Genomic DNA, 65,042 nt, shown 5'->3' with positions numbered 1-65,042 from the left:
GTAGTCCACGTGTGAGCCAATTAAGGTTAATTGTAAATTCAGTTCCGCTGGGCTCGTGCACGAAAGGTAAGCGTTTTTATTAACTCGATAAGAAAAAGTAACCACCAGAGCCGTGTGATGTGGTTAAATATCTGCTAAAGTTGTCACTAATGCTAACCTAAACGACTGATAAACAGCCACGAATTTGTTGTGTTGTTCATTAATTTATTTGAACGTAATCCGCCATTTTCTCTAGTCAATGTGGCCTTTAACGCAGCGGCCACAAGAGGGCGCCAGAGCCTCAATTACCCTTTATAACCCACAGTCTCACCAGAAAATATTGTCTTCATCTTTTGAGGTCGACGGGTTTCTCTTGCAGTTTTAGTCATGAATTTAGTCAGGTAATCAAAAATCCCTTCAGACTATAATCTGAAGTTGCTTTAAAATTACAGGCCTAAGAATTTGGATTATTTTGTTAGTAGCAGTTGGTGTCGATCCCTGGCAACGTAGCCTACATCTAATGGTCCTCGTTGTAAAAATGTAGATTGACATTTTTTTCCCCTTTTTTTTGTTTATTTTTAAACTGATACTAGTAGTAATTTTATTTAATTCTAAGTGTGTGTGCTTCTGCATTGGAATTTAATGTCTATGATTATTTTTTTATTTGCCTGGTGTTCATGTCATCTTCACCTGATCGAGTTTATTTATCAACATATTCAACTAAATTCATGGTTAGTGTTGTGCGTTTCTAGATTATATTGAGATTAGATTGATAAATGTGGATTATTACGGTTACAGGGAAAAGGCCTACACGTTTAGATGTGGTCTTCTGAATTAATTGTCCCTTTTTTGGACAATTAAGTATAAAAAGCCAGCCTGCTTTATCGCTCTAAATAAGGATTTATCATTTCTTTTCATTTTAATTTTTTTTTTAAAAACATTAAACATTAGTGTTGTTGAGATTAGACGGCTTTATGTGGGATATAGAAGTGTTGGATTGTGTCCCTGTCTTTGCTGTGGGACAAATGTGGACAGGCTTCAGGGGACGTTTACCAAACAGTCTCTGTGTTTTAATATTTAGGCCTGTTTACCAGTCTGTGTGTTCATTTATTTATTATTTATTTACATATTTTTTGGCTTGTGATTTTTCTGAAACACGGGCAGTAGAATATTATTAAGATCATTCTATATGATTATGTTATTCTTTTATTGTTTGTTTATGTAGGTTATACATACTGTGTGTGTGTGTGTGTGTCTTTGAGTGACGGGAGTCGAGAGGGGGGTCGACGGCACGTGTCGTGTCTGCGTCGTGGGTGCGTGGCAAACACGCTGCCTGGAGGGGATCTCCCGTGACCCTTATCCGCGTGTCTCTCGGGACGCCTCTTAGCTCCTCCTCGGATGCAAATGAACGGCCATAAAAGAGAGGCATGCTATAAGCACTGAGACGATGGAGGAGGAGGAGGTGGAGGAGAAGAAAGGGAAATGGGACCATGGGGAGAAAGAGAGGAGGAGGAGGAGGAGGAGAGAAGATGAGGAAGAGGAGCTAAATGTATGGAGGAGATGGAGAGTTGTCTCCCAGTGATGAGAGGACAAATCTCTTATTGTTAGTCTGTGTGTGAGGAACTTAAATTTTGTCTAATTTAGAATTAATGTGAATGAAAAGCACAACAAAAACATGATTTATGTATTATTATAATATAGATACTATATCTGGAATATAGAGAGGATATTAGTGATATATTGTCCTCAGTCCCCAGAGCCGCACCTTTAAGGTGCTGTGTTAATGGCTATATGCGTTGAACTGCAAGGTCATGGTTGTGCTTTATTTGCAGCCAATTACCATGAGGCGTGCGTCTCTTTCTTCCATTAGTGACGCTTCACCATGTCTATTTACATGACTAAATTAGATTTCTTCCTTGCTAGTATCTGAAATATAACAAAAAATTGTGCTAATTCTAGAAACGGGATCATAGGCCCATAAATATAAAATAAATTGCCCTGAAATGTTCCCTTATATAATATTATTTTATGTAAAATCCTTTTTTTTAAGTGTGTAGCAGTGGCAGTGTATAAAATACAATAAAAATATGCAGGCTATTAAGGATTAAGATTGCCATGATGATGAATGTTTTTATCGTGTGTGTGTGTGTATGTGGTCACCTGCTCTCTCATCGCCACAGGGTCCTGCTCTGTTGACATATTGAGAATCTCCCCCTCGTTTCTGCTCGTGTCTCAATGTAAAATGCATAATGTGTGGACAGGCGTGGGGGGGAGGGGGAGGGGGGGGGTGTAGCGGGGGGGGGGCCCAGAGTCTGCAGTTGATGACCTCTGTCTCGACATATGTGGCCACACTTGCCCTCCGCACACTCCTGCATTGTGTGAGGATGACAGGCAATAATTAAATGTCACCGCGCCGCCATACAAAACGTACACACGCAGGATGTAAAGAGGATTTGCAATCGCGTGTTTCTTTCTTGCTGCTCATCTGTTATGCAGAGTGCGTTTTTTTTCTCCTGCAATATGAACACATAAAGTGGTATTTTGACCAAATGCGGATTAAATGTAGTCTTACACGGCAGCATATAAATAAATAAATAAATAGAGTGTGGCTGTGGAAAAATCTAGATTTTTCATGTTCTGCCTCCATCATGTGAGTATGTAGGTCAACGCACGTCTCTGTCGCCTACAGCATTTACAGCTGGAATCATTCGATGCATCTCTGTGATTATAGTCGAGCAGAAATGAAGCTCATTATTTAAATTACTTCATGTGCTTTGGGCATTTTTTTCATTTTTTTACTTTTAAAAAGAAACACTAGCGCAAACACAAATGTGGTCCACAAAATGACTTCTTTATTGAGGCTTTTTTTTTCTTTTACAGCACAGAAACAAACAAAGGTGATATTGAAGCAGCAAAGACAGAGACTTTGAAATAAAAAAAAAGTGCAAAGGCGTAAGGAAATAAACTTGAGATGAAAAGAATACGTCGGTGATTTAAGAGGATGTTACCCAGTGTCAGGATCTAATAAAGATTTCTTGCTCTAAAAGCATTCTCACCCTGTTTCATTCTCTCCATCTTCCCCTCAGGAGAGACCAGAGTGTCCGCTCATGCGCGAACACACAGACCTTTGAAGTGGCCTTCCGTCACCACATGGCAAATCCCCCGGTGTGAGCCCTCTGTCCATTTGGCTGCAGGACCATAGCACTGGTAGGTCTGTCCTGTCTGTTCTCATCTTATAGAACCCAGTATATGTACATAAAGAATACATTCTTTAACATGCATTATTAGACCCGTGCACCTGTGTGAGGTCAAGACTCTGATGAACGTCTATTAATATCGTAATGGTTGGGCTGTTAATCTCGTAGGTTTGGAGCGAGGAGGAGCTGTGCAGCGTCTGTGCCTTCTGTAGCCGCCGGTCTCTCAGGTGAGTGAAGACTGTGGCTTCTCTCTTGGCATTCACCGCGTGCCTTAATTGTGTTGAAATTAAATCAAGGTCCACTGTGAACACAAAGAGCTCAAACCCAAACTTTCCAATACACGATGTCCTGCTCTCCTCCTGTCACTTCCATCCCTCTCATTTATAGTAAATACATCTTTCTTTAACCAGTCCATCCCTGTTATACTTCCTCCCTCCTCTTTCCTCACCTGTGATCTCACCTCCCTGTGGACTGGAAGGCGGCTATGCGGTCCTTTCACGTGTCAAAGTACATCGCATGCTAATCCCACACCGACATGCGCTCACCCTTTGGAATGGAGACGATCAAAAAAAAGCAACACATATCATAAAAAGCAATGACATTGAGTGTTAATGCATGCATGCGTGCGTTTGAGAGAGGAGGAAAAAAAAAGGCTTTCCAGCAACAAAAATATGAACAAAGAGAAGAAGAAAAAAAAAACAGCATTCACACCTTAAAGAGGACTGCGTGTACAGACACAGCACATCATTAAAAACACAGCGCAGGGAAACAGGGAGTGAGCAAAGCTATCTTAAAGAGAGCAGCAGCAGCAGCAGCAGCCCCGGCTACCTGATTACTGCCATTCCTGCAGACCATCGTCTCCCTCACAGCAAAACAAAGGATAACGACGAGGTATTTGTAAGTACACACACACAGCAACGCCTCGTCCTCGCCGTAGCTCTCTCTGCCTCCGCTGCTGCTGCTGCTGCTGCTGCTGGTGAAGAAGCTTGGTACAGTTTAACCAGACCAAGCAGTTCTTCATTACAGTTGGTAAAGCTATGTCGTTATCCCTCCTTTACCTCCCCCCCCCTCTCTCTCTCCCTCCTACTCTCCATCCCTACACTTCTCTCTCTCTCTCTCTGCACCCTGCGCATGTAAGTACAGCCATGTACAGACTGCAAAACTCTATTTAAATAACACAATCTGCGTCCTCTGCCTCATAACAAACACTATAAGGAAAAACACAACTGTTACATGATTAAAAACCCTTTCTTTTAAACTCTTGATGGACTGAATTCTACGAGAGCAGAACAGGGTTTACTCATAGACTCAAAGACATCCTTCCTTTCTAAAGATGAGTCAAAAAAAAAAAAAACAGAGTGAGCTGCAGAGTATTTCCTCCGTCTGGTCCTCGGTCCTGGTTCGCGTTGTTGTCGCTGTAGTTGTTGTAGTTTGTCGCCGTATCTGCGCAGCTCCATCCTGTGAAGGTCCTTGTGGGTTGGGAAGATCAGGGGGCAGGCAGGCAGGCACACGGAGGGGGGAAGAAGGGATGGGAAGCAGGCAGGTGTCATGCATGCAGTCAGGGAGGAGAGAGAGAGGGAGGGGAGGGCAGCAGGAACACAAAAAAAAAAAAAAAACTCGGCTAAATTCTACCCAGGCATCATCATTAGAAAAATCCATTTGGATCTGAAACCAAGAAGGAAGACAAAAAAAGGAGCCCAAGGTAAAGAAAAATATACATATATGAGCCAGGAAGGTATATATGTATAAGGATCCCAGGGAGAAGAAGAAGAAGAAGAAGAAGGAGAAGGAGGAGAGAGAGGAGGGATGGAACAGGCAACTGCCTCACACACAGACACACTGCGCTGAGGCGAAGGCACGGGCTTCAATTTATGCTTTCTGGTCGACACCACCCCCCACCTGACAGCCCCGCACACACACACACACACACACACACACACAGAGAGAGAGAGCGCGCGTCCCGCCCCTATCTGCCCCTGTCCCTGTCCCTGTCCCGTACTGGATGCGTGGCCCAGCTGATCAGTGCAGAGGGATTAGCCATCAGGGCCAGCTGGCAGGGATTACACAGGCAAAGTGGGGGAGGTGTGTGTGTGTGTGTGTGTGTAGGGGTGGTGGTGGTGGTGGTGGTGGTGGTAGGCCTAATGTAGGGGGGGATGGGAGGCCCTGTCTTGTCCTACACACACACACACACACACACACACACACACACATCTCATGATAAATCACACACACATGAAATGCTTACAACAAATATGACTTTGCAGTGAACGTGGCTGCAGAGGCGGTTAGCAACTAACACACACAGTTGATAAATGTATGTAAATGTGCGTGAGGCATCATGGATGGATGGATGGACGGATGGATGGAGTGATGGGAGGAGGAGGAGGGAACTCCGCGGGAGAGCGAGGCTCGGCTGACAATGCAAGGCTCTGACCCTTGACCCCTCTCCACTCCATCATCCACAGCACATCAGCTGATCCCGGGGAAATGGACAACCGCAGTAAAAAATCCCCTCCTCTGCACACGTGTCCACTTATAGAGATGAATCCACCTCAACTCCATCTTTTTCTCCACACTCTCCTCCTCTCGCCCGTCTCCTGCTCCTTCAGCTCTTTCATCGCTCTTCCCGTCTCATGGCTCACTTCACCACTTAGCTCACCCCGATATCCCTGCTCCTAACCTCTCTCATTATTTTGAAATGTGTCGACATCCACAGCTGCTGTATATCTGTGCTGCAGGAGAGAGATTTTTCATGTGCTCCTGTTTTCACTAATCCTATTCAATTTGAGATTATTATTTTTTTTGCTTATACTCACTGTCAGTCTGAGTTTTACCTTTTTACCAAAACGTGACTCTTAATCTCAAGCGCTGCACGTTGTCGTTAAAACGGCGACCCTTTTTTTTTTGCGCGGATTATTCAAATGCAGCATAATTTTTAAACAGAGCTGGACTAAATTTTAAGACAATAAACTCATGTTTAGGGTCATGAAAATGATCAAATCTTGATAGTGTGATATTTTAAAGCATGTGTTTTTATTTGAAACCATAAAATATGTATTTTAATATATTGCAGGATGGCTTGCTATGACAGAATGAATTGTCCTATCGGTGATTTAAATTTTTTAATGGGAAAAAAACAATTATTAGCATATAATATAACATAACTTTTTTAAAGTTTTTGCAGCAGTTTACGCTCGAGTGTAAAGGACAGGAGACTCTCACACACACACTACATACAGACATGACACAGATGCACACACACACACGCACAGAGGCAGAGTGAATTCTGTAAAATCAAAGAGATGTTATTCTACGAGGCCTCGCAGGCGGGCGGCGTCTGCGGTTCATGTATAGAATCAGACGTGGCTGCTGTGTGACAGATGAGTTTAGATTGTGTTCACATGACGGAGAACGAGTTTAAACGTAAGCAAAAATAAATGACGGAGCACGTGCCGTTGAATACGGCTGGAGGACTTTTTGTTGACCTGTTGTGTGAGCATGTCGACGCGGTACGGAGAAGGAAGGAGCTATGCGACTGCATTTTCATGGTCATGGTGCCCCGTCCTCCATCTTAAAAGCTTGTACATGTGAGGACAAGAGCAGAGTGTGTGTTGGAGGGGGGGGGGGGTAAAAAAAAAAAAAACATGCAACCCCACCAGCAGGCAGCCAGGGAGATCAGTGAGAGGCAGGCAGAGAAATACAAGGCACAGAAACAAGGAGTTGTACAAAGAGAAGAGAAGCTTAGAGAGTCAGACAGGCAGCAGCAGGACAGTGAGACAGGCGGAGATAAATAGACAGTGCTCGTCCCTAGTTTGGTAATCTGATGGAGAGATTAGCAAGCAGGCAGCATTTGGGTCGGATTATCGAGTCATTAGAAAAGGCTGGTGCTCCAGAGCCTCTCTCATGTGTTAATGTGGCTTTGCAGATCCTCAGCACAGTCTGCGCACATCGTTTAGATCGTGTCCAAAGTAAATACTCATCCTGCACAGGTGGAGTTCTTTACTTCATCAAGTCAGTCATGACTGATTTTTTATAATTTTCCTCATTCTAAAAGTTGTTTTTTTTGGGTTCTATTTGCGACAAAAGAACTTTCATTCTGTGACCAAACCGATCCATGTAGATGAAACGTTATCTTTGCATCAGCTGAATCACCATTTCATGTTTTATATCAGGAAACGCTCCATTTAAATCACACTCTCTGTGTCCCAGAGGTGAATCTGCAGACATGCGGAGCAGTAGCATCCAGAGAAGCAGTAACATTCAGCACAGTTTTATATCGTACGTGGCCTTCAGCTGCTTACAAGTCGCACGGCGGTGGTTTTCAGTGATGACGGGATTAAAGGAGGAAGCCAGAGAGCTGAAGTGCGTGTGTGAGTGTCCGTGCTGTTAGAGCTGTTTATGTACATTTGTGAAAAGAAGGTTTAATCCATAAGAAACAAGGACTCCTCACAAATATAAAGGGTTTTTTGAGGGTTTTAGGGTTCAAGTTAAAATGTACACGGTTTAGGTTAGTCATTCAGTGTGTGTGTGTGTGTGTGTGTGTGTGTGTGTGATGGGGGTAGCTGTGTAGTTCATTGACAGCTGATCAATGCTGCTGACTCTGTGTGTGTCAGATGTGCTGATTTGGTCCACTGACTTCAATATCAGTTTCAATTTCACAAGAGCAACTGACAACGGTTGGCGCTTCGTGTGTGCGTGTGTGTGTGGTCTGTCATTGTTTTTATTTTAATTTTTTTATTTAACATAACCTGTCATGAAGAGCAGATTCAGTTTTTGCCACTTCTTAACTTCCGGGGTCGAACGCGTTTCATTTAAAGCATCACATATACGTGCAAATGCACACTCTCAGCGCCGCGTTTTCCAAAAACATTCCCTCTCGCTGCTGCCTCTGCATACACCATGCCCCAGTTCCCCACCACCACCACCCCTCCCCTCCCTTTTTGTCAAATAAATTGTAATGTGACCTACTTCCCATTTTGCACCATTTCTCTTGTGTTCAGATATTAGTGTTTGAACACGAGTGATTTGCTGTGGGGCAAACAGTATCAAAGAGAAGCCCGTGTATATAATGTGGGGAATACTGCGCTGTAAAGAGGAATGAATAAAATGTGCTTTGTTTGTTTTCGCTGTTTTTCGACATACGGAAACATTCCCTTTTTTTCTCCCCCGATCGTGATTTGGTGCAGCAGCTTCTCTTACTGTGCATTAGAATTATTATTTTTTTTCCAGTGCTTTTGTTTTTGCCATTGTGTGATTCGTAATTAAAATACATGGTTCACATATTTTCTGATTAACACATACAATAATGCTCGCAGGCCTCGTAATAACAGGATGTCTTTGTGGTGGTCATAGACTGGGGGAAATAAGGTAAATCAATTTTGCAGCCTAGTTAAGCAGAAAGCACAGTGGTAATTTTCAGTAATAAGCGTGGCTAATTCATTGGACCACATTGCATTTATAACCCAGTTTGGTCTGCATTAGTTGGCATCAGTATCCTGTTTTCATTTGAGGTGTATTTTTATAGACGCTCTTCATGATGAAAGGAACCTCGCGGCACAGCTCGGCACAGCTCCGCTCACCGGATCCCAAATGTAGGCCGGTTATACGGCGGCGTGTGTTCATGCGTGTGAGAGAGTTGCAGTTATTTTTATATCGAAAAATAACTTCACTGTACATTTATTTACATTTAATTTCATGCACAACAAACACTGTATTTCAGCTGATTTGTCTTAATTTGAGCATATTTATTCACACCTGATCTCCATTACAATTCCAACGTTTCTACGTGTTCTTCTTCTTTTATATTTGCATGCATTATTGCATGAGAACAGCCGCATACGTGTGTACGCTTGTGTCTGTGTGCGTGCCAGCGTGCGACTCCACCAGATCAAAGCTCCGTCCCTCCTCTTCCTCCTCTTCCTCCTGCAGAGATGGCACTGGAGACCACACTGACCCTGATTTATTGGGATCAGAATCCACATGACAGCAATTAATTTACATCCATTAACTACATCGCTCGCTCTCTTTCTGTGCTCTCTGTGGATGTTTTGCACTCTCATACACAACCACTTTGAACGTTCTCCGCTTCTTTCGCCCTCACTCTGCGCCTTTTCCCCCCTCTCTCAGCGTGTTCTGTTGCATCTTCCCCTTTAATCAGTCGTTCTCACTCTGCCAGTTACTCCTGCATCAAGGACTCTACATTCTTAATCCATGAAGAAGACCCTCAGCACCCCATCCTACTTCCATGCATTAAGGACTGCTGCATAAGCAGTAAAGTCATCAGGTTCATGGTGTGTCTGTGATCGTGTAGATTGTGTGTGTGTGTGTGTGTGTGTTGGAGGCACGAGGAGAAATCCTATACGTAATTGTTATATATAATTTATTTGAATAAAATATCACACATTAAATGTGCCCAGCAAATGATTACACAACAAATTTGACGTAAAGATGATAAGATCAGCATCTAAAGCGTGCGATGTTTGCAGGTTCTCCCGCTCCAGGGTCTTTCTCTGCACTTTATTGGCCTACATCTACGTCGTCGCCTTCCACCACTTTCTGTACGGTGAGTGCTTTTTCTTCCTGGCTTTTCAACTTAAAAAGGACACTTTTGCTTCGGGGAGAATTTGCCATTTATTTCAAGAGAACACGAAAAACAGAGATGGGGCTTTCGCGCTTTGTATCAGTCCCCCCTTTTTTTTGTGTCTTCTCTTTGCTCTCTGCACCATTGTGGTCTTCATCCACAGCTCGGGCCTCAGGGTGCGAGGTATGCTCGAGCACACGCAGCTGGCTAAATGTACTCGGGGTTGGGTGATTATAGGACAGTGGAGTGAAGGATGAATTCTTTTGAACCCACGTCTAAATCCCCTCGTCAAGTAGAACAGAACTAACTATTGTGGACGTGAACAAAAGATGCACACACATATACGCGCTCACATCTTCGCGTACAGTTTCTATGTATAGTCGTGTATCAGTGCACGCTCATGCGCAAAAATTCAACAATACTTTCCTGAATCCAAATTTATTCTGCAGGGGAAAAACAATCCCATAACCAACATCGCTTGAGGACAGGTTCTACCGGTATCTGTTTGACGATTGGCTGAGGATGAGGATGAGGTGCGGGGAGGAAAAGTTGCACTTGGCAGCAGGCGGAGGAAAGATACAGCAAAGGGAGTGGGGGTTCCCAATAAAGGATTTTAGACCAAAGCCTCTTTGGTGAAGAGGAAGGCGGGAGGAGGGAGAGGGGGAGAATAGGGCTGTCAGGGTGGTGCAGAGATACAGGATGACACAAGGTCCAGATTAACCCTAATCTCAGGCCTGGTGGTTTAGGTGAGGCTGAGGGACTATAGGAAGCTATCCCATGCCAGGTGGTCACGAGGAGGTTAAAACGGGGAGAGGATTGAGGGGGAGGAGAGGGAGAGGGTGAGGTTGGGACAGAGTGTTGCTAGGGAAGACATCGAGGCGAGCGATTGTGACGAGGTGTTTCAATATCTCCGCTCCCAGCGTTCTTTGTCGGGATGGAACTGGAAGCCAAAAAAAAACAAAATGGGTGACCAAAATAAAAAAAATGTAATAAAAACACCACACAGAGAAGATTTGTGACAGTGGCTGCAGGGTGATTGGGTGGTGGCTGCATGTTGACAGTGGCACATGCCCTGGTGCATGGGATTAGAGGGACACTCTGTAATCTGCTGTTTAGGCTGTATGTAGGGCAAGAGTGGCTTAGTCTAGCCCCTCTTAGCACGGGCTGCATCTTTTAAATATGCAGCCTGAAATATCAAAAGTTCTACACGACGTCCTGTTCTGAAATGTAGGGAAATGGATAAGGAGAGGAGGAAAAAAGCAGTGGTGTGGCGGAAATCTGTTGAATTTATGTGTCTGATCTGCTTGTGTAGTTAATGTATAGAATCAGACCTGTTAGGTGTGTATGAGATTAGATCTGTTTACATGAAACATGCACAGTAACGTTGCAGCAGAGCTTTGGGGAGGGATCATATGTGCCCTTATATGTGATGTAAAATGCATCCCAAAAATAGATGAAATGAAGTCATCCAAACATTTGGTGTACTATTATGGTTTGTTTCCTTAAATCTGCATGTGTACAAGTAAGGATCCAAAAGAGAGAAAGAGTCCAATGCCGAGCTGAGCTTCTCCTCCAACTCGTGATAAATATTGAAAAGGGGGAGCTGTTAAATTTAAAATATCGTTCTCTAACAATCCCTGCCATACAGTACAAAGCCCTTCAGTCACGAGCACCCTCGAGATTTACAGCACGAGCACCACTCAGGCTACCAACAACTCACAATGATCCAAAAATCACTGCACAAATTAAATCTTATTATTTTAATAATAACACGTCGAGAAAAAAACCCACAATAAAAATCATAGTTTGAGCGGCTCTGAGGAGAGAGACGAGAGGCGCGTCTGAGCACAGGCTCAGAGACACCAGAAGTAGGACACGAAAGACAAAAGCTGCCGAAACAGGAGATCATTGAATTTGTAATTACTGCACAGGAGTGGATGAGACAGAGAAGTCAAGAATTGAACAGAAATCCACATTTATCTATCATAACTGAGGATATTTATGAATAACAGGGCAGGTTATTTTACTGTATATCAACATTTATATACACTACACTTTGTTTTTAAGCGATCTTCCCAGACGTAAATGACTTAACCTGTACACATATTGATGCTGATTTTGTGTTTGATGTGAGGAAAGTTTACACAGAGGGCGTTAAGTTGCAAGGTCACCGTCTTGGAGAATTACCCACCATTGAGTTTCCTCTCCGCCGCTCACGTCATTCAAAAAAACCCCCGACTGATTTGTGTCAAGTGAAGTCAAGCACGAGCCCCCGTGTATGAATCGAAATTTGTCAAGTTGGCTTTTTTTCCCCCCTCTCTCAGATCCCTGAATTGATACAGCTCGGTTTTTTGAATCTGAATCCCCGGAGAGAGCGCCGCATTGCTTTTAACTGACTGCAGCCTCAGCCCGAGCCCAATCAGACCCTTTGTTTTTTTTCACACCATCCCACAATCCCACCTGCTTCGTCGGAACGATGGAGGACCCTTGGAAAACAACGAGGCGGCATGATTTATTATTCTAATTAGGCAAAGTGAGACTTTAGCTAAGCCACAATTACACTAAATCGCCCAAACTGTTTTCTGGTTGGCTGGCTCCTGTTCCGTTCAGATGTTAATCAGAGGCAGCTATTGAGTTGAGGTGCGAGGTGCTCGCGACTCTCATTACTGCTCGCTAGTATCTATCACAAACACACGAGTAAACAAACAAACAAACAAACAAACGCTAGATTCCTTATTCTGAGTTACACATGGCTTATTAAAGCAAATCCTCTTAACTGTGTCTTATAACAGGTACAGGCAACATGCAGCTCAGCCTCAGTGCAACTGTTCCTCAGATAGAATGACTTACTGTTTAATTCCAGGTAATTTCATAATCTCTTTGATACTCGCTCACATCTGCACATCACACACACACACAGATGTTATTCACCACAAGATCTTCGTCGGGATTAAAAGTAGATTTAGTTTCTCTGTCACAGCACATATACTTCATTTAGTGATCTTTTTAACGAGGTGTATCACATCACCTTTATTTTCCCTCCTCCTATCTTCACACGCCTCCCAAAATCCTCCTGCATCAACAGGCCAACATGTGAACCCAGTGTTCAGTTCATCTCTCTCTCTCTCTCTCTCTTCCATGTGCAGCTTTTCGGGGTAATCACCCGTCATTTGCATTGCAAAGTCCCGTGTGCCATCCTCAGCTCCTCTGCAGGTGATTGAGCTTCATTTCCTCAGCAGATAACAGTGAGAAAGAGAGAGAGAGAGAGAGAGAAAGAAAGGAAAAAGAGGGGGTTGCAGCCTGGTGTGATGTTATTCTGGTTTAGAGGATACAGGAACAATGCCTGGGATCCTTTTGTTAGTCGTAGATTGGTCGGCTCAAAGGATGCACACACACACACAAAAAAGTTCCCACACTTAACTAATCATCCTCATTACTATCACAACACTCTGGGAGTGAAATCAGTGAGGAGCGACCTCTCCTTATTTTGGATTCAGATTCCTTGGTGTAATTAAAGCAAAGAAAATCAGAGAGAAAATGACATTTCAAACACGGTCGTTCTCCTCCTGTGGTGTGTGGACTGTGTGTGTGTCCTTTAATGGGCCTCTCGCCTATGGCTGCGACTAATGATTCACTTTATTATTATTTGGTATCTAAAACATAAGAAAATAGAGGAAAAGGCCACGGTGACATCTTAAAATGCCAAGTTTCTTTTTTTTTCTTTTTTCAGTCCTGAAGCCAAACACACTCCATTTACACTAAAGCAGCGAATCCTCACACTGGAGGAGCTGCAGCCAAAAATGACGTAAAAAACGCTTGATTCAATCAAGGAATTCATTTGTTCATCGTGCAGGACACCAGGTATTAATCATGTTTATACCTCACTGTTGTTGGGTAAACTACAATGTTCAATGTGGTCACAATGCGTCACCGACCACCTCCCAAAGTGGTTTGGCAGATCAGATAAGAATCCGTCCTTAATCTGTCCTCTCTCCTTACAAGTGGTCAGATAAGGGCTATCTGATTATTAAATGTTAATTTAAAATAATCTGATCACAGAAAATGCATTTTAATGCCACGTGTAATTTTTTGCCAAATTGCTGGATGACTGAGCGGGAGAGGAAGTCATTAAAAGTGTCGTTTTTCAGAATAAAAGCCCCCGTTTTGTTGGCTTTATATTTTATGGTTACCAAAATAACATAATGTATGAAATTGATAACGTCACACAGGCAGGTTTGTTCTCAGATTGGGCTGAAACTCCTGAAGTCTCTGTTTGCACCATCATCTCAACACCTGTTCTAATCTAGAGAAAAGAAGGCCTTTAAACCACTCAGGATTAGGGCAGATTATTAACCCAGTAGATTATACCCAGACACACATACCTTGATGTAAAACGCACCACAAAGGGAAACCTGTCCATCCATATACTCTATATTTAACCTGACCCACCCGTGGCTCCGCCCACAGAAGGAGCGCCGGTAATTGGCAGATCTCATTTGCATGCCGAACGCCGTGGATATTTATTTAAATTTAATTTGGTTTCCCGCACACGGTGCACTGTAGGCTTTTGTGCCAAAGTCATATTAACCCCTTGACTCGTTAATATGCAGCGCACGGCGTTGCCCACGCACGATGAATATTCATATGGATGGCGTTTTCGCCGCCGTCCTCTTCCTCTACTCCTCCTCCTCCTCCTCACCGCGTCTCCCAGCCACGCAACAGCGTGCCGCGATCACGGAGGCGTCCCGCGTGACCCAAAACACTCACAGACGCACGTGTCCACGCAGTGAGTGAGTGAATGAATGGCGGCAGGTGTCGTGAGCAGAGAGCGCTGTCTGAGAGGGAGGCGGGACAAGATGCTCGTGGCAGGTAAATAAATAAATACATAAACAAACACACATGCACTAATGTTTACTCAAGTCTACCTGGTTTACCTGTGCGCGTGCTGCAGAGTTACCTGTGATAAACACACGCACGTGACTTCACCGTCATTAAATTAATTAAAAATGATAGAATATAATTCATAAAATGTTGTAACACTACATAATATTAAACAGTGTTTTATTTTGAAGTGAAAGTGAGTCAGTGACAGAACAGTTTAGCAGATTAAAGGGCCAGTGTGTGATTTTTTTTTATGAGGGTTTATTGGTAGAAGTGTGTAAATGCTTTCTCATCATACACTGTTTCCACAGCCACATCCTAAACAGACAAGAGCATGCATTTTATCGTTTAAAGTGGAAGCTTTTACGTGAACCAGGAAGAAGACATGGTGCGCAAAGGCCACCGTAGTGTGTCAGTGCCCAATCTGTATGCGCCAAACGTGCATCTGTCTGTTTTTCGTGCATATTATTTATTTAAATTGACGTTCACGGGTCATTTACCACATAATTAACTTGATTTTATTACTGGATGAATCCCATATTCACATTTTGTCCATTAAACCTTCCAAATACATTGGATTAATGTACCCGATTGGGTCTGTTTGTTTGTTTGTTTGTTTGTTTGTCTATCTATTATTATTGTTATTTTATTTAATATTCATTGTTTTTTCTCAAAAAACTAAATTGCATTGTCAGATCGGGCACTGACAGAGTCACTCACTATTAGATGTCACTAAGGGTGAATTCTAATTCCTTGCTTAACCCTCAATCTTAACCCTCAATCTCAAAAATGCGCGCTCCCTCTAGTGCAAGTGCTGTCCCGATTCTCAGAAAAATTAAGTTGAGGGGCGAGTTTAAGCGCTGTATCGCCCTCAATATGGAGATTTTCCGAGACCACCTTTGGGAGCAAGGGCTACCCAGAATGCATTGCGTGTTTTGATATAACAAAGATGGCGCCAAAAGCAGTGAAACGAGTACGCTACAAATTAAGTATTTATTATGAAAACCATTGTATTATCTTAGTTTAGGCCCATATATTGCGTAACATTTATTTTTATTTTACGATCTTTTGTCAATAGTCGGCCGGTGCGCAGCCGGTCGTTTGCTATGGTTTACTTTTCAATAAGCCGTGGTGTGCGGTAACTGTCAGCTGAATATGTCCGTGGTTGTGGTATTTGTATGAGTATCATCTTATAACTAACTGACAACCTAATAACTTGACTGACAAACGGATCGTTACAAATAATCGTGACGTAAATGTGTTCTTCTTCTTCTATTTTGGAGTTGACAGACTGGACGCAGCTTTTCCGTTATTCTGCCCCCCACAGTCTGAAGACGTATCTGCATTGAAGGGGTGTCCCATTTCTAAGTGACAAGAAAACCCTCAACACTTGGTTTTGAGGGCCAGTTAAGATTAAGGTTTAAGATTGAGGGTTAAGATAGGAATTGGAATTGGCCCTAATTCTTACATACTAGAGTTTTCATTAGACACTTCCTTCAATGTATCTGCAGCTGATAGGAAAAAAAATCTATATTTGAAAGCACAGATCTTTCTAACCTCTCCATCGTGCAGGAACAAACCATTGTGTCACAAATTGCATGAGCTCAAACGTCATGAAAGACAGTGTGGGTTTACATTCAAATACATTTTTACTGTCGATCTGGAGAAGCCCACTAAGTACACAAAGTATGACTGTTGTTGCACTGCTTTAGAATCTAAAAACCTTTGAATGACGGCCCTCAGGAACCTAAGCTAACATACTTAACCTTTATAAACCGAGTTTATCTCTACATTTGATTGAATACCTTCGTTGCCTGTTGAGGGGGAAAGTGATGAAATCTCTAAGCTAACCACAAATTCTCAAGTGGCAGCGAAAGCCTGCTGGGATGTATGGAGGGGATTGCGTTACAAATAGTTGATGTTTAAACTGGGATGAAGCAAATCTGTGTGGATCAAGTTCTCAGCGCTGACGAGCACTCGCAGGGAATATGACAGATAATGTTTAGATCTATGTCCAGACTGATGTTAAATATATATATTTGATTTGTAGCTGCCTCCTGTCGTCTTTCTATTAATCCGTTTATCTCGTGAAAGAGTAGGAAGGTTTGTAGGAACATGTGATTGAGGTGAAACCTGGTGCTCACCCACTCCGACGTTTGCATCGACAAAGTGCATTGTGGGAGATGGCCGTGAGCGCGTATAGCAAGAAGCGGGTGCCGCAGCATCCAGGGGCCCATCTGGGCATTATGCGCATGAAGGCTCCGCCCCCGTCGTAAGTTCCTGCGCCGTCTGTCAAAGCAGCTCGGAGACGCCGCATGGCAGAAATCTGTTCCTCCCCTTTCACCGTGGGGGGGGGGGGGGGGAGCTTAGGTGGGGACGGGGTTGTTCTGGAAGTGTGTGTGTTGTGTGTGTGTGTGGTTGTCAGTGAGGGCCAGGAAGCATGTGTCATGTCAGGACTGTGAGGACTGTGTCTTGCACATATGTCGTCATGCAGTCGCAGCCTTTTCTCTTCGTCTGTACTGAACACTGAAAATCACTTGTTTTCAAAGTTGCTCAGAGCCCTGCAGCCCCTTCCTTTAAAGACGCTCGCTATTCCTTGTTTCAGACATCATCGCAGTGACGTCGCTCCGGCGTGTATAATGTACGCCGTGACCTTGGCGTGAGTGATCCAGTGGCAGATTGCGACATGGTAGGGGCACAGTGGCTATTATTTTTGAGGCCGTGCAGAATAGACTGCCAATATTTCTTCCAAACGGGATGGAGGGGGAGGTCAGCTGACCAGAATCAATCTCTGCTACACGCTTCTCTATAACTCAGGGTGAAGAAATGTGTCTGGCTTTATTTCTTTGTTGTTTTTCACATGGCTGCCGTCTCCAGATTGCATTGAGAGCAGAGGGTTGAGTGTGTGCCAATTAAGAATAAACACATGAATGAGAACAGATATGCTCAGTGATTAGCTCTCCGGAAATGTGAAGTTTGAATATTCTCCTGCAGGCCCTCATCTTTAAATCCTAGTTAAACCTGAACTCGGTGAATAATCCATTCATCTTACATGGATTTATTCATGTATTTCTTTTTGTTGAGCAGCAGGACGTCGATCCCTTATTTCCTCATTTCCTCGAGTCAACTTCTGAGAAGAATGTTGATCGCAGGCCTCGACAGGATGTGCCTCCATCTTAATGAAGCCAGCGCCATAGTGAGTCGTCTTCTCCATAGCAACTGTTTCCGTTGCTAGGATACGGAATGTATGGAATGCATGAGTGTCTTAAAAAGTTGTGCTCTCCAGAGTCTGGAGTTGTTGTTTTTTTTCCCTCTCCCTCTCTCTGTATGGATGTCACACCACCACCACCACACTGGGTTGCTGATATTGAGGTCACAGCGGAATCGTTTCCTTAACTTACCTCTGACTGTTCTTTAAAAAGAAAACCAAAAAAAAAAAAGCCTTGCCTCTTTCCTCCCCTCCCCTGTTTTGCCCCGGTCTTTCTCGCCCCCTGCCCATCCTCCCTTCCTCCCATGCTGCAGAGGGTAGTTGGCACCAGTATAAAGCGTCAGCCTCCTTCGACGACTCGTGCCTGACTCTCTGCCAACCTGTGTGAAGCTAGAGAGCGGAGTAGTGAGAGGGAGGGAAGAGGGAAAGAGAGAGAATGGATTTTTTTGGAAGCAAATAAACAGAGCAGCCTGGAAATCGCCCTTCCCGTCACCAGTTTTGGCAGCCGGCGACAGTACTGCTCCTGTGTCTCTGCGTAAGGGGACAGCAGGACTTGGACTTCAAGTGTTTGGGTGAGGAACATGAGAGCATGGGTAGAATCGGAGGGTAAAAAAAAGACTCTGTACCCATAGACACGAGTCAAACGGGTGGCTATTCTCCGCTTGATTACGATGATACCAGCATAAGAACCCGGTCCGTTGTGTTTTTGGTTGGGCTCCAGCCGCCTACAATCACCGAGCAACAAAAGGTGACCAAAGTGTTCCGATTCAGTGTCGCGGGATACTGTACTGTGCTTCTCAGAGTTATCCTCACAAAAACAAAGGCTCACAAAAGAAATGACGCCCATATCGCATCCAAGTTGGAAGAAAATCCTTTTCATGAATCCTTCGCCCATATTCAGGCTGTTTTCCTCCTTTGTCAGCTCAGTCAGTCACACTCCCTGCTCGTGTTTTTGTCAGTCCCTGTTCTTTCTTTTTGCTGGCGTAGTGAGGCATCATAGTGAGGGTATTCAGCCAGTTACTTCTGTGTGTGTGTGTGTGTGTGTGCGTGTGTGTGTGTGTTAGGTGGGGTAATTCTGGCAGAACTGGGCACGAGGCTGGGGGGGTGGGGGGGTGTGCTGGGCTCGGCACAGTGAAAGGAGCCAGCCTGGTTCTGCCTGGACCTGTGCCAGCTGCTCAGTGGGAGAAATACCCACAGCAGAGGTTTGTGTGTGTGTGTGTGTGTGTGTGTGCGAGGATTGTGCAGCTGATTGTGCACTTGTGAAGCGTGCACGTGTTTGTGAGAGGTGAGGGAGTGAGGGATGATGGGAAGGTTGGTGTGAGGAAAAGAGAGAGTGTGAAGTGAAGAGTTTGGAGAGCAGCTGAGGGAGATGAGAGGGCGGGTGGAGTTTTCTGGACACTGCGCTGTGTGTCGGCGTGTGTGTGTGTGTGTGTTTTATTTCTCTCACTTTTATTGTTTGTTTATGTGTTTGCGTGTTTGTTTTCTCTGTGTTCTCTCTTGGATGAAGTGCTCGGTCTTTTTTCCACCCAGTGCCCAAAGACATGGTGGTCTGAACGCCGCGAGAATCCTTCACTGCCTCTCTGCCACCCTCATCTGTTGCTTCTCACTGGCTATTTACTCCTTTCATTGTTTTGGCAGCCTGATCTCTCCCCTCCCACTCCTCCTCCTCCTCCTCCTCCCCGTCCTATTGCGCACTTGTCTCGCTCACTCGCAGATTTTCTCCTTCTCTCTCTCTCTTTGGCAACTTCTGTTTTTATCACAGTGGCCAGAAACAAAGGACAAGAGGGTGAGATTGAGCTGAGGATAGAGCGAAGAGTTCCTCAGTCTCCCCTGCACGCGCACCGTATTCACACAGATATGCTTTGATTGCGGCCGACTCTGCCCGTGAACATGACCTCGCCGTGCCAAACAACCTGCTGCTAAAAGACAGAACTGTGTCACAACAGTGGGGCGCAGTGGGACGGCCTGAGGGCAGCAGCCGCGCAGGCCTCTGTGACATTTCAGGAGCCCTTTTATGCTTCTGCAATCTGTTCCTGCACAAAAAAAACACAAACATGAATTTGTATAATGTAGAATAAGTGACACACAAAGACTCTGGAGGCCCAATACTTTTGTTTTATTCTGTGCTGCAACCTTTGGTGTTTGTTGAGTGGTGGGATTCGCTTTTTCACAGTTGTATTGTGGCCATCTTGATTGTGTTTTCATTCCGTTTGTGGCCGTCTTGCCTTACTAACTCAGTCTGTCTTTGATAACAAATCTCTTGCTGTGTGCAGTGCAGGAATGTTGCCGGGCGACCAGAGATATAAACAGCGCTATACTGAGCAGGTGGAGCCGATGAGCTTAATCAGGACTGTGTGGTTTGCATGTAACGGACATCTGTTTATATTTTACAGTTTGAAGCGTCCTGGTCGTTTATCGTCTTTACCGCGTGGTTTTAACGCTCATCGATAAACTGCAGGTCGAGATCGTCGGCCTCCATCAAGGAAATAAAGCATTATGTCTGCGCCGGATTAGAGACTCACAATCACACAGTTAACATAAAGCGAGCATGCATTATCAGTGCATGCCTAAGCTCTTCGTGGACCCTGTGGCCTGTTTATCTGTTGACTAATATTAGTGGTTGCAGCGCAGACGAGCCTCGCTTAGTGGAGATTTGCGAGCTAAGTCACCTCAGTCTTCTTAAAGCCTAATCCTCCTCACACATCTGTGACCTACACACAAACACACACTTCCTTTTTAGGGCTCTAATTCCACACACAGTCAGCAGCAGCAGAGCGCCATCACCCACCGCCACCTCTCAGTTTGTTTTACTTATTACTTAGAGCATTTTTTAACATGGCGGAGATTAGGAGATAATTGGCTCTACTTGCAAAGCACTCCTCTGTGTGTAGGTTTGCACAAGTGCGTGTTGTGTGTCATGAGTTTGCTACCTGGTGGCTGCCTTAATGTATAACATTCAAGGACGTCAGCTAGATTTAGCGAGAGATCAGAGAATAATTGTGTTTAATTGTGGCTGCTGAGGAGAGGACAGCAGGGATATAATGACAGTCAAAGCTGTGTAATCTCTTAAATGTCTTCCAGCTCAGAAGCTTCTGGCTCTGATCTGCTGGCCTGGGTCAGGCCTGCTGAAAGCAGCTAATGCACCTTTTTACTCACAGAGGATTTATTTTTATTTGTATTGTGTGTTGTGTATTGTGTCCGCTCACAGACAAGCATGCGGTCAGCGGGAACCCCACTGTGGAGCCTTTTCCAGAAGGCATGGAGACCATCATGTTTGGTGAGACCACACAATCACAAACAACCCAGTGTGAGATCCTCATGTCCAACATACTGTGATGAACACTGTGTGTGTGTGTCTACATGCTCTCCTTATATCCAGGGATGGGCTGTTTCTGGGGAGCAGAGAAACTTTTCTGGCGACTTTCAGGGGTTTTCTCCACACAAGTGGGCTACGCTGGCGGCTTCACACCCAACCCCACCTACCACGAGGTCTGCTCAGGTACTAACACTCCTGACCGCAGCTTCCGACACTTTGATTTATATTCAATGATCACGCTGATCTCCTGGCAGGACGTTTCTCGGTGAGACGAGCAAAAGGTTTGAGAGACGGAAGAAAGAAAGGGTAGTAAACAGTTGGATGGAGTGTTCTGAGTGCAGCGCTCTCAGCCCTCTCGCCTCCTTCCCTTCATCTGCAGTCAACGACTCAGAATGTGCTGCTCCAGATGGGCTACACCCCATGTCCCCACCCCCCCTGTGACCTACTTGTAAGGATTGGGCTCTGTGCTGTGCTGTACTGCAGCGTTTTCTGCCAACACAGGTTACTGTGAATGAAACGCCAGAAACGGGCTTGTTATAGTGAGACTGGGATTTAGAGAGCGAGTATGTTTATGTTTAAATTCTCTATATTTGTTGTTGGAGTCGGTGAATCTGTCTTTTCTTTCTCTTTTCCAATAGATCATGTAGGGTGGTTGATATATAATTCAAGTGAAGATGTCGGGGCTCTGTCAGGAGCTTCTTAGTCTGGAGCTGCTGCATTTCTGAGGGCACAGGCACTGCATGGTGGGCATAGAGAGGAGAGGCTTTGGCTGGCAGACTTTCTGAGCAGAGGTGTTCAAGGGATTGTATGCTTCTTATCTCTTTGCCTGTATAGTTTCTCTCCCTTTCTCTGTCTCTCAGTTCCCCAGCAACAAGATGGTCAGCTACAGACAAGGATAGCGATGAAGACTGATGACAGAGATAGATTGAAAGCTGCGGCGTGCAGGGGGGAAACGGGTAAAATAAACTTTTAAAGTGAAAGAAAATTTGAGGGAAAAACAAGGCGTTGAGAGAGAATGGTTGCCTGTCCATCGGCTGAGGGAGTGCAGGCGTCGCTCCAGTGGCCATGACGGAGCAGAACACTGTGATGGCATGAGACTGAGGAGCTGTCAACACAGCCAGGGCAGGACAGACAGACGGACGAACACAGGAGAAGTCGACGATGGAACTGTCAGCAGAGCCGGGGAGGGATGGAAGGACAGGGAGATTCTTGGATGGCCTGACAGACAGGAATAAGAGAGCTTGAGTTGTTGTCAGGTTCTCCTCAGGAGGATGGGATATACACAGCTGACAGGTGGAGGGAAGGACATGTTAATATCAATAAACAATCTTTTTCCCTGACAAATTCACAATGCAGTCTAATTCGCAGCATCGGAGGTGAATGCTGTGACAGTTTATCCTTTATCTCCACAGTTAAATCCAACCTCAACCTTGTGTTAGCATCGTTCACATAAATCGTATTATGGGTTCCAACATGGGTTGTAATATTTCACTACTGGATTTCTCTGGTTGATGTCACATTAAACCAGTTTGTCACACATTGTTGAGCTCTGTCTGGTGTGTCTACATCACTACCAGCATCAGGAAGTCACATTGCATCCACATTTTTATTCCTATAGCTTCTGTAGGCTGCAATATCTGTTACAGTGCAACTTCAGAACCTCATGAATACATTCAGACACATAAATTCATCTTTAGTGATAACAATAATCACCTCAGGAGAATGTTAAAACGGATCACTGTAAGAACTAGAACTGTTCTGGTGAGGACTTTATGTTATTTCCCTCATCTGATCATAACAAAAGTTCCTCATTAGTTTTCAACAGCACAGAACAATTAAACAAAAAGGGGCCAGCGGGGTGGCGTGTTGATTTGGGTTTGCTGGTTATTACCCAGAAGGCCATTCACCCTACTGAAGAGTGCTTCAGCAAAACACTGAGGCTTTAGTGGTTTGTCTCACTCTCACCCCACAGCGAGAGAAAAACATTCTCCCAATTTTCATCAACAGGTCTTGACATCTACTTTTATTGTTTTTGTATTTTCTGTTTGTTCTGCTTTAGTCCTTTTTTTTTCTCCTGCTTACTGTTAGAACCTGCTACAGCCAGCACTCAGGACCCAGACCCAACACATCCATGACTGTTCTGACCTCTCCTCATTCAGATCACTCCTCAAAACTCCCCTTTTCATGTTTCATTGTTTTAGCTTATTTGTATGTATTTTTTTTTTATATGCAAATCAATTAGTATCATATTTATGCTGGTATACAAACAGAGTAAAACTGCATGCGGTCTCATACTTTATTTATGTATGAAATACTGTGTTGCCAGTGCTTGTTCGCAGCTGTCACTGAGTTCACTGAGCACTTTAAACACACAGGGATTGATGCGACCCTTGCGTTGCCCGCTGTGGTGTTTTATATGGAGTATGAAAAACAGCCAGAGTGGAAACTCCTGCAGACCTTCAGTGTCCTGACACATCTTCGACTTTTCTGATAAACCTTCCCTCCCTCCTTCACTGAGACACCACAGTAGATGCATGTAAAATAAACACACTTTTAAAAACAAGTACGTGACGTGAAGTGATCTCTACACAGTGTAATCCGTCGCCTGTGGCTTCCCAATGCTCTCCCCTTTTTTTTTGTTCTGCTGTCCCAGGGCACAACAGCGATCCAACATCTTCACTCTTTATGACAACAGCAGAGAGGGTTGTCTGACTTATTGCATATTGTTATTCATGTTGATGAATGTCTGTGGATTTGAACTGCTGCAGCTTCCTGCTGAAATATCGTTTTGATTCAGACTGTTGCATGATGGGACTGCTTGACGCCAGCTACCACAGTGAGCTCTTCATACAATCATAGCAAATGCAGTTGTCCTGCTACCATGTAAATGGCAAAACCCTGACATGTCCCCTCTGTTCTTGCATTGAAAGTTGGTTTTAATGATAATATACATTTTAAATGTCCGGAATTGTATTCACCCCCGAGTAAAAATCTGATGGAGTGTCATACAAATGTAAACGGCTCCAGTAAAGACTGGCTCTTCGCTGTCTTGTGCTCGTAGGAACTCTTCGTGTGTCCACTGAAAAACATTTAAACAGGTGAAGTCCTCCATGATCATCTGGCAGAACAGGATCCTTTGGGTGCGTGGCGTATAATTTTAGGTCTCAGGCCAGATGTGTGACTTTGGCAGGCTGTAGCTTATTGTGTGCGATGATGCACCTGATGCATCTTTCCCTGTGGTTATTCCTATATGTATATACTGTACGTGTACTCACCTGGACATTTAGAAAAAGGTTTGGGATGAGGTGTGTGCATTTTCTGTTGTGAATGCATGGTTTGTGCCTGCACCTGCACATGCACATGCACAAGCACGTGAGACCATAGCAGTCCCCACAGCTACAGACAGGAGTGTGTGTGTGTATTTTAGTTACTGCCACCATAAACTCCAGACTTTATTGCACTTTCACTCTCCTCTTCTCTCCCATTGTGTCATAAGTTGCTTTCAGTGTTTCTTGTTTTATCCAGCATTTGTGTGTTCATTTAATGTAATTGACTGAATGCGTTGTGTTTCCCCGTAGGTCTGACGGGGCACACTGAGGTGGTGAGGGTGGTCTTCTCCCCTGAAGAAGTCGGCGTCGAGGAGCTGCTCAAGCACTTTTGGGAGCGCCACAATCCTACACAAGGTAGCAACACGCATCCACACACAGTCACTCACGCACACACACACACACCCAAATATTGCCCTCGCATAAGACCAGTCCCACGAGGCACGGGGTGTATTAGAGCAGAAGGATGATGCCCAGACGTGTGCCTGAGTGTGCGTTGTGGTGGAGGAGGGGGGGGGAAGTCTCATGGGTGCAAGTCAATGCCAGACAGTGTTAATGTGTCTGAGCTCCAGCCATCCATTGAGAACCAGGGAGCCAAGGCCCAAATGCAAAAGCTATGTTAAAGCATGTGCATTACATGTGCATCGAGATCAATGTGTGGGGCTTCTGTCTATGAGTTTTATTGTGCTGTTTGATTTTTAGCTGGTTTATTCTCTTGATAGCACTTCAATCACACGCTGCTCTGATGCTGTAATATTTCCTCCTATTAATTCCCTTAAGTGTTATATGATCACATGGTTCACATTGTGACAGTGTTACATGACTTCCACTCTAAAGTGAGCTTGGCGTTTGTGATGATGATGATGATGATGATGACATGAGCCTTGCCATCTCTCTGGCTCTTCTTGCTCGCATGTTTTCTCTGCTCACTGGAGAAGGTGATGTAAGAACATTAATGCACCAGGAGGGTGTCTGCGTGCGCGCGTGCGTGCGTGCGTGCGTGTGTGTGTGTGAGAGAGAGAGAGAGAGAGAGTGAGACTCTGCTCGCTCATATTGAATGAAGTGAGTGGCCTGACTAGTTGGGATGAGATTGGGATCAAAGATTCATAGGCCAGACCTTCAGCTTTAAAATGGCCTTACACACATACACACACTCTCTCACACACACACACACACACACACACACACACACACACACACACACACACACACACACACACACACACACACACACACACTCTCTTGTATCACTGCTGTCATTTTTTTTTTTACCTCGACCGTGATTTCACAAAAATGTCTGCCATTTTTGAGCATCTTCCACTAACACAGCTCACACATTCTTTGCATTTCACATCCCCTCCTCAGCTCCATGTGTGTTTACAACAGCAGGATATACCGAGGTTCATTTGAGAAACGCATGAATGCCAGTCAGAAGAGATTCTTCTCCCGTTCTCTGCAGCCAAAGGCCAGAGACGTGTTTTACTGTGGGCAAAGGCACAGGCAAAGTGAAGCCAACATGCCACAGGGCGATGAGGCCGAAAGTGTAGTCATGCATTCCCCCCCTCTGGCCTTGTCTCATCTCATATTTTATTAATGCCATGCAGCTTATTGTCTATGAATTCTGCTATAGTTGTTTTTTTGTTTGTTTGTTTTTTGTCACAGTCAAAGACCAGCTGGCATATTTTGCACCACATACTCATGCATGCATGTTTTCATCTCTGCCTCCGAGTCCACGTCTCGCAGAGAGTCAAACGTGGTGTGGAGAGGTGGAGAAGTTGGGCCCTGCTTGGCTGAGACTTCATGCAAAGCTTAAGCTCCAATTTGTTCTGTCCACCTTTAGAGTTGGGCTTGAAAGAGAATGGATAAATGGAAAAAAGTTTCTGCCCAGATTCGCTTGAGATCATCGCGTATGGAGATGAGTCGGGGAACATTAGGAATTCTGTTTTTCTGTTTCAACGCAGAGCTCATCCTGCTTATATATACACTCATGAAGCATCATGCATATACATATTCACTTCCTTTTAATGTGTGGATGTGTGTCTGCTCTCGTGTGTGTGTGTGTGTGCATGTGTGAGTTAGTGTTTGTGTTTTTTTTTTAGATCTGTGCCTCCACTGCTTTGCCTTAGTTCAAAAGGGTTTAGTCCCGACAACGTGATGTAGTGCTGCGTCAGCTCCACCAATCCCGGCCTGGATAGCAACATTAGCAGCCAATCAGAAACTCCCAGCAGCCTTTGCTGTGTGCCCTCTTTCCATATTCAGCAACACTAGTCTCAATCTGCCGGCTTCCCTGGGAAGTTGCATAAAGACCCCTGATTTAAGACGCTCCCGTATTAGAAGTTTCTCATGTCTGCATTATGACAACTCCTCAGCAGCACAGCAACTTTGTCACGTGAGTGGGAAAACACTGGAGCGCCGAGCGACACCCACATGATGCTCTCTTTCATCATCACTGTATGTGAAAACATTGATTTGATGTGTTTAGAACCATCGGCGCTCAAATGCAAACACATTGTGCTCTTGAGCTCACGCGGCACATCGAGCATACTGTTCTCTTCACATTATGCACAGGCGCTCATTACGCCTGCTCATAGACAGCTTTGCTCCGTTTGTGCATGAATGCGAATAAGCACAACACACACACACACACACACACACACACACACACATGCATACGTGCACGCACATAGTTGCACCGATGACATGTCAGGGGTTGTTTTTACCCCAATGCTTCCTCACAGAAGTCTGTAGGCCCTGTTTCACTCACACTTATTTAACCTGAAACATGGTCAAGTCACCCTCTTTATTGTTCTATTCAGTGTCAGGGTCACCTGTGTTTGTTCCTCCTCTGCCCTTTACACTGATTCTCTTTGCTTCCTGTCTCTTTCACTAAGTTTCCTACATTTTTGCCTCCTGTCTCACCCTACACCTGTGTCCTCACCTGTCCCCACCTCTGTCCCCTGTGCAGCGGCCAAGTGAGTGAGCAAATGGCCCCAAAAACCCGCCCGGCACATCGGGCATAGCAGCTCAGAGCTGACTGCTCCCCGAGGCCATCTCCGCTCATCACGCGAATACACTTGCATCCACTCACTCCTCTTTTATCTCTTAGTCACCCCCCACACCCCCACCCCCCACCCTCTTCCTCTCTTTCCTCCCCCCTTTGCTGCCCTTCATCTTAACAATCGCGGCTTTCCCCCTCCTCCTCCTCCTCCTCTTTGTTTCCTTCTCATCTCTTCTCCTTTCCTTCCTTCCTTCCTTCCTTCCATCCTCTCTCTCTGTATTTTTTGAGGTCATGCAGTATTTATGGTGCGGGCTGCTGTTGCTGCGTCAGTGAACAGGCATCACAGGCGCACACGCCAGTGCGCACACACACAAACACAAATGCACAGCTAAGATGGCTGACGCGGCTGCTCCCTGTGCACGCTTGCCCTTGTAGGCGCCGGCGTCACGGAAGTAGGAACGAGTTTTTATTACGCACAAACACACGCGTAGGCGTCGTCATGTTTAATCTTCTTTTTGTCCCCATGCATTCTATTGCTTCACCCTCCTCCTCCTCCTCTCCTTTTCTCGTTCTCTCACTCACCTCAAGAAAGAGGAAGAAGAAGAAAAAGCGTTTGTTATTTTAGTAAAAATAAAATGCATCGTAGAGTTTCTGTTAATCAACAAAAACAGCTTTCACATCGACGACTAAGGTCATTATTGAAGCAGTCGTCAAACCTGCACAGTCATGCTGTGGCGGCAGTTTACTTTCTGACAGCTGAAATGAGCTTGAATATTCTGTTTATATAATATCTTCAGCCCAGCTGGCTGCGACACACGCCAATTCCCAGTTGGGGTGGGGGGGTTGGAGGGGGGGGGGGGGTGTACCTCTGCGTCCTCCCTGTGTCACTGCATCCCTTAATTTAGGGGTGTCTCTGCTGTCTAAAGCAGCCAAACCCCACAGGATCTGACCTTCACCTCTGACCCCGGGACCTCTGCCACCCCCCACACTTCTCAGTCGACCCCATCCTTCTCCCGTGGTTGGCTGAGAATGGCGTGCTCATTACCAGGTGTCATTTATTTCACCCTCACACACGCCGAGAACCCTAATTTATGGAGATTGCGGCACGTGTGTGTGTGTGTGTGCACTGCGTGGGGGTGGAGATCCATTCGATTTTTGCTGAGGTTTCCAAGTTTTTTGTTTTTTTTTGTTCTTTTAAAGTCGTCTTTTGTTTGTAATGAAAAAAAAATGTCTCTTCTATTTTGTGCACTTGTTCACCTTTCATAGAAATCAAAACTCTCACAGCGAGAGAGTCAAGACATTTATGAAAGTAGTGGGAGAAAGAAGCAGTGATGAGGAAGACATGATTACATCTCAGCCTTATAGATAGAGAGACAAAGAACTCAGTTTTGGTGACGTTTATAGTAAGAAATACTCACAAATATACATAGTTAAATTGCTGAAAATTGAATTTGAATTTAATTAATTGTGAAATTAAGCTGCAGAATAAAGATTTTCATTCTAAAATAGGACACAACAGTGGAAAGGCATCATTATTTTCCTACACATTTTTGCCTAAAGAGAAGTTTATTGTAAAACAAGCAATTTTTAATGAAGTAAAAACAACCTCTCTCTTCCTAAATCTGGATATCCTTTATTATTTTCTTCAACTGCAGTCTAACAGATTTTATTATTACACAGATTTCATTTTTTTTTTTGTTCTACTCCTGACTGATTTGGATTTGGATGCAGCTAAAAATAAACCGAGCTCTGACAACATGCCCGGGACCATGAAGTGATCATGTTAGAGAGCGCGGAGAAAAAACATCCACTCATGAAGTTAGAGAGGAAAAAATTCAAATAAATACCCAATTATATGTCATATGCATCGCTGTACAGTTTCAATCTTACTACAAATCATCCTATATTTTGCACTCTCTCTATATATCTATGTATATTATTATTTTTATAGCTGAGGCCCACACACACACACACACACACACACACACACACACACACACACACACACACACACACACACACACAGAGCGCTGCTATTGGTTTAAGGTTGGCTCAGTATGTGTAGTATCACCATCTGACAGCCAGCAGAGCATCACTTTCTATTTGCCTTTGCATTTGCATATGTCACCCTCCCTTCCCTATATATATACACACACATACAGTATATATATGCACTTACAGTTCATTTGTGTGTGTGTGTGTTTGCACGTGCTGTAAATGGTAGTGTATCTGCAGCAGAGGAGGAGGAGGAGGGGGGGGGATGCTCTCTCTCCCTCTCTCCGTACTCTGCCTCTGTCTCCAGCCCCGTCAGGAGCAGCTTACATAAGAACAGGGCAAAAATAGCAGCTGAGAGAGAGAGCGCAGAGGAGGAGAGAGGACTGTGCCTGCCTGCCTCGCACGCATGCAGTCATAACAGGACCACAGGGCACGCCGCGCAATCCTGAGTACTGTCCTGCACACACACACACACACAGTGAGTGACAATAGTGGAGATGTTCAAGCAAAAGCAGGTGTCTTTTCCTCCTGACCTGAATTAGGTGAAGTTAGTTACTACTGAGCGTCCACAGGGAGGTGCAGGTGGATTCAAAGAATGAAAAAGACCATAGATTGGTTCTTGCTGCAGAGTGCAGTCATTCTAAATTCACTTCATATGTTTTTTCCAAGTCTCTAATTGCGCGGAACCATTGACAACAGCCTCGCGTTTTTGTTTTACCTTATTTTTCAAATCTCACATTGATTTTAGTGCCCGTTCTGAGACAGACAGGGGATCGAGGGAGAGGCTCAGATAATCTCAGCTCTGACGCTTGTTAACAGATGAGGGATCTGTGTGAGAGACAGCAGGGGAGAATAAGCTGGGGTCAGCCGAGCGGAGGAGGGAGGCAGAGGCAGAGGCAGGGGCTTGTAAAGAAAAGGATGACACACGTTGGTACAGTGACCTTACACTTATGCCTGTCTGCAGGTTCCTCCTCCTGACTCGTTTACACTTTTCAGAGCAGGCAACAATGTCCAATTTAATCTGAGTAGCTGCTCACATTTCATCTTGTTTTTGTGCATCCTGTCCTTTTCTTTCTCTTCAGGCAAGAGTTGCCCAAAGAAGGTGGAAGGTGTAGCTGATAGTAGAAGAAATGGCTTTTATCCTTTTATTTGTATTATTATTATTATTATTATTATTATAGATTTTACAGAGTTGCATGAAGGTTCAAAGATGACTACCCCAAAAAAGTCTATTGCTCTGTGTGCAGTTTTGTGCCTGAACGTTAGAGAAAGACCCCTCCCCAGGAGGTGCCCTCCCACTTTGTCTCATTTTTGCCTCCTTTTGTGTCGAAGCGGTAACTTATACATTTTCTGATTTAGAGGCGCAGCAATTAATTAATATTTGTGGCTTTTGTGGGCGTAGGTCGATGACCCCCAGAGGCGGCGGCGTGTGTGCGTACGCGTGTGCCTTGCGTCCGACCCGTGGCCCCTCCCCCTTTTGTCCACCCCCCATTACCCTGTGCTTTCAGAGGCAAGGCTCTCATGCATAATGCAGAGAGAACAGGGAGGCTCTCATTAATAATTACTACCACCTTTGATGGATGGAGAAAATAACGATGGGGGCTGTTAAAAATGGAGAGAGCGACAGGGAAGGGAGGGGGGAGAAGCAGAGTTTTTGGGTGGTATTGTTGCTGCTGAAGTTCTTTGAGGGCTTCTTGAGGAGGCTTATGTAGAGTTTGTGTAATATCATCAAAAGCAAGGCTGCTCTTTTGGATGGTGTTCATATTTTTTGGGGCGGAATAGCCGTGTTGTGATGGCGGAGGGCGCTCTGAAGATGAGATTAAAAGGAATGAAATGGTTAATACTGAAGCTTTGATGGAACAGAACATGTTTGACATGAAACACCTCTGCTGTTTCTTGTGAAATTAAAGCTCTACCTTTTCTTAATTTTTTTTTATGTGAGATGAGATGAATTGTCCTCCAGTAAAAATGACTTTAATCAAATTAAAGCAGTCAAATCATTAGTGTGATGATAAATGACAGCTTGTATAATAATCATCATTATTATGCATAATTTGTCCATGCATAATCTTGCGCGTGTGTGTGTGTGTGTGTATGTTACCTCTTTATGACCTTTTCTGACCATGTCAGGACTACGATGCCTCATGGAGACCAAAACCTGGTCCTAATGAGACATAACTTATTTTCCAAGGTTTATGGCTATGATATAAATTGTTGTTCGACTAAGTTTTTGGATAAGGCTTTTATTCGGCTGTCCGAAAGCAAAAACCTGTGCCTTTGTGAGGACATTTTGACCTCGTGAGGACACTGTGGCTGCTTTAACGGACTCTTTGAGGATTAAGATCCTGGTTTTACGGTTAGGTTTTAGGCATTTAATGGTAATGGTAATGGTGAGGGTAAGGGTTATGGAAAGCATTGTTTCTATGAGTGTCCACACAAAGAATACAAAATGTGTGTGTGTTGGTCAAAACCTCGGGGGTCAACAGGGGAGGTCAGAGGGAACAGCGAAGCTCCGAGGCCACGCAGCCGGCCTATCAGAGTAAAGGCTAACGGTGGCCTTTGAAAGAGGGGGCTACCGTTAGCCTCGTCACCGCACAACAGCGCCGGGAGCAAGATGGCCGACATCCAGCACCGCAGAGATGGAGGGAAAGAGCGTGGACGTGTGGAGATGAAAGCAGAGGCTGAATGAGTGGAATTAAAGGAGAATCACAGCTTTAAACCCTTTGATTAACAAAGTTAGGATCTGTTGAAGATGAATATTCTGTTTATATAATATCTTCAGCCCAGCTGGCTGCGACACACGCCAATTCCCAGTTGGGGGGGTTGTGTACCTCTGCGCCCTCCCTATGTCACTGCATCCCTTAATTTAGCGGTGTCTCTACCGTCTAAAGCAGCCAAACCCCACAGGATCTGACCTTCACCTCTGACCTTGGGACCTGAAAGTGAATAATGGAGGGATGAAGAGAAGCGTGAACTACCTGCTTTAGGGATATTCTTTTTGTATATCCTGCTCCTTAATGTTTACAATCTTCTGTTCTGTTTTAACTTTGGGCTGCAAGGGAACGTTTTGAATGTGTTTCATTTTCCATTTCCTTTAAAAAAAAAAAAAAAATGAGAGTCTTAAATCATATTTGACACGCGCAAGACGTGAGTGAGTGAGTTTATTCACGGTTTGAGTGGAGAGAGGCTGAATAATGTGAACAGACTGGGTCACAGACTGTAAGAGAACAAGGTATGTAACCACTGTGTAGATGTCAGCATGTGTGCACGTTCTCTCAAACATTAACTATTATTCACATCTTTGCTTGATGTCAGGAAACGGCGATAATCACAGACTGTACACATGAGCAGCACTGCAGATTTCTGTGGTTGTTTAATTCATGTGATGTTGCATCTACAGTTCCCCTCTCAGCTTCCAGTTGATAGACCTGAAATGAAAATGTCAAGAGAGAACCCTCAACTCTGATTAGTTTCGCTAAATGTTTCATTGTTTTAAAGCTGCTTTGTTAATATTGACGAAGGTCAAACATCGCTCACATTCTACTGTACGATTCTCCTCTTGGTCTCTCTAAGAGCTCTCTCTTCACTCGCTCTTTGTTCAGGTTTACAGCTCGCTTTAATTTAATGTTGCGATTCAGGCACTCGCCACTCTCATCATCCTCGTTTCCCAGGCCCAGCAGCCGGCTCATTTCATCAAAGAAGGCCCGTGACAGCCTCCTGTAGCCGAGCAGCCGAGCAAACAGCCAATAGACGCAGTCAGCAACTCTGTGATGAACCTACAGGAGAATTTAGCAGCTGAAAGAAAGCGAGATCCATCCCTGAGGAAGTGGTGGAGAGCTCAGCACAGCTCAAAGGAGATGTGTAAATAGGATGAGCCACAGGGCTGGTGTCGTGGAAAGGAAGACTCGGGTTTGTGACCCGGTCGGAAAAAAGGTTCTTTCTGCGTGGAGTTTGCATGTCCTCCTCTTGTGTGCGTGGGTTTTCTCCCACAGTCCAAAAACATGCAGATTTTGGTGGATTAGGAAAATTGGACATTCTAAAGAGAGTGGATGGTTGTTCTCCACTCCTTGTATGGAGGATACAGCAGTAGACGGATGAATGTTCATTTATCATCATTTATAAGGTGATTATTATGAGTCCAGCATGTTCTGCTTCATCCAAAAAGGCCAAATATATTTCAAAATCATTAACATATGAGGAATAAATGGACACAATTGCTGAACATATACACCATGCAAAAAAAATCCACTGACTCGTGTCATGTTCCCTCTAAAACACACTGGTCTTGGCGCCTTTGTGTGGATTGGAAATCGTTGTCCAAAGCCGGCGTAGTCGGACCTAAACCTAAGTGACAGAGGCAGGAATGAAGCCAATATCACTGTCAGTGGGTCTGAAGGGCCGAGCTGTAAAAAATCCAATAGAGGAACGCACACGTGCCACTTGACCAGAGATTGAGGATTAAGCAGCATAGATTAAGAAAGCAGTGATTTTTCTGCTGCGGCAACAAGAAATAACAGCTGACTGTGAAAGATGGTGAGTGGTGGAGACTGTGAGGAGACAACTGGAGATGTTTTGTACATTCTGAATGTGCAGGTCCAAATAATCCGACACACCTACACACTGCAGGCCTCTCTTATCATATCTTTAATTGAGCTTCATCACTTTAATGTGTGCAATGATGAGATGATCTGTCAAAACTGCTTTCCCGCTCTCATTGTGGCTCTTATGTTGATCTCCGGGGTTCCTCATTTTCTCCTTTTGTGTGTGCATGTGTGTGTTTTCAACGCAGGCATGAGGCAACTGAATGACCATGGCACTCAGTATCGCTCAGCCATTTACACGTCCAGCCCCGCTCACCAGGAGCTCGCATTGAAGAGCAAAGTGGCCTTCCAGCAGGTATAATACCCACTGCACACACACATCACAGGCTTTTATTATGACATTTACCAGAGCACGAAGCATAAAGTCAGGCTGCTGCTGCAGAGCATGTGTTTAAAATGTCTTTACAAATGGGATTTTGTTTGGTAATTTGTGATTTCGAGTTTAAGTGCTGCACAGAACTTGATGTTTGTGTATTTAATTTAGTTTTATAGCAACAGCAACTTAGGAAAAAGGTCCTAACGAATGAAACAGCTGAGGTTAGGGTTTGGGTCTCTGGAGTGGTCACCTCTTGAAGTTTGGATAATGTTTCCGTTAAGCAAATCCATCTCCGTGCCGTTTATCTCCATCTTCATTTCATCATTGTCCGATCTCTTGATCTGAAAGAGAGGAACTGGGGTCACCAGGTCACAGAAACGCATTTCTAAATCATTTTCTTTCAATGGCACACGCGTCGCTCTTTTGTTCTTTGCGTCCATCTGCGCGTCCATCCATCGTCCATCGTCGCTTTCCTCTCTAAATGGTATTCATGGACAAGCTGGCAGGGGTGCAGAGGGGAGAGCAAATTATGATCGCCATGGTTACTCAGGACACCGGGGGTCAGCAGTTACAGGCCACAGGGCTGCGCTGTTGCCATGACAGCAACCTCCCAACCTTGGCCTTGGGCCGGGGGTCAGAGGTGAGAGAGGAGTGGCAGCTGGGACCAGTCAGGTTGGAGGGTGGGGGGGGTGGGCGAGGCAATCAGATCACAGAGCCATGACTGACAGGTTATCACCTCACAGGGAACACGCACAAACACCTCCAAATACGTTGAATTAGCAGTAGAGAATCATTTCAAATACTTTTTTATTTTCTTTAACACTGAAAACAGCAGTTTTATATATGAATTGTCTTTGTTTTTTGAGTTGAGTTGATCTTATTCTCTCATAGTGCGATCATATGATGTCATGTGTCAAGGCAAAACCTCCAGAATGGCAACTACATGGGCCTAACAGTGACACTGTTAATTCATTCATAAGCAATTATTTACTGTAAGACAATATGTATGAAATTACAGTAAAAAAATAAGTATACATGATAAGAGACCACTAGTCCATAGAGATAAAAAAAATAATCTGGGTGAAAACTAATCCAGGGTTAAAATCACAGCTCAAAAAGAGAGCCAGTCCTCGACGCCGTTCTCCCAACTCGACGCTGCTGACGCTGCCGATCTGTCAGCCACTTTAGTGCCACCTCAGTTTGGTGTGTGTGTGTGGGGGGGGGGGAGACACGCCGCTGGGACACATATCTCCTCAAAGCAGCTGACACGCTCTGAACCAAAATGGCAGCTCTCTGCCCTGAAATGGCTGCCTTCGCCGCAGCATTGATGCTGAGTCTGGGAAAAAAAAAAAAGAGGAGAGAAGAAGCCTGGTGTGAAAATGGCATTGGTTCTGAGAGAGGGTTTTGATCCGTGTGTGTCTGTCTGTGCCCATGAGACTGTGTGTTTCTGTGTGTGTGTCTGTGTGTGTGTGTGTGTGTGTGTGTGTGCGTCTCATCCTTAAAGACCAACCATCTTCTTTTTTTTTTTTACCAGCGTGTTCATGTTTAGTTGAGTGAGTGCCGTCGATATAAGGTTGACCAAAGATCATCAGTCATCACAAAAATCCTGATTCCACGCCGCTGCCAATCCATTACACACACACACACGCACACACACACACTGAGACATACGTTTGGCACATGCAGGCACAGCCCAATGAATAATTAACCCATACTTAGAGTTTCTTCTTTAGGGCTTTCAGTTTCTTAACTTCAGCACTGGAGGTGGGGGAGTTTTGGGGTGGTGGTGGTGGTGGTGGGGGCGGATAGGGAGCGAGGCAGAAAAGCTTGTTTAAGCGCGAGAGCAGAGAGGGGGGGAGAGGGTTGAGGAGAAGGGAGTTCTCCATAATGAAATTTGAAATTTGCAGAACATCAAAGGCTTGTGTAGCCGAGCCTCTGTGGCAGCGGAGCAGAGAGGAGGAGTGCATCGCTCTCTCTCTCTCTGTCTGCCCCATCTCTCACTCTCTCTTTCCCTCCATTGCTCCCTTTTCTGCTAAAATGTGTCTCCCCAGAGCTGCATGAGAAGGGGGGGGGGGGGGAGAAGAGAAGGGATGGGAAGAGTTGATTAGGAGGAGAGTGCAGGGTGGGGGTGGGTCAGAGATGGGTTAGGGTTTAGAGGAAAAAAAATTTGGGAGAACAGGGGTTCTCTGTATGTGTGTGTGTGTGTGTGTGCATGTATGGAACAATAGGTTTTATCAAGCCAGCTTGAATATTGTGTGTGTGTGTACATGTGTGTGTACGTGTGTGTTGGGCCTCGGAGGGCTGAGTGTGCCCTCTGATAAGACATCCTAACGTAATGAGCTTGAAAGAGGGGGAAATGCAGTTTTTTTTTTTTTTTGGATGATGCAAAGAAAAAATCTGGGGGATTGTTTGGGGCGAGAAGTGTTGAGGAGAAGCCCCGAGGTTTTTAAAATAAAAATAAGGGAGGGGGGCATAACCAAAATCGGGAGGTTTCGTAATCAAGCTTGAAGTCGCGCGCGTCTCGTTTTTTGGAGAGTCTTCATAAGTCGTCCGCCCCCTTTAATCTGTTCGTCTTTCACATTTGAGATTCTGTCTGTGCTTTATTCAGGAAAGTGAAGTCTGAACCTATCGATAACAATCAGGCATCTAAAGAGCCCAGATAAAAGTGCGATAAAAGGTAATAACAGTGTTGCTTTGATGCTCATAAATAACTTTTTCTTCTTTTTTTTTTACCATGTTCGCGTTCGCTGCAGCCGAATCTCTTGATGTTGAGCTTCGTGTCATCTACCTTTGTGGGGTGGGGGGATAAAAATACAAACGTAGGGCGCGCTCCTCGTCGCTCACACATCTTTTCTGCCTCTCCAAATGTAGGAGCGTTGGCTTTCTCCTCGCTCACAAAATGTAGGCGCGCTCGCTGAAGATTAGAGCCCAGCTAAAATGGATGCCCGACCCGCGTTAGCAGAGAGAGAGAGTGAGAGAGAAATGAAAAGAGAATGAAAAAAGAAAAAAATCCTCATCCTCTGTGCACAGAGGATGGAAAGACGTCCTCGAGCTTCCACACACACACACATTCACACAGTAGCAGTGATGCTTTGACATGTGGAGCTTTTTAAGGAACTGAACTCAAACAAGACGCACATAATGTTTTACTCTTTCAGACTATTGTGTACAGTGTTTTTTCATCACTCTCTCTGCATCTCTCTCTCTCTCACTGTCTTCCTCCTTTGACCTCTCTCTCTCTCCTGGAGGTCATTGAGGACATGCACAGTGCAGAAGACTAGTTGATAAGTAATCCTCTCAGACCGGTAACCTCGTCTGTGACCGGCATTTTTACTACACGACAGCTTTATTTTGAAGATGTTAAAGAGCTTTTCCATGCACGCGTTCACGTGTGCAGCTGCAGTGGAGATAAAAAAAAACCAAAAAAAAACCAGATCAAGTTTTTGCATTTTTGTCGTAAATTGTGCGTTTTCAATGATGCCAAACAAATCATTTATTTAACAAGAGAAATAGGCAGGCATTTGTTGTCATTCAGAGTCCTTGAAATCCTTGAAAATGCTTGAATTTTAATGTTGTGTTTTTCAGAGTTTGAAAAGTGCTTGAATTTTTTTGGGATCAAGTGCTTGAAAACCCTTGAATCAGTGGCTGTTTTTTTTTTATTTTCTTTCACAACAAACAGATAATTGACTGAAGAGTAAGAGCGTCGTAGCTGAAGGCGTAAGATACACTGAAGAGTTTTGCCTGAAACACACTTTGGTGTATAATAAAACATGATTTTAGTATAATTCATATAATTTTACCACACCTGAACAGAGCTGGAAAGGTGCTTGAATTTGAACGGGTGTATGAACAGGACACACACACACACACACAGGGTTAGGATGAAAAAGGCCTTCAACCAGAATTGATGTAGAAATTACCTGTCCTGAAAATTGTAATAATCAAATAGCAGTATCTGTGCCACGTGCTTCATGTGTGAAATTATAGCTCTATGAGTTAATATTTGACTTTGAGTCTGGGATAAAGACAAAAAAAAAAAACTGCAGCAACAGAGGTGAAAATAGTAAAAACATCCGTGGTGATTGCATAAACCGAGGTTGTATTCGTCCTCAAATGTTTTACCCTGAGTCATCAGTGTCACAAAGTCTGCAGCCACAGGCCCACTGAGGGAGAACGAGAGAGAGAGTCACAGGACAGTGGGTTAAGGAAAGAGGAGAGAGACTCTCCGCACTCTCTGCTCTTCCTCTCTCAGCGTGTCACGTCCTATTTGTGTCCCAGAGCCGAGTCTCTGGTGATGGTCATGGCAAGAGTGGCTCTCTCTCTCTCTCTCTCTTTCTCTCTCTTTCTCTCTCGCTTGGCTGGAGAGCAGCGACGACGAAGAGATGGTCTGTGTGTTCACATGAGGGAGAGAGGGAGATAATGAGAGAGAGAATTTAGCAATGGGGGGGGGGGGGGTGAGATGTAGGGAGAAGAAAGGAGGAGAGAGAGAGAGATGCACTCGTTCAGCCATGTCTTTGACAGGGGAGTCTTTCCGACAGGCGTGAAGAAAGGAAGGGCTGAGTGGGCTGAGTGAGCTCAGCCCTGGACGCACACACACACACACACACACGCACACACACACACACATACACTGCATTGATGCACACAGTATATTAATTTCTTTCAGATTAACCACAGCTTTATGCCTAAACATAACCATAATCACAATCTCAACCAAAAACCACCTCGTCTCAGACCTGAAGGCCTTAAAAGGACCTGCTATTTATCCCATAATAGTAGCCGATTACTCACAGGTTGTGTTGTTTTTTTTTTTTGTGACACCACAGCTGAGTAAAGGACACACACAACATTTCCTATTTATTCCAGTCGTCTCCCACACACACACACACACACACACACACACACACACACACGCATACACACTCATCCTGAGGTTGTCTTCCTCTCTGTGAGTGTCTTTCCTTCATCTTTGCCATTTTTATCCTCCACATTTCTTCCCTTCATGCTGCTGCTGCTGCTGCTGCTGCAGTGAGAGAGAGAGAGAGAGAGAGAGAGAGAGAGAGAGAGAGAGAGAGTGAAAGCAAAGCCACGTAAGGTTATACACAGTGGCGTGACGCCATGCATTCTGATTTATGGATCTAAAATGGCCGCCATGTTGTGACTGCTGTAGAAAGCTTGGATGGATAAAGAGTGAGGGAGTGGTGCGCGGCTGAACTCTATTCTGCTGCTCTGTGAAAGGCAGACCCTTCTCTTGGTGGACGTTGTGTACCAAGCATCCTTTGCCCTGGAGGCTTCACTGCTTCACTGCTACAATGCTTTTGCTGGTGGTGACTGAATAATTAGGCCACGATGTACGAATCTCCATGGTCATGCGAGGCTTCCTTTATTTTTTTTTTTAACGACAATGCTCTTAGGACAGAGGCGGCGAGAGTGGGCTCGCCTCGCAGCATCTCTGTGCATCTCTAATGTAAAGATGTCGGCGCCTGTGACGCTGCTGCTGCTGCTGCTGCTGCTGCTGCTGCTGCTTCACGTCGTTGGCTGTCGATGGCGTGCTGTGTGGTTTGCGGACACTGCCTCCTTCCTGCCCGGAGATTAGAGTCCTCACATTGTAACGGCAGCCACTGAGGACGTAGAGGTCAGCTGCTGCCTCAGCCTCTCTCTCTCTGTGGGGGCGCGCGGAGCTTTGATTTACTGACTCCACTGCATCACCTCCAACACACACACACACATACTCACACACACACAGCCAGTGCCACACTGCCTCCATGTGGGCAAAATCACACATTACCCTTTTGCCCTTCACTGACGTTTCCCTCCTCTTACATGACACTTTTCTTTTTTGACATAGCTGATCTAGCAGATTACAGCAGGAATCTTTCAGAGTAAAAGTGACTGGATAGGTTTGAGTATTAGTCGTTCTTTTACACGTGTGACACATGATGCGGGTGAGAGATTGTTTTACTACTGAAGGATTCACTGCATTGACAAATTAAAACAGAGACGACGAGACCGATAAAGCACATGAAAATGAACACGAGCTCAGCCTAAATGAAGACAACAGGGTGAGGGTGAAGTGGTGTTCCTGTTCATGTTTCATCACATCACACACACACCATTAGTTTCCTCATGCTGTCATTGTTCTTGACGGCCATTTGGTGGCAGCAAAACAACCCGTGAACACATGATTGTATCATCTGGTAAAGTTGCATCGCTCTGATGAACCAAAGCTTGTTTAATATTCTTTTTAAACCTGACCCCAATAAAGGATCAACCTGCAAACTTTAACTTATATTTTTAAATATCCAGAGGTTGCGTCTATTATTTAGATGCTTGTTGAATAAACCCTGCGAGTTAACACCCCCGCCACGATGCACAGTTCCACCGTGCACAGACGACGACGACGACGACCGCGTGCTGTGACCCAGAGAGAGAGAGGACTGAGCACTTGTATTATTAGATAGAGGAGGCTGCTCGGCACAGCAGGGACATCTTTGATTCATCTGTGAGGTGTTTATTGAGGTGTTTGATGCCCCCCTCTGGAGATGTTTAGAGGAGTGGAAGTGTGAAAAGTGTCTTCTCAAAGAGAGCAGTTGACTCTCTGATGCTCGGTCCCACAGAGGCGAGCAAAGACTACAAAGATTTTTTTTTTTTTTTAAAGTAGGTTGCTTTCTTGTGTCGCTCAATCACTCTGCTTTCTTTACTGTATTAGTCAGAGGTAGTGAAAGTTCACGCCCACTGCACCACGGAGCGAAGCAGTTATTTGAAAGGAAGGTTCGTTCTGTGTCTTCAAAGGAGCTGAAACTTTCAGGACTTCGGCGATGGAAACAGGTGGCAGAATTTGAATTGAGTAACGTGATTAATGTAAGGCAGACATGAGCACAGGTGCAAAAAAAAGAAATCAAGTGAGTCGTGGCCCATGTCTTCCATTTAGCTTCAGGGTCCCTGCTGCTTTTCTGTCATTAATGTTGTCGCTAACACCTCTGGCTATTTGTCTTCATAAAACATGAGAAAGGAATATTTTTACAAACCATTGTCACTGCCTATACAGAATAATATATATATATATATAAGTAACTATTATGTGTGTGTCTTCTTCATCAGGAGTTGGATGACAGCGGTTACGGCGTCATCACCACAGAGATCCTGGAGGAGCAGCAGTTCTACTACGCTGAGGATCATCACCAGCAGTACCTGAAGAAAGTACCTCACGGCCACTGCGCTCTCAAAGGTACCGGTGTCTCATGTCCCATCGGAGGCAAAACAGGCGAAGTGTGATATTAAAAAGTAAAGAGAAGGATTCTGTTGTCATTTAGTCAAATTATGACTCCATATCCCAAGTCAAGTAACAAAAAAAAGTATACACAGTATATGTAGAACCAGTGAGGTGAAACTCTTTAACCCAAATTGTTCAAAAAAAAAAAAAAAAAAAAAAATATTAGTATTAATAATAGTATTAATAGTATTATTTCTTGATTAAGATGTTAAATTATAGTTATTTACTTGTATTCCTGAACATAAAAACTAGTTTTAGTGGTTGAATGTTGTGCTTTTGATTAATTAAGTCCAGTGAGTTATAAAATCTGGTTATTAAAAATGTGAATTCAGTTTGTTCAATAAATAAATAACAAGAACATTTTTAGTTTTGAAAGTTGTTCTAATACATTTCTTAAGCACTGTGTGTATACATATATATATATATATATATTTATATATATATATATATATATATATATATATATATTTACATATATATATTTACATATATATGTATATAAATATATATATATAAATATATATATATATTTACATGTATATGTATATATATGTATATATTTACATATATATATGTATATATATATGTACATATACATATGTATACATATGTTTGTATGTATGTATATATACATCTATATAACAGTTAATGTATAGTATTAGATATTAAAATGATAGGAGTTGAATACATTTTGGATTGAACTTTGCAGTTTGTTGCCTTGCAGTAGCGCTCTGCGTCCATAGGGTGGCAGCATTTCTCACAAAACAGCGGCATCATAGTAGTAGTAGAAATGTGTCACAGTATATTAAAGAAACAACATCAAATCTTCCAATCATCAGCATCAGTTGGTTGAGGCTTTAAAACCTGTGTCTCAGTGATCACATGACTTTTACTCTCTGGGGAATTTATTAAATTTTGTCTGACAGCACATGTGTCTGTGACTCACTGTGACTGACACATATACACATTTCACATATCAGACGACTCACACTCATTATAGATGACAGAATGACACACTGGAGGCACTCATGTATGAAATATGATATCAAAATCACCCTTTTCTTAAACTCTTTTTTCTTTTTTTTCTTTTTTAATATATAATTATGTATTACAGAGCATCAGTTGCTATAATTAAGCACATTAACCCTAAAATGAAAATCACACTCATGCTTTGACTCCAAAATACAGAGATGATATCTCTAAAAAAAAGCTTCTCGGTCAACCACAGTTGTGTGATTCACCACGCTCTTGTTTTCCCCCCCTCCCTCCTTCCTCCCTCCCTCCCTCTCTCTCTCTCTCTTCTATCGTTCTTTCTTTCTCTGTGTGCATGTGTCACATCCTGACACCTGTGTGTAGGTGTGGACCAGGGCACAGGTGCAGGTGCAACCTCTCAGGGCCTATTTTAATATTGGGACAGATATTTTTGCATGTGCCTGCATGCAGCAGTGCGTGTGTGCGTGCTCGATTGTGTATGTGTGCGTGTGTGTGTACGTGCGTGTCTGTCTGTGTGTGTGTGTGTCGGGGCATGCGAAGCTGTGGCTTGCTTGATCGAACCGCGCTGAGTGGTATCTGCGGTTGTGCCAGCGAGCTGTTTTTCCAGCCCCTCTCTGTGTATTTTTTGCATGCTGTCGCGTTTCGTCGAGTGTCGATCGAGAGGAAGAGATAACCTTTTAATAAAGCGGTCTTCATTTCCTCTGCTTTTCAAAAAGGAGGACGGCTCGAAGCGCTTTAATCGCGTCGAGAAATCAGTTTATCTTCGACAAGAGGATGCGGTGTCTGCGAAGCGTGGCGTGATTCTATTTATCCCTGCCACGTTACAGATTAGACGTGATGGGAAAAACTCGGCCTGCAAGTCTATTACGTATAGGGATTGATGTCGCTGCACGACTTTAGTGTATTCTTTTTGTAAAGTGGGCCATGGGAAGGCATGGTGCTCTCATGTACGCATCCGTACACAAACACAGTGTGTGTGCCCTTCAGACAGAGCCTATTGTTTGCACATGAGGCCTTCAGTGGCCTCACAGCTGGCCACAAAGAGCACAGCACTCCAGTCTCACTGACCTATGATCATTCACCCTGAAGAGATCAGCACCACCACGTTCATTAATTTACCATCCTGCTCTATTATTCACCTGCACGCATGTTTTATTCTGTGCTTGTCCTCTCCTTAAAGAAAAACCCTTGTCCTTCTTGTGAGGCGGCAAAGAATGGCTCTGTGTGTGGCAAAAACAGAGAGAGGTGCTGCTTTGTTTATCACAAGTGTACGCTGCACTCGTACCCACACGCACAAACACACACAACCCCAACCACTAACTCTAAGTTCGTCCTGTACCGACGCCTAATGCTGAAGGTAGCGCCCACGCAACACACAGACAAACACTCCTAAAAGACACCTTGCAGAGACATGCACCCACACACACTCTTCATGCACTCAGTGTGATCTGCTTTCTATTGTGTCCTCATTTATCTTCTTCATGATGGCTCCCATAGATCTTATATATACATATGTATATATATATATATATGTATATATATATATATATATATATATATATATATATATATACATACTGTTTTATAGCATGGTTCACGTGTAGCTTTACTCTGTAGGTGTTTTTGTAAGAGACAAATGAAATATAAAAATAGAAGAGTGGTATCTTCTGTCCTATCACTTGTAGTTGTTGTTGTAGTTGTAGGACTTTTCTGCCTTGTACCGGTAGTGATCACACACTTATATATACATATGTATTATTTGCGATAGTGGAGGAAAAACGGTGTTTGCATTTTCCTGTATGGTGCATTCATTTCTCACTGGGCGATATGAGATCTGTACGCAGGGTTTCGCAGATACCAGATGTGTTTGCATGCCCTCCCCAGCTCTCCCTTCCCCTCCCTCTGGTTCCTGCATGGGCGCAGGGACTCAATCAGAGCATCAGGGCTCCAGGAACCGGAGAGCACAGCAGTGTCTCTGTGCTGCCCAGAGAAGTGCAGCCTTGTCTGGGTCAGTGCATCTGCAGCCTGAGGGCAAGCTGGGGGAAGAGAGGGTGAACCCTGGTGCCCCTTCATGCTGGTTTTCACTCGGGGTCACTCGTTCAGCAGCGCAACGTGACCTCTGAACTCCAGCAGAGGGAGACACACTAATACCAAATACAGTAGATACTGTAAGAGCTCCCTGTGTTGATGACACATTCAAACTTTGAAGTTTCCTCAAACTGGTTTGGTTTGGTGAAATAATTCCCTTAATTCAAAGTTCAAAAACAAGCTCACACACGCTCACAGTGCACAGTCTTTCCCACGTTGAAAATGTCACAACCCTGTTCTTCTTTCTGCTGGGAATAGTGATGGTTTAAGGGTGGTGCGGGTGGTGGGTGGGGGGTGGAGGGCAGCACGTGCTGCAGGGCCTGGTTGGCTTGCTCACTGGCCCACTGGCTTCCTGGCTGACGGCCCACACAGTGACACTCTGCACCTGGAAGCCTGTGAGTTGTCAGCCATGCTCTATACCACCACATGACACACAGGAAACACAGAAATAACTGCTGAGTGTCTTCAGCACACTAACTACATACCGGGGGTGTGCTGCTGTCACAAAGGAGAGGAGAGGGTTTAAAGCATAGCAGAAGACAGAGGAACAGTGGCAGCGATAGCACTCGGTGGTAGCATTAGTGAGCGAGCACCGAAAAACTGGAAAGGAAAGTGAAAAACAGAGTCAGTTGCACCTGTGCAGGCTCTGGTGAGAGGAAGATTCCGGCGACCTTGATTTAGACGCCCTGTTCAATGCTGTTGTTGTTTCTTTATAATCAAACCACGACAAAGAGGATTGCACAACTATCAGAGTTTGACATTTCACCAGCTGATGTAGCAGTTACATTTCCAAAACACCACTAACCAACCAACTTTTTCTCGACATGTTTATCTGCTCTGTCCATCTGAGATCTGAGCCTCACCTCACACAGGTGCCACAGTCGAGCTTTAAACACCGCTGATGAGACCTCGATTAGAGCAAAGTCTTGTGCAACGTTTTTTGGGGGGTTTTCAGGTCATGATTTGCCACCATTTAGAGGAAAATGATTATTACAGCCTGCTCATTCCTGCCAGCACTGCAGGTTTAGTCTGGTTTCTGATGGAGTTTGTGATGAGATGGTGGTGCTGTGATGGTGCTGTGAGGGTGCTGTGAAGGTGCTGTGAAGATGGTGTGATGGTGGTGCTGTGATGGTGGCGTCTCAGTCTGTGTGGGAGACAGAGACAATAGGAAGAGAAGAAAATAGATGTGAAGGAAATGGGTTGATGGAGAGAGAGAGAAAGGGAGGAGAGAGATGGCTGCACCAGGAGGAAGCTGGGTCTGATGCTTCTCCATGCAGCTGCTCCCAAACACCCACACTCTTCCTGTTGGAGTGTGTGTGTGTGTGTGTGTGTGTAGATGCATACAGTATTCTCTATGTTGTTCTAACACAAAAATAGACTTAATTGAATGATGTGTGGTCCGTATTATGCCGGTGGTTTTGTTTTCACAAAGATGCACAATCAAAGAGTCTGAGAACAAGAAGAGTTCACGTCGATAGATCGAAAGGCGTAACCTCAGATATCCTAAAGATGCTGAAGTAGGTTTCTTCTTCCTCGCTGAGGCCTCCTGCGTCTCTTCAGAGTAAGACTGACCTCAAAAAACATCCGCTGGTGGAGACACTGACCTGGCAGTCAGTGAATGGAAAGGTTTGAGGTGAGATTGTGGCCACACTGAGGTGTCAGCAGCAGCAGCAGTGTGTGTGTGTGTGTGCGCGTGTGTGTTTGTGTTTGTGCACATGGGTTTGGCGGTCTTTTTAACGTTTCCATCACAATGAAATACAAAAGGCTTTTATTAATTATCAGTGCTGTTGTTACAGACTGTACCTTTGTGTCTGATCATGTTGACCTCTGACACACACACACACACACACACATGTGTGCTCATAGAGCACATACACTTCTTCAACTGTTCAACTAGTAGCAATATCAGTGTTGTAATGTCACAAAGTACAACTACTTTGTACTGAAGTACAAAACTCACATATATGTACTTTACTTTGATAGAGTAAATGTCATAAACTTTTGCTTTGTAGTAATATTATAAAAGGAACAAATATTTAAAAAAAAATTTTTTTACTCAAGTATCACTTTAAGGTACTATATATAAGACTGTTAGCAACTAAACATTTTTATTTTAATAGGGACTCATACATGAGTTGCACATGAATGTATATTTAGGTCAATATTATAGATTATTGCCATTGGCTAATTTTCATCCCTAGGAAAGTTGATGGAACAATAATATACACTCCACACCACTAATAATATAATTGATAAGTAGGGATCATCTATTTCAAAATGTAATGTGCATGTTACGAAAAAGAATTGCTAAATTTCATTAAGTTGTGAGTGAACAGACCTTTTACAGTGTCATCATTGGCTGCAGCAGCAGATTTAGCTTTTTTTTACGATGGTGTGAGGCCAACAGATGTGACCTAAGCCCAGCTTTTTATTTTTTTCAAAGTTCAGAGTTCAAAGTTTGCTTTATTGTCAATTCAAACAGAAAAAGAAAGAAACATTTAAAGAATAAAAAATAAGCTAAAGATATATACAAAGAATATATAGAAGACCGAATGGAAATGAAGGCCCACACTGGGTTGAACATGCGTTATTAAAATATTCTAATTGCTCAGCTGTTACTTTGAATCCACAATTTGCCGACCATAGCCACGCCCACTGTTCAAATGTTGATGAACAATAATAATTGAGGTCATCTGCTCCACACCCCATAATGACAGGGAACAGCACGTGTGAGGCAGGGTGGATTGGAATTTGAAATACCTGTACTACACGCTGAGTAGCTGTATAAATCGTTTGGTTATCACCATTGTTTGGCTGTTTTTGTTTCGTTTCAGTGAGTATTTAATTACCAGATATGTAACGTTTCATTTAAAATACTGAATTTGTCAAACCCAGTAAAGTGACTGATACGGTTCATCTTCCTCCTCTTCATCTCCACTACCTTTGACTTTATCTGTCTGTGTCTGGCTCACTTTCTCCCCCTCGTCACACTCCTGCCCCCTGCTCCTCTTGGGGCCCTGTGAGATGAGTGGAAGACAGGGGAGAGTGTGTGAGTGTGTGAGTGGTGGTGAGCCACAGACAGAAATAACTGGTACTTTTTCTTTTCTCTTATAAAAACACATGTGCGTCCACCCACACGTAAAGTCACACATGCGTGCACAGATGCACACACACACATATGTACAGAGGGTCCTTTTTTTACATTGGATATTTGTGTGTGTGTCCAGAAGTGGAATTGGAGACCTCTGTAAGTGTAGCTGCTGTTATACATTTTAGATTTAAGTGTCAAGACTTAAAAACTACAACACAAGGAATTGTTTTATTCTTACATTTACCCCATGTTTTCACTCTGTGTGTATGTGAGAGAGAGAGAGAGAGAGAGAGAGAGAGAGAGAGAGAGAGAGAGAGAGAGAGAGAGAGAGCGTCTACATCTGTGTCTCACTTTCTCTCTTTTGCCTTGTGTGTGGTGACAGATCCTGCAGCCTCCCTGTCACGCTGGCATAGTGGCATCATTCTAAAACTGGTATTAGGCATTTCCTGCTGCGTCCGTTGGCGTGTGTGTGTGTGTGTGTGTGTGTGTGTGTGTGTGTGTGTGTGTGTGTGTGTGTGTGTGTGTGTGTGTGTGTGTGTGTGTGTGTGTGTGTGTGTGTGTCGGGGCGGAACGCACCTGGTCCGCGCAGCTGTGGGGATCCTAGCAGGGGGGAGAGAGAGAGAGAGATAGAGGAAGAAAGAGAGAGGGATGGGAGGAGGCGAAAAGGGGGCCCTGTGTGCTGCTGTGCTGTGGAACCTGACGAGTCCAGAGATGGAGGCAGAGATCTGATCACAGTAGCGCGACATACACAGCCTCAAAGTGTAACTGTGAGTTTAAAAGCTCCTGACGTATCCTCTCTGTGTCAAAGAGACATTTGCATGGGCTCTGTTTTATCTCCCTCTCTAAAGACAGTGATCCTGATCATGAGGTTGTTCCCTGTGGGGAGTCCTGGTGATAGAATCTGTCCAAATGTCATCGTTTGCAGCCTCTCGTGTAAAAGAGAAAGCGTGACCGACACAGCGTTGGGCGTAATGTCGAATATTTCCATAAATGTGTGCTGTGATTTGAAATGAAAGTCATTTACAGACCTTCGTCTGCACAGTTTCCTTCCACTCCTGAGTCTCGGTTGAGTAATTGAAAGTTGGTGCCTGGTGATGCAGTTCCTCCGCTGCTCTGCAGAGGGAGCAAGGAATCTGGGATTAAAAAAACGAGGGGGAAAAAGCAGTGATGGTGGAAAAGAGTGTGCACAAATAGGCCAACGTTAAGAGGAAACCCTGCAAACAAACACGCGCACACACAGCTGGACGGCCAAGGAGCGGTCAGACCTGTACAGGTCAAGTGATCAGGGTCAGAGGTCAAGCCACAGAGAGCTGCAGCAGAGGAAAAGGGAGCACAGGGGCATGGAGCACACACATTTATTACAGTCACCAGTGCTGTTGCAACACATGACCCTTTTCTGCAGATTGGCATCATGCCTGTGTGTGTATGTCTCACACACACACACGCACACACACACACAGCTGCATGATAAGAGGTCAGGTCGACGGCAAGGGTCAACATCAAAGTAGAAACTCGGTAGATGAGCTCACATGTGTTTTCTTTCATTTTATGAGAGTTAAACTGTAACTGGAGTCAAACTGGTGCCATAAAGATAAAGTGATTTAAATATATACTGTTAATATTCTGTAGATTGTGATAGTTTGTGGCTTCAAGAGTTCTGAAGATAAATTAACACATTTCAAACTCATTTTTTATGTGAGTTGTTGATATGAACTGTGCGACGGTGACTCTCTGTGGCCTTATTCTCTCTCTCTCACTGTGTTTTCACTAATTCTCCCAGGATATCCAGAATAGCTGCTTCCTAACAGGCTAATGAGAGACGTGTGCTCACAGCAGGTGAAATGAAGTCTTAAGCCCAATTTATACTCCTGCGTAAAGTGCTCTGCGTAGCTACGCAGAGTCCTCTGCGTCGACGCAGAACCTGTCGAAGAGCCTCTGCGTCGTCTCCGGGTGCACGGAATATTTTTTAAGTGTCCGTCACTCCGTCAAGGGACAACGGAGACGGCAAGAGCTGCGATTGGTCCTCAGGACAGGCCGAGCTAAGCTGCTCTGTGCCGGCTCTCAGTGCGCTCCGGGCGTCCTGACAGAGGCGGAGCTGATCCCCGCCGATAACGACGCTGCCGAACTATAAATACGTCATATCTTAACACACACAGCACATGTTTAGACTCTAAATGGCCAATTTCTCGCCTCAAATTATCTTAAAACTGCGTTCCGTGACACAGAAAAGTGAGAAACGGCCACTTTTTCAACAACAACAGTCTTTCTCTCTCTTTCTTTCTCGGACGCCATTGCTCACTGTAGCCAGAAGCACAACAACCTTGCGCAGCGACCCCTACTGATCGGGCGGGAAATTGCAGCGAGTGTCCGTCACCACGACGCAGAAGTATAAATGCTCGAGGCGTCTCCGTGGTGACGCAGACGGATAACGCATACGCAGTCGGAGAAGTATAATGTGGCCTTTACTTTTTCCTGAGATTGATCGGACTCATGCATTATGCATAGGCCGCGCTGCTAAGTGCTCTAATTACAGCAAAGTAGATTTAGCTGTTATTTCACAATGCCCCGAGACCTTTCTATAAGCAGACAATGTGTGTGTGTGTGTGCCACTGGATTTTATCTGACGGTTGGCATTTATTCATGTGAGTGACACTGATATGAGCGAGATTTACTGAGCATTAGTGAGAAATCTGTGAGAAATGTTTCATTAGGGTTTCCTGGCTTCTGTGTTTATTCCCACAGCCCTGACAAGGACATATGAATACTTACCACGACCTAGTTACACATTTGCATAATACGGTATGCTGTATATACAGTAGATATTTATATATATATATATATGAAGTAGTGTTTTGTTAATTCCCAGGCTGCATCCAACCTCCCGCCTCCTGCTATTATCCAGCAACAGCCAGGCAGTCGTGCTTTGGTCGACTAAAATCAAATGAACACGTTTCAGTGGTTTTTACGGCGACACACTCTCTTTTTTCCCGTAACATCAAGCAATAACACTTTAAACCACTTAAAACTCTCTCATCTCCCCCCGTTTCATCCAACAGCAGCTCCCTCGTTGTTCACTTTGTTGATTTTACCTTAAATTACCTGCAACACACACACACACACACACACAGCCTTATCAGTGCATTATGCTAAGTAAGTAGCGTGCATGGTGAATCATGCACGTTAGTTCAATTAGCCCTGGCATGCAGCCTAATTTCATGGTGTGACCCCTGCTGCTGCACAGGCAGAGAAAACCACTGCAACTCCCTTAAAATGTCTGTGTGTGTGTCTGTCGCTGATCAATGTGTCCTTTGAGTGAAGCACCAGTGAAGGGGGGGGGGAGCACACTAACTAACTAACTAACTAACTAAATGGACGATAGAGGAGTGAGGGGAGAGGCGGTGCAGTACGAGAGGTGAGAAAGGTGATGCATCACAGGTGATGGATGGACGTTCACGGAGAGAGAGATAGGATCTTAAGAGGCTGAATGACCCCCCCGACCCACGCCCATCAGGCTTTATGTGGAGACGACTGCTTCAGCATTTGTTTTGAAACTGAGAGAGAGAAGAGAGGTCATGTGGGAGACAGTGTTTTTGTGAGAGTAAAGTCGGATCTCATCAGCAACTAAATACGGCATTATTTCTCTGGATATGTCTTTGGAATAAGTATTTAAGTCATGCTTTCTTTCTCTTTCTCTTCATCCTTTCCACAAAGACAAACCTGACAAATGTAAACTGAACATGATTCAACATATGAGCCAAGTTGTAAAATGACAGAAATAAAATAGAACAAAGGAACTTCTAAAACATTAGAATAGAATAATCACAGACAAACAACACTGATCACACTAAGAACAAGATCTAAAACCTGAAAACACATTTTTAAAGAGAACATAAACACTATCTCACAATGAAGCATGGAAAAAAACATGCATCCTAATTTCCATAATATACAAATATGCTGAGTTTGGCTTATTTGTTAAATTCCTAAATAAAAGCTGCATTTTTGTTTCCCCTGCTCAACATTCATTGCTCTTCTATATTTTGTATCCTCATTAAGAGACATGTTTGTCTAAATGATTACCTCCAAAACAACCAAATGAAGTGAAAAAATAACTGCCAGGTAACAGAGAAACCTCTGCACTCTCTGTCTCCAGTCAGTCTACCTCAACATCTGGAGCTCACATCAGGCCTCCTCAGAGACCGACAAAGCAGCAAACACAAAAGCAACACAGTGACTCCGAGAGAGATAAGAAGCACTAGAGAACAAGATCGCATACAAGAAAAACACGATTTCTCTTTTTTAAATATGAACATTTCCATTTTTATTCACCATGTTAAGAGATCGTGTCTCCATGCATGAGCTGAGCACTCGCTGTGTTTGTGCTCAATGTCACATCTGTGTTTGTGGTGGCGGGCGTGCGTGTGTGTGCGTGCATGTGTGTGTGTGTGTGTGTGCTAATTTTCCAGTGATCATCATCATCATCAATGCAGAGCAGAGAAAGCATGAACACTGGTTTGCTTCTGTGGCAAAATACGGTGTGGCAGGAAACAGAAGAACCTGTGATCTCTGCAAGACAAACGCTAATGGAAAACCTCAGATAGAGAATGTGGGTGTGTGCATGTGCATAAAGGCGCCCGGCATGTGTTTGTGTGAGCGTGTGTGTGTGTGTGCATTCAAATACCTGCATGTGCGTGGAGAGCACCTGGCGAGCTGTCGCACTAACAATAATTCCAGAGCTAATGTTTTCTGAAAGAAGCACGAGCGCAAAACCGTGATCTACTTTTGCAGCAATTAAGTGGAGAACCACAGACTTTCACAGATAACTAAAGTGTGACTTCCCTGCTGTAAACAACCCAGACGTTACATGCACTAACCTTTACACAGCTCCATAACAACCGCAGTAGTTTCTAAACAACTGAGCTATATTTGACATTATAGAAGTCTCAAAGTTTGAGTTTTGTGTCGTTTATCTTCTCAGCTGTGACATTGGTCCACAGAGCATCTGCTCGACTGTTGAGGACAATCGCAGGAAATACTAAGCATAATAATCAAGAGTTTAACCCTGACCCCCAAATGGTTCTGTCGAATAAGCTTCTCGTCTTCAGGTTGAATAGAAATCCGTGGTTCCTTGTAATGGTGGAGGCCTCGGGACGAGCGCTGACAGTGACTGATTTCAGTGTCTTGTTTTTGAACTTGACGATTGCCTGAAAGCCGATCTGTGAGTAGCATTTGTGTCGGTGAATGCTTCACGGTGATGTCTTCACTGGCTCAGATCACATTTAACTGGAACAAGAGTTGGAAAATGAGGTTGAAGCCAAACACATTTAAGTAAGAGGTGATGGTGTGTGTGTGTGTGTGTGTGCAGGGGTGGGGGTCACAGGGATGTTCTTGACTGTGTCATCTCCAGCAGCTGTTTCCCTCAAACCCTGCCTCACCCACTCCTCCTCCCCCCCCCACCCCCACCGCTTCACAATGAAACCAATACAAAGAAACAGGAAGTGCCTCCCGTTAACTGGGGCCCAATCAAAGCCGTCATTATTCCAGTGTCAGAATTTTTTTTTTTTTTACAGGAAATAGCTTCTCAGAAAATATGCCAGCTGTGCAGGGAGTGTGGCAATATTGTCTTACAGGTCGCCTCTGTTTTTCTTTTTCTCTTCACGTTATCAGTCGCCGCTAACAAAAGAGACACACACAGAGCCGTCGCCACCACGTGCACCGCACACTGTCACTGCTGTGCGTTCACAAGGCAAGCCAGGCACTGTGCTCACTGGGGCTGGGTGGTTATTGTGCACGCTGTGAAAAGGGCTCCCCTGCTGCGTCTGCACCGGCTTCTTTGGTTCCCATCCTGAACCGAGCAATTGTCTTTTTTAAAGCCCTGCGAGCAGAGCTGAGCCCAGAGAGCACACAGATGTGAGATTACACACACACACACACACACACACACAAAGGTTTGCCTACTGAAGCCGCATCTGTAAGTGTGCTCCTCATATTACAGCATAAACGCTGGGTTTAGGTGAAGCCTAACGTTTGCCAGATGCTGCGGTAAAGTCACCAGGAGGTTAGGCCAACACTGGAGTGTTATTGTCGGTCGGGGAGGGTGGAATCATCTGCCTCCCTAACAAGAGAGGCAGGGGAGGGGAGGGAAACGGGGGGGGCACACATCTGGCGTGAACAGAAAAGTCATTTATGAGCATTATCTTAAACAAGCGTGAATAACAGCGCCGATGCTCAGGCTCATGCGTGATATTGGACCTGAAGCCGAGAAGAAAAAAAAGATAAACCGAGGCTCCTCCTCCTCAGTTTATCTAATCTGGAGTTTGTCCTCTGTAATCTCTCTGTCACCCCGAGTCCTCGCAGACGTCTGGAGGACAATAATTAACTCAGTCAATCAACGCGTCGTTGACACAGGTGAGCACTGCCCAGGTTGTTAAACAGTCATTATGAGGCTGTTGTGATGTGAATGAACACACACACACACACACACACACACACACACACACACACACACTTGATTGACTGCTCACAGTGTCACAGCGTGTCTGTCACATTAGAGCCAAGGTGGAGGCTCATCTGGCAGAGGCCTCCACACCTTTAATCTGTGTGAATGCTCAACATGGAACAGATCGTATTTACAAACACAGTCCAGATTATTTAACGCCATTTCTGAGCTCCGGTGAAGCCTGAGCGCTGCTCTGTGTCCTTCACAGTGAAGCTCAGCTTATCAGTGGTGTTTGAAGTGTTTGTCTTTATCTGAGCTCACTGTGTTGAGGTCAACAGCCTGACCTAATGGTCTTTGTCTCTGTCCTCACTATCTTCCTGTCCCCTAACTTTATATCACTAACACACAGATTTGATTTGAGACGACTTAAAGTGCTCCCTTTAATTTAACACTAAAACTGTGTATGTAGAGATAATAAATAAGGCGAGTGGTGAGCAGATGTATCTGCGTTTCTTTGACTCGTACACGGATACATGCGAAGGCCCGGCAGATAATTACACTGTGAGATTATCCCCAGACTGTGACAGTCCCATATGTTTAGAATAAAAAGTGGCAGCCGTGGATCGGCGGTCGAGCAGGTCGTCTTCTAATCAGAAGTTTTTGGATTGGATCCCCGACTTTTTCTGCTTTGGCAAGACATGACTTCACTGTGCCAGCGGTGTGTGAATGAGTATGATCGATGCGTTACAGGAGAAGTCTTAATAGCTTTATCGTGTTAATAGCTGTAAATTATTCCATGAGTCTGGACAGATGTGGATGTGAAGTGTAATCCAGCTCGACGAGAAGATGCACAAACATGACACGCCGTGTTGTTGAAAACTCTTATAATATTACATTTAATGAATCTCAAATTCTTACAATTTGTGTTCCAATTCTTAATCCTTCCAGTGCCTCCAGTTTATTAAAGTTTTTAATATTCCTCTCCAGGCTTTTTTTCTGGAGAAAGCAACATTTTTAGAAATCTCCAGCGTCTTTGACCCTCAACTTTGGCCAGAGTTTTAACTTAGCGCCACACACGACTGACTATTTCGAGTAAATTACAGAGGAGCCAGAGAATGTTAGCAGGAAATGTCCATAACACAATACACACACACACACACACACATTTCCTGGTAGTGTTTTAGGTGACTCATTGTTGTGTTTCTTCACTTTTATTTAAATGTAGAAACAATACTTAATGCAGATTTCTTAGTTGTGCTGCATTGGTGGGAGGTCTCTTTAATTCTGGGCTGTGGAATCAAAAGAACAGTAAAAGAAAAGCATCATCAAAGATTAAAACCTGCTCCATAATCCCAGGTACATTTTCCTGAAGAACTCCCAGTGCAGTGATGTTCATCATGAGAGAGTATGTGGGGGTGGGAGGGGGGGGGGCTGCACAGAAAAGTCACTTATAAGAGAATATAAATCAGTGTAAATGGAGAATCTGTCTCATTATCAGAGTACAGAGTGGCAGACAGTGTTGTATGTTGTGTTTGATTGAACGTGGAGCTCAGCAGTCTGTGTAAGAGCTTTTAATCAGGTCACCCAGAGACCAGACCCTCTGCTCCCACTCTGCTCACACTCTGCCCCCTCTGTCTGGAGAGGGCTCCACCAAGGGTGACCAAGAGGGGCAACACTGACCCAGATTAGGGTAAGTGTGTGTGTGTGTGTGTGTGTGGAGAATCATCTGTGTATCATGTCTCAATCCCCACTGTTTCAATTCATTAGCTGCATGAGGAGGAGACAGCAGAGATGAAGAGGTTTGGCAAGTGTGTGTGTGCTCATGCATGTGTGATAATAACACATAGACACACACGTTTCTGTATGTGCACATGTGCTGGGAGACACGGGTGTGTGTGTGTGTGTGTGTGTGTGTGTGTGTGTGTGCATGTGTGTGTGAAAAGAAGACGCTGTCATTGACAGAAGGAGAAAGTCACTGCTGTGGCTTATCTTAGATTTCAGGGACTCACTTGACCTAGAAAGACATCACACACACACACACACACACACACACACAGGTGCAGAGATACCCACCAGGGACCTAATGGCCTCTCTCTTTGTGTGTGTGTGTGTGTGAGTGAAGCCTGACCAGCTGATCCCCTGCGGCTGCAGCTACCGTAGCATCTTTCTTTATCTCAGTCCTTCTTTGAGCATCTCTTTCTCCTCCTTTGTGCCACTCGTCATCTTCCACACTAATGTTCCGTTGGTGTCCTGCTTCCTAATCGCCCTGGCGGACTTCCTGTTTTTATTTCTTCATCCATGTCCATCTCCTCACAAAGACACCGCGCACGAACTTGCATTGTGTGACGCGTGTGGACAAAATAAAGCGCTCTATTTGGCTTTAATCAGTTCACTGGTCTCAGCCACGGCTTCACAAAACACAATTGTCGGTCTCCGCAGAGCAAACTGCAGTCGGTTTTCATCACAGAATTGTATTTAAGCGTCTCTTTATATCTAAAGTAATATCCATGCAACACTCTCTGTGTGGGGTCTTCTAAAGTATAGCCTGCTCCTTAATTACAAGGTCAGCATTTTTAGTTTGAGTGAGTTCTCTCTTGCAAAACAAGTGTAGGAGCAGCAGTGACACAAGAGTCCTCGCGTGCATCATCTGGTAGTCATCTGCAAACTGTTACATAGGTCTTGATTTTAGTTCAAATTGAAGCATGCAGCTCCAGACTGAGTGCGGCCAAGACTGGAGCAGAGACAGCCACTTTGTCTCCACGCTGTCCGCAGACTCTCGCTCTGGCAGTTTGCAGTTTTGAAAACAGAGGGATTGTTTTTTTTTTTTGAGGAGAGATTAGTGTCTACAATGCTTCCATTAATGGTCATCCTGTGTTAAGCTCAGGTCTGTGCCGTGGAGCTCTTTTGCATATCCCCGTGACCGTAATCCACTATCATTTGTTAGTCAAAGATGACCGTGCACGTTCAGATGCAAACTCTGCTGCAGGATTACAGGTGTTTCACTAACTCACGCCTACGAACCCCACTGACTTCAGCTGCGACGGAGCCTGACCTTAACTGTGCTTACACAAAGCCAGATGTTTGTCCTAATTGGAATAGCTGAAGAATTAACGGACTGTTCTCGTCAGGGTCGTTAAAAGCGACAAAACAAGAGTGTGACCGGCAGCTGGCAGCTTCTCCACCAGCCCACTCACGTCGACAATTATAAACTCGTCTTGTTTTGGGCCCTGTGTGGCGGCCGTGGGCTTTATGGCCTTCTGCAGCTTGTGTCCCACCTGCTGTACACTTACAGCGCCACAGTTTATTCCTGTGCAGAGAGCTCAGTCAAATATTCACACCCAAGGACATGGACAGAGACGCCAGACAACAAGATAGTGACGGTAACACAGTTCCCACCACGCACAGCCCAGTCTTCATGGGTTTGCTTTAGGTTTAGTTATCATCTTATGACTAAAATACCATTTAGTTTGAGTGGACTCAATATAATAATGTCTTAACAATCACATTTTTGTTTGCTGCAGTTTGAAGACAGCAGAACAGCTGAGCTGCGTGAGCTTTACCGAACCTTTGCATGGATTTCATGGATGATTCGCCTCCAAATGTCGCTTCAGGTTCGTTGTTAGTTTCCAGGGTTTTCTTTTTCCGGAACATCGTACGTGAAATCCGACCTCAACTCTTCTCTTTCTTCCATAACGCCGTACCTCACAAAGAGATGAGTCTGATTGGATCTCTTCTTATTGTCCTTCTCTTCTGATAGGTTCTCTTCCCCCGTTTGTTTTTTGTCATATCAACTTTATTTTTAATCACTGAACGTCTCGTTTTTGTCGGTACAACCACAGTTTTTTACAGTTCAGCCTTGTGTTATCGATGTTTTTTCACAGTTTTTCTAACCAGGGGCGACTGTGAAGTAGGAATGAGATTCACCTGAACTCTATCTCGCTCCATGTGCACTCCCACCACGAACATTTCAAAATATCAGTTATTTTAAGATGAAGCGAGATTAATCCTGTTGCCTTCATTGTGTTATCATCAGATATTTCCTCACAACTGTGTGCACTAGTGCTTGACTAAAGTGACCTTTATGTGTCACTGGTGAGTGAGCACTTAAGGGATTTTGCTCCTGCTGCAAAGAAAGAAATTCCACTTTTGCTCCAACATCCAGGCCACATGACCTGCCTTTATTTTTTTATATTTATGTTAAATATTGAAGGTTTTTGAGTGCATTTCTGTGACAACATCAGGCCTGCACAGTTTTATTGCGATCGGATGAACCGTGACAGAGTATTTTAGTATGAAGAGGAACAATCCTGGTGCTGTCTGGTTTCCCGTGGCGTTCATTATGTCATAATTACTGACTGGATTAATCAAAGAATCCTCTTTCTTTAATAGACGATGCACACACTTCACAAGAGGACTCGGACATACATATCAAGTGACCGGCGCAATGTGCATCAAATGTCACGTCAGTGCCCGGGTCACTCGAGATCTGTGGGCCGTTCAAAGCTGACGGAGAAAACTGAAGCGTCTTTGATGGAGAACAGGGAGCAGAGGAGGAGGAGGAGGAGGAGGAGGAGGAGGAATCCTGCACGACTCACAGTTTTGTAGGAGTTAAGTTTCACTGTTTACTGACACTGACTTATTATCCTGTATCAGTGACAGCACGGTGGTGGTTTACCTTCTGTTTCATCTCACAACGCGACCCTCATTCTACTTTACACTCTGTGTTTACACTGAGACAAATGCATGATAATATGTGATTTTACAGAAGGAGGTTAGGGCCAAATGTAAAATAGCAGTTTGATTTTTAGTCCTTTTTATTCCCATGTGACCCCAAACCTCTCCTGTAGTATTTATATTTGCTTGGTTGTTAATACAAAAAATATGGTGGATTGAAGTTTAATTGAGAGAAGGAGAGAGGGGAGGAAAGAAAGGAGGGGGCGCTGCTAATTATGCATGGCGATTGTTGATGGCTTGATTGTCTGCGTCCAGCTGCACGGAGGAGCGGGGAGAGGGAGAGGGAGAGGGAGGAGCGGGGAGGGAGGAGAGAGAGGCAGACTCACTGACGCCAGGCTCGGAATTCTCCCATCCATTGAAAGAGAGACCCGATTGTGTCCGGGGCCTTTCCGACAAGCACCTGATCCCTGCCCAGACACACCACTGTGTGTGTGTGTGTGTGTGCATGTGTGTGTGAGAGAGTTTTACGCACCGGAAACTCTGGAATCTGCAGACATGCACTGTCATGGCCTGTCTATCAGATGGGAAAAGTGATGCCATTTTTCTATTTCCTAGAAAGCGCTCATAAGCTTCTTCCAAGACATGACCGAGAAATGACTAAGAAATGATAAAACTGCAGAGACGTCAGTGCAAAACAAACAATATGACAAGACAATGAGATTAGGATTAGGACCAGGATAATGAAACATGAAGGCAAATATCTGTAAATCAAGTTCATCACTTTAAATGTAAAACAATGAGAAGAAGTCTTTTATTAAAGGGGAACTTTACAGTGCTGCAGAGACAGTAAAAAGAAAAGATAATAAACAATAAACATGCATTTTAACATCTATGCAGTCTTGTATAAAGTACCTTAAAGTGAATAAGAAAATGTCACTTTTTATACTATTACTTGATATAAGTCTCAAAAGTAAACTTATTAAAAGAGTGTGCCATGGTGGCTCAGTGGTAGGGCAAGTTGTCTTTCAACTGGAAGGTTGTGGGTTAAATTTCCAGGCTCTGCTCATGTGTCCTTATACCTCCATTGTGGAGCTCATTATTTATAGGACATATCAGTCCCTGAAGGAGCTGTCCCCAGTGCTGTGACTGTGTCTTATATAGGACGTTGGACAGGTTGTCCATCATTGTCCTCTCTCTCCATAACAGCATAACAGGTTCGATCTGGTTTTCCTTATCAGTCTGTCCCTGTCAATATGAGCATGAGTGCAGGACATGAAGAAACACTCTGCAGTACTACAGTAATGTTATTGTCCATGAGGACTGTGGAGTCAAACCATGTTGGACAGTGTTTGTTTTATTGTTCCAGAGCCTATAATCGCTCCATCTATTTCACCCTAACCCCTGCAGCAGTGCAGTTACTACAGTTATTTTCCCACCAGACCTGGGGAATTTGGAGCAATATTTGTCCTCCTCCCCTTGACATATTTAAGACAGATATTTGAGGTCAAAGTCTTGTTCACACAATATATACTGTATCTCTGGTGAAACAGTGGTGGTGGAAGGACGAAGTCCTCGCTCACAGCTCAATACTGAGAGAGAGAGAGAGAGGTCACCGAGTGGCTCGACATGCAGGGTCAACTGTGTGTGTGTGTGGGGGGGGGGACTCGAACATCTGTTAAACCTCTGTATATCTGCAGAGAGAGGCTTTTTATGCTTTTACGCACAAATGTGTCCAGCAGGAAGATAAGAGTGCAGCGAGCTTCTACTTGCTCAACGTCTTAAACGTGTGTGTGTGTGTGTGTGTGTGTGTGTGTGTGTGTGTGTGTGTGTGTGTGTGTGTGTGTGTGTGTGTGTGTGTGTGTGTGTGTTTAGACAGAAAAGAGTTAAACCTGAAAACATAGACCCCTCCCATCACGTCTGAAACGGTGAAGTCGTGGTTACGAAACGATCGTGAACTCACGAGCTGGCACGCGGCCTGTTGAGCAACGGCCGTGAAGAATCCAACCACTGCTTCACTTACACTGTCAAATAATATGAGATTTCTCCTTCAGCTGCACTTATTGCTTATTATTATTATTTGCATTAAATGTGAGTTTTTATGTTCTAACAAGTCAAACTCACAGCTATTATTGTTTTGACCGATGGTCAACGTTCATTTAACTCACGTTTGTAAGAATTTAAATTTCAAAAACACTGTTATTATAACACTAATGTTATAATGTATATGCTTTTGAACAATACAAACGTGTAGATTTACTGATTCTAGTGTTATGTGCAGGAAACGGATAAAGTTAACAATACTTAACTAACTTTAACATAAAATGGCAAATTAAAATATCTTCACTCTAAATTGTTAGTGTACAGAAGAGAATTTGGGCTAAATGTAAAAAAGAAAATGAAGTAAATAAGCCAGACTTCAGATTAAAGTCTGACTCCTTTTTTTCAATTCTGACTCCTTTTTTTTTTTTTTTTTCTGATTTTGTTCCCAAAAATCCTAGTCTTCTTCCATAGAAGTGAAACTAATGTGGAAGTTAATCTTGTTTCACACGACACAGCAAGTTTATTTATAGTTAAACTGAGTTTATAGGTGTTTTTACACTTTTCTTACAATGTATTTGAGATTAAGTGACGTTGTGCTAAATGGAAAAGTAGTTAAATCATGTTGAAACAAAGTGTGGAAGCTTCTCTGTCACTTTAATTCTCTGAGTCACGATCGCCTCCTTCATTGTTTCACAAGTTCCATGAGTGTTTGGAAAGACGTGTGTCTTCATAAATGCGTTTTACACTGCATAGGAGAGCAGAGAGTGGAGGGGAGGGGGGGGGGCGTGGATCTGTGTCTGTGAGTGACAGGCCGCGAGAGCCAATCACGTCTCTGAGCGCCTGTGCTGCTCGCTCGCTCTGCTGCAGGACGGGGGAGGGCGGGCCGTCTGCCAAAGACGAGAGTGCGCGTCGGGGTGAATGGATGACGTCGGGAGGCTGGCGCCAGCATGTCTGGGACTGGCGCGTTAGATCAACACAGCTGGGCCGGGATAGGACACACAGCTGGCTCAGGCCTGCATTCCTCCACAAAACAGGATTGTGAGAAAAGGGGAAAATAAGACCCAAATAGGAGCAGAACGGGACGTTCTTTGATGTCAAAGTAAAAGACAGCGACATTTGGAGATGGTGAAATATAATTTTCACAGAAGAGTCGAGAGTCTGGGTGGAAGTTTAAAGTTTTGGTGAAGGCTTTATTGCTCTGGTGCTTTGCGGTGTTTGGAGAGACGTTTTTTTATTTTAGATTGTGTTACACAAAGAGGAACAGAATCAGAACCACAAAAACACACAAACAACCAGACACTAAATGGACTACATATCTGTTTACTTTGCACTATAATTACGTATTTAGGGGAGTAAATCCATGCCCCTATGTTGACCTTTTACCTATTTTATGTAGCTGTCAGAGTTTAATATAAATATGTGTATATGTAAATGATGTGTGACATATGACATTTAATCAGATTAATGTAACACAGGCTGTTGTTTTCAGCCAAACCTCGCGATTATCGCTCAAAAATAAGAGTTTTATCATCATGTCCGGGTTTAAACTGTGTGATAAAGTCATGATCTCTCCGTTTTGTTGTTAACATTTAAACATTTTGAACATTTACATGGCTTTTTCTTTTTTTATTATTCACATGTCGCACCTGAACAGAGGTGACTGTGTGATTGACAGCTGCTTCAGGCGTCTCAGCCCGGTTTCCTCATACTTTCCAGTCCCGTCCACAAGGTGGCTCCGGCCAATCAGAGCGCTCGCGAGTTTCACTCTGACCAATCCGCGCGCGGTGCGAAAAAGGGGGGGCGTGGCCAGACGCGCCGTGTATAAAACCAAAGTGTACGCGGCTGTCAGGAGACAAAACAGTGAAGCTGTGCTCGACACGGACTCTCAGAGGAACTCAGATCTACTCAAACACCAGACTCTTCTTCTTCATCTTCTTCATCTTCCTCCTCGTGTTGTTATTATTGACCATGAAAGCCATCAGTCCCGTGCGCTCGGTGAGGAGCTGCTACAAGGCCGTGTGCTGCATCTCCGAGCAGAGCCTCAGCATCAGCCGGAATAAACACGCGTGCCTGGAGGAGCCGGCGAACGCCCTGTGCGACATGAACGACTGCTACTCCAAGCTGAAGGAGCTGGTGCCGAGCATCCCGCAGAACAAGTCCGTGAGCCAGGTGGAGATCCTGCAGCACGTCATCGACTACATCTTTGACCTGCAGATCGCGCTGGAGGCGGAGGAGGACACGAGCGAGGAGATGGTGCTGTCAATAAAGGTGAGGAGGAGACACCAGCTGCTGCTCATTCTAATGCTGCTTATGTTTACTCTTATAAAGTGAGGTGATCACCAGTGAACACAGCTGTGTGTAGTTGTTGTTGTTGTTGTTGTTGTTGTGTGTCTAATTAATATTTGCTCTCCTTCAGACTGCGGACCTCACTCATAATTTCTCCAAAGAAGACAAACGGTTGTGCCACTAGGACAAAGATGACTTATAAGGTACATACACTTTTATTTATTTATGTATTTATTTATTTATCATGTTTAATGAGTGTTATATAAAGATACTTGGATTGTTTTTGACTTCCAGTGTGAAATCAGTGTGTAAATGATGATAAAAACTCATGTGTGACTGTGCTGCTGGTGGTCAATGTCCATGCATTCACTCCTCAGTCACATTTGTTGTTGCCAATTAGTCAGAGCAGTGAATGTGCAGCGGATTCATTGCTATCTGCCTGGGGTTAATGAAAGTTCCATGCTAGGCGCCAGTCTGTCTGCTCTCCCTCTGCAGGGAGGGAGGGGGGAGTGTGTGTGTGTGTGTGAGAGAGAGATCTGACTTCACTTTTCTTCCTTTTCTCTCCATGCAGGTGCAGGGAAACACATGTCTCCACTTCAGTCCGGGCAAGAGGACAAGAGGGGCAGAGAGGGTGGGATAGGTATTTGAGAGAGGAGGAGGAGGGAGCAGGGTTTAAAGGAAAGGAAGAAAAGACAGAGGGGGAAAGAGTGGACTGTTCCCTAGATGAGTGGGAATCAACAGTAGCGCATGAGCAAGAAAACAGAGAGTCATTCTTTGGCCCCTGGACAGACAAATCAACACACCAAAGCAGAAGCCAGGACTGCACGCTTCTCTGTGTTCATGGGACTGCTGTTAGATACAAACATCTTTATTCTTTCTCCTTTTTTTAATGATTGTCTTACATTCCAAACCATTTTTGTGGACTAAATTCACAGCCAATCTGAATCCAGCATCATTTTTTTTAAATCTTTTTTTTTTTTTTTTTTTTTTTCCTCTCCCATGAAAATCTGTCGACTGTTACAGCTTCATACGAATGTGTACATATCTGCTGTGGGTATGTTAGGTGTGAGTCACTTTGTATAATCACAACTCTACACTAGAGTTAATTGTAAATGTTTGTGGGGATTGTGTTGATTTCTACAGACACGCTGATGTGAGTTTCATAAACTCTTTTATTATAAAGGTTTTCTTCATATGTATGTTCTTATGTAATGAAAATAAAAGATGTGAATCAATGAAACTCGGCGTGGGGAAGTGTGTGTGTTTGAGTGTGTTATGACACGTTGGATGTGAATGAAACCCTTCAGAAGGTGAGAATGACGCTGATGATGTCTTTTTGGGCTTTGGATGCCAGCGAAATGCTGATACAACAGGATGTGTTCGCATGAATTCAGAGGTCGAGTGGTTGGAAATCAAGTGAAGGGGAGTTTCCTGTGAGAACTTATGTTTTTCCATATCATGAGTTACCAGCAGTTTAAAGCAACTCGGCTTCTTCATAGACGAAGGTGTGATAATAAAGCAATTTATAACATCACCTTAGACGTACTACTCCACATCAATATTTAAATAAGCTTAAATTTACTTAATTCAACCATTAGCTAAGGTCGTGTATAAATGTGGTCTTAAATCTATAATTCACCTCAATCTGTTAAACCACCTTTAAATCTTTATTTTAAGCCCAACTGCAAACATTCAGTCATAAAATCATAGACTAACTATGCCATGGTTGTAAATTGATGTTTCTTTCTGTTTTAAAGTTGA

At 44.2% G+C, this 65,042-nt stretch overlaps 2 protein-coding genes across 2 annotated transcripts; both read left to right on the top strand.

Moving 5' to 3' along the window:
* Positions 1–14,360: 14,360 nt before the first annotated feature.
* msrab (methionine sulfoxide reductase Ab) lies at positions 14,361–41,672 on the top strand (the record flags this gene model as incomplete). Its single annotated transcript, XM_083906338.1, has 7 exons — positions 14,361–14,505; positions 14,569–14,625; positions 21,054–21,122; positions 21,225–21,344; positions 24,740–24,844; positions 34,270–34,376; positions 41,499–41,672. 7 exons carry the CDS (start codon positions 14,361–14,363, stop codon positions 41,670–41,672), a joined length of 777 nt encoding a protein of 258 aa, XP_083762464.1.
* Positions 41,673–62,862: 21,190 nt separating this feature from the next.
* On the top strand, positions 62,863–64,454 carry id3 (inhibitor of DNA binding 3). The gene is made up of 3 exons (XM_083910125.1): positions 62,863–63,263; positions 63,412–63,484; positions 63,853–64,454. The coding sequence occupies exons 1-2, from the start codon at positions 62,964–62,966 to the stop codon at positions 63,463–63,465; spliced, it is 354 nt and encodes a 117-aa protein (XP_083766251.1). The 5' UTR covers positions 62,863–62,963; the 3' UTR covers positions 63,466–63,484; positions 63,853–64,454.
* The last annotated feature ends 588 nt before the right edge of the window (positions 64,455–65,042 follow it).

Source organism: Microchirus variegatus (genome assembly GCF_963457635.1).
Source record: "Microchirus variegatus genome assembly, chromosome: 2".
Classification (NCBI taxonomy): Eukaryota; Metazoa; Chordata; class Actinopteri; order Pleuronectiformes; family Soleidae; genus Microchirus; species Microchirus variegatus.
The sequence above is the reverse complement of the archived record's forward strand: the minus strand, read 5'-3'. Positions and strand labels throughout refer to the sequence as shown.

Bases quoted from the DNA above. Each gene is read 5' to 3' on its own strand.
- id3 (XM_083910125.1), top strand. From the start codon at position 62,964: ATGAAAGCCATCAGTCCCGTGCGCTCGGTGAGGAGCTGCTACAAGGCC. The intron at 63,264-63,411 runs GTGAGGAGGAGA...GCTCTCCTTCAG, and splicing joins AGATGGTGCTGTCAATAAAG to ACTGCGGACCTCACTCATAA.